Consider the following 70801-nt stretch of genomic DNA (forward strand, 5'->3'; position numbering starts at 1 on the left):
ACAATAAACAATAGATTGCAATAAATTAATATAATCTATCGGGTCTGATCTCAGCAGCAATGATGGACAGGCACTTTCTCTAAACCTTTTGAATACCGGCATATCTTCCAAAATTATCAGTATCTTTAGAGCTTTTTATGCTAAAGATTCAATAGCCATTTGGGTTGAAGAATGCCTTTCTGAAAATTTCAGTTCTTCAATCGGCCTAAAACATGGATGTGCGTTGAGTACTTTATTATTCACTTTATTTATTAAGGATTTCGAGGAGCACACGGAAGGAGGGGTGAACTTTACGGGAGAAAATGTTCCCGAAAATACTGCGATACATGGAATTTATCAGCCAACCTTAGCAAATCTAATCTAGTTGTGAAAAATGGAAGTACAAGGATCAGGAAGTTCAAGTTGTTAAGGAAGTTAAATACCTCACTGTGACCATAACAAGCAACCTTTGTATGAAAAAACCCACCAAGTTAATACTAAAGAGGGCAAAGGCTGTCCTTTGCGGTTCCTGGAAAAACTGCAAGTGTGGGGCTACAAAGAATATGAGGACGTGGAAAAATTATTACGTTACTTTTTGAAGCGATTCTTTGCTCTCCCATCAACAACGCCTAATTATTTGCTTCATATCGAAACAGGTTTGCCACCGTTATTCATCGACAAGCTCTGGATACATTTCGACTTCGTTATCAAAACACTCCGATTAGATTCATCAAGGCTGGTCAATAGAGTAATAAAATTTATCATCATAAATGGGCTTAATTTTTTACAAACTTAGATCGATCTTGCTAATTTGACGGATGAATCGATCGAATTTGATTTGGATAATCTAACGAGTCTTTTTTTCCCTTGATCCGAAATTGGAAGAGAAATATCGGCAAAATTTCATCAACCAGGTCAAACCATCGCAGTATAGAGACTTCTGTGTAAGTTGGAATTAAATCTTGAAGAATCAAACTACTTTATCGTCGAGCTCAAGGGATATGATTTCTTCAATTCGACAAGCCAGATGTGAGATACTTTCTCTGAACTATGTACATACCTCACAGACCAGACCTTCCTATCGAGTGCCAACTGTGGAACACCCATGAGATAGAATATCGGTCACTTTTTAGGATTTTGGCCAATTATCCAAGAAATTCGTCGAGACATTTTTGGGAAGAACCAATTTGAAGCTGAAGATGTATTCCAAACCTTTAATGGAGCAAACGGTTGTGATAAACTTTACAAATTCCTCCAATGCGCAATGGCTTACAGAAAAAGAATTCTTACAGAGAGCTTTTAATCTGTCCCGTGCATTTAAATTTGTTTGTGTTTTGTTTGTTTCTTTTTGCTGTATCTTTTCATTGAAATTTAAAAATGTTGTTTTGTATAAACTTGTTTAAAATTAATTTCCAGTAATTTAATGTTATTAATCCATTTAATTTCACTTTTTATTAACTTCCCATAGGAAGTTATTGTAATGGGTCCGATTTGTCAAATTGAAAATTTTGACATTTCTCGACGTTTCAAGGTCCCTAGAATCGAAATAAAAGATTTTTAGAAAGATGTCTGTGTTGCGTGTGTACGTACGCGACGTTTTTTTCGTCCTCCATAGCTCAAGAACCAGAAGAGATATCGATTTCAAACAAATTTTGTTATACAGATAATAAGGAGGAAAGATTAAGAAAGGGCATTACAGAAAATTGCACGGGTGGTTTTTTTAACGCTAGAGATTGTAACGTGATATCAAAGAAGTATATTTTTTGAAAAAAAAATCCATTTAACGTTTTTTTTATAAATCAAAAAAAACTGAAAAAAAAATTTGTCACCTTCAAAATTTTACAACTAAAATATGATTTCATCTCCAAAACAAATTTGTGCAACGACGAATAATGTTTTTGACATCTGATAAAATTTTGAGAAAAATCGAATGGACAGTTTTTTTTTTAAATAAAAATCTAAAACAAAAATTACTCAAAGTTGGTAAAAATTGAATATCGATTCAAATATCTTTTCAAAAACTTGAAATTTAGGCTTCAAACTTTTTTATCTTATAGAAATGTTGTTTTCAACATTCTGATAACAGTTGACAGTTTTTTTACAAAAAAAAAAAACCTAAAAAAAATTAATAAAAGTTGATAAAAATTGATTTTCGACTCAAATATCTTTTCCAAACTCTGAGATATTGGTTTTAATTTACTTTTATCTTTTAAAAACTATTGTTGTTTACATTCAGTAAAATTTTGAAAAAAATCGAATTGACAGTTTTTTTTACAAAAAAATAAAAACCGAAAAAAAAATTAATAAAAGTTGGTAAAAAATGATTTTCGACTCAAAAATCTTTTAAACACTTTGAGATAATAGCTTCTTACTAATTTGTTTTTATAAAAAATATTGTTTTCAACATTAGGACAAATTTTGAGAAAAATCGAATTGACAGTTTTCTTACAAAAAAAAAAAAACCTAAAAAACATGTATAAAAGTTGCTAAAAATTGATTTTCGACTCAAATATCTTTTCAAAACTCTGAGATATTGATTTTAATTTACTTTTATCTTTCAAAAAATCTTGTTGTCAACATTCAGTAAAATTTTGAAAAAAATCGAATTGACAGTTTTTTTACAAAAAAATAAAAACCGAAAAAAAATTAATAAAAGTTGGTAAAAATGATTTTCGACTCAAATATCTATTCAAAAATTTGAGACAACAGCTTTTTACTAATTTTTACTTATAAGAAATATTGTTTTCAACTTTCGTACAAATTTTGAGAAAAATCGAATAAACAGTTTTTTAAAAAAAAATAAAAATCTAAAAAAAATTAATAAAAGTTGATAAAAATTGATTTTCGACTGAAATATCTTTTCAATACTTTGAGATTTGGCTTTAATTTTATTTTCTCTTTCAAAACATATTGTTGTCAACATTCAGTAAAATTTTGCAAAAAATCGAATTGACAGTTTTTTTACAAAAAATAAAACTCTACAAAAACAATACTAAAACTTGGTAAAAATTTACTTTCGACTCAAATATCTTTTAAAAAAGAGGCTGGAATGCGACCCACACTGATAACTTCCCATCCCGTCTGTCGATTTGTCTTGCTTAAAAGTTTGTCTATATGTACTCGTATCAATTTTTACCAAATTTGCGCACTATTTTTTGTAGATTTTATTTTTTATGAAAAACGAACTGTTGGATTTTTATATAAAAATTACTGAATATTGAAAACAATATTTTCTGTGAAATAAAATAAGTTTAAAGCCAATATTTTTAATTTTTGAAAAGCTATTTGAGTCGAAAATCAATTTTTACCAACTTTTGTTAATTTTTTTTCGGTTTTTATTTTTTTGTACAAAAACTGTCAATTCGATTCTTTTCAAACTTTAACTGAATGTTGACAACAAGATTTTTTGAAAGATAAAAGTAAATTAAAGCCAATATCTCAAAGCTTTGAAAAGATATTTCAGTCGAAAATCATTTTTTACCAACTTTTGTTAATTTTTTTTTTCGGTTTTTAATTTTTTTGTAAAAAAACTATAAATTCGATTTTTTTTCAAAATTTTACTGAATGTTGACAACAATATTTTTTGAAAGATAAAAGTAAATTAAAGCCAATATCTCAAAGTTTTGAAAAGATATTTGAGTCGAAAATCAATTTTTACCAACTTTTATACATTTTTTATAAAAAAACTGTCTTTTAGATTTTTCTCAAAATTTTATCAGATGTCAAAAACATTATTCTTCAATGCACAAAATTCATTTAAAGATGAAATCATATTTCAGTCTTAAAATTTTGGAGGTGACAAAATTTTTTTTCACTTTTATTGATTTGTAAAAAAACCGTTATATTGATTTTCTTCAAAAAATATACCTGTTTGGTATCACGTTACAATATATTATATAAAATTTAATTCAAGTCTCTAGCGTTTTTGGTTCGTAAGATATTTAGGGTTAACCAAAATTTTCACCTTTTTTTCAAACTGCTATGGTAAAAAAAACCACACACGCAATTTTCTTGAGAGCCCTTTCTGCATCTTTCTTATCTGCATAACAAAATTTATTTGAAGTTGATATCTCTTCAGGTTCTTGAGCTATGGAGGACGAAAATATCGTCGCGGACGTACGTACACACGCACGCACAGACATTTTTCTAAAAATCTTTTATTTCGACTCTAGGGACCTTGAAACGTCGAGAAATGTCAAAATTTTCAATTTGACAAATCGGACTCATTACAATAGCTTCCTATGATAAGTTAAAAATTAAAAATATTGGTTTCAAACTTATTTTATTTCAGAGAAAATATTGTTTGCGATATTCAGTAATTTTTATATATAAAATTCCAACAGTCCATTTTTTCATAAAAAATAAAATCTACAAAGAATAGTACTCAATTTTTTTAAAAATTGATACGAGTACATATAGACAAACTTCTAAGCAAGACAAATCGACAGACGGGATGGGAAGTTATCAGTGTGGGTCGCATCCCAGCCTCTTTTTATATTTCTTCTTGATGTGCAGTTATTTAGTGCTTATAAATATAAGTTTTTCGTTCAAAAAGGTCCCGTTTTAGAAACAGAATTTTGAATAAAACCAAAATTTTGTTTTAACCCTGAGAAAAAGGGATATTTATTATCATCAATTTTAATTAAAAAAATAGTCTTCAAAAAACAAAAAATTAGTTTATAAGTTCTTGAGAAAAAAATTAGAGACAATTTGATTGAAATCTATCGGGTCGTTTTTGAGAAAAAATTAATTTTCAATTATTGATCAAAACATTTGCGTGGGGCCTACTGTTATTTTTGTCTTTAAAATTAATTAAATAAATGCCTTATATGTGCCTCAACCTGTAGGAGACAGGGCTAACAGACAAACGGCATCGCCGGTTTCCCTTACCATCGTTATATGATGTTTAGTTAAAATTTCGAATCCGAAAGGTTTTAAGCGCCCAATACACGATGCAATTATTGTACCGATTATCGTACAAAAGTTGAATCGCATGCGATGATTGTATCGTGTGTGTAAAACAAAGTATCCGCTGTACTGGAATCGCATGGTCGAATGCTATCGAGCGAAAACGAGAGGTTGCATACGACTGCTTTGATGAGAATCGTATCGTTTGTAACGTATGTGACGACCGTGAAACCGATGGTTTTGTTTTGACTGGCAGCAAGTTAGTAGGAGAAAATGGTTTCAATTACAGAAAAAGAATTCTGGTTAGAATTTATTGACAAATATAGGTCGTTGCCTTGTCTTTGGAATGTTTACATTCCAGATTATAGCAACAAAATATTAAGAGAAGGAGGACTGCAGGAGCTGGCTGAAAAATGCAAGGAAATAAACCCCAACGCAAATAAAGACTTCGTCCGCAAAAAAATAGCAAATTTGAGAACTTCCTTTGGTCGGGAGTTCAAAAAAATTTCATCATCAAAAGGCACTGGCAGTGGAGCAAGTGATGTGTACATACCTACTTTGTGGTACTTCAATGAGCTTCTCTTTTTGAAAGATACCGAGGCAACCAGAGAAGGGAATTCATCGATGACAAACTCTGCAGATGAGGAAGAAGTTAGTTTATGTTAAATCATATGTATACCCACTTTAATTAAATATTTTGTTCCTAGGATACTTTTATTGAACCTGAGATATCTAGGACGAGCAGCAGTAACTCATTAATATTGCCAAAAAAAAGATTGTCATTGGACCAGCAGAAGAAAAAATTTTTCGAGAAGGCAAGTGAATTTATGTGCCAAAAAGATGAGAACAAAAACGACGACGAATTCGATGTTTTTGTTTTAAGTGGAAATTAATTTGTTCCCCACTTTCAGACATCTATATCATCTTCAAGCAATGAAGAATTTAAGCAATTGGTTTATTTCAATCATAAAAGGGAATAATTTTTATTTTAAATTTAATTTTGATTTTGCTTCATTCTCCTTTATACTGTTTTTTGTAAAAATATTTATTTAATACCTATAACTTTTTTTCTTCTATTTAAGTCACTCATGATTTAATTTTTACCACAATCTCAAAATTAAACTCTAAACAAAGAATAGAAGATGAAAATGAGGAACTATTTTGACAGTTGATCAAATCGTGAGCTAGTCGTATGTGTGTGTGCTCACTTTCGATGTAGCTACCGATATCGGTACAACTCAAGTCGGTACGATAGATTGTATCGTGTATTGGGCGCTTTACGATTACAATACCTGACATACATATATGCTATGAACATTGTACATAGTTCTTATAAAAGTATGTTAGAAGTGAAAAGAAAGAACGCACTGAATTTTCGTAAATATCATTTTGCATACCTGTAAATAAATACCTGTAAAACCGAATTCATTTGAAATCGATACCTCTGCAGGTTTTTAGCTATGGAATACCGAATTGATGTACCCACGTGCATCTCTCTAAAAGCCATGGATTTTATTTCTAAAGAATTTAAAACGTCAACAAATGTCAATATTTTGAATTCGACATATGAAAAATTATTCTTCATATTTTTTTTTATTCAGGTGCAAAAAGAATCCACATCACACACAATTCGTGCGATAAAAATATTTCAAGACAAATTAAAATAAATTAATGCTTTATTAATTTTATATTTAAAAATATACATTTCACACTCTCTTAAATTCGAATTCTTCTCTATATTTCTAGATGCATTTTGTATGATTTCTCAATTTTCTCAAACCATGATCCTAAAATAAACCCAAACAAACTGAACCGAACCGAAAAAGTGAAAAGTTTTTCTTGCTCTAAATTTCAGTTGAGCAATTTCTCGTGAGCGATGATAAACTTTCGCACGCTAATTTATCGTTAGATTTTTTAATAGTTTTTTATTTTTTAAACAATATAACCTTTTAAGAATTAAAACAAGTGCAACAATTATCCTAAATTCGTTCTAATATACTTCTTAAACAATTTACGAAGAAAAAAACAAATAAAATGACTGAAGAACAAAGTGGAAATTGTGCAGTTTGTAAAATACCGGCTAAGCAATTTTGTTCGGCGTGTAAAAGTGTCTCCTATTGTGGGGCGGAACATCAGAGAGCGCACTGGAAAACACACAAATCTGAATGTCGTCCATTTAAAATAGCTAAAAGTGATGAACTCGGTCGGTTCCTAATTGCTACTCGAGATATTAAGGCCGATCAAGTGGTCTTTACAGAGGCTCCCTTGGTCGTGGGACCAAAATGGTATCTGAGTAAAATTGATGAGACAAATCCAGTGATGCCTTGTGTTGGATGTTTTACACCGTGCCGTGTAGATGGGCATAAGTGTCCGAGGTGAGGAAATCAAAGAATAATAGAAAGGTGTCATTTCTAGATTATTTTTGACGTATTAAAATATGGATTTATGACATCTTTTAAATATTGTGCTATTTTAAGTTCTATACAAATACATACATATATCTTCAGATCTTCAAAAAGGAAATTATAATATTTTGTGACTTTTTTTTTTACTATATCAATGCAAACGGTGCCCAAACCAATCAGCGGATGCGAATGTGTTGACACTTGGGTGCCTTTTATGACCGCAGTATCAAGTTTCGTTAAAATTTTGTCAAGAGCCATTCAAGTCAGTCACTTGACGTTTAATTGAATTTGACAGATCAAAGAAAAGGAGAAAAGACATTTGAAGAACCCAAACGGGCAGGATTTTACATCAATTCTAATATTAAATTAGTCGGTATGGTGATGGTATCCTTGTTGATACGACAAGATTGACTCATTTATTTTCAGGATATTGACATTTTCGTTCGATTTTTTAGAAGAGCATATGTTTGTTTAGCTAGTTTTATTTGAAGACATTTTTGTTCTGCTAACCCAATTAATTTCAAGAAAATTGTTAATATTCTGATACATAGGTACCAAAGTATTTTCGTTAGGTTTCTGACATACGCTTATGTTTGCTTTGTTTAGTCTTTAGTCATTTTGCTGGGGCTTCTTTAAGTTTATTCACCTTCTTTTGACAATAAGCGAATACCTTTAGAGGAGCTCAGATCTAATATTTTATGCCAATTTTCATTGAAATATGTCGTTAAGTTCTGTCAAATTGGGTTTAACGAAACATTCAAAATTTACTTGTTCTCTATACTGTTTTTTTCTTTTCAAAAGGTGCAAATGGCCAGTTTGCTCTATCGACTGTGCTGGACTTCAGAATCCAAAATTACATGGAGTGGAGTGTTCAGTTTTGATGCTTGGAAATGGACCGGCTAGTCGGGACATCAAGTCACTTAACGATTACTACAGAAGTGATTCACTGTTTGTACTCAAGTGTCTACTACTTCAGGTGCAAAACCAGAAAAAGTGGACCGAATTGATGGATATGCAAAGTCACGAAGAAGAACGTTTAGATACAGAACTTTATCAGTAAGTATAATATTTCATGCAAAGTGAAGTCTTTGAGGAAAATGTTAGCACAAAATCAATCTTATTCCCATTAAATATCATTTAATTCATAGAGAAGCCCAGGACCGCATAGTAACCTACCTTCACAATAACTACCTTCAAAAACTCACCCATTTGGAGAATAAGAAAAAAGAGAAATTTTTACAGCACAACGGGCCGGATATCCTTCACAAAATCTGTGGAATCATAGAAACCAATTATATGTGCATTAATCTACCAAGTGGCATGGAACTGAGTGGTGTCTTTTATATTGCTTGCATGATGGAACACACATGTCATCCGAATTGCTATTTTCAATTCGACCATCGAAATGGATTCAAAATCTCCGTTGTTGCCGGAAGAGACATCCGCAAAGGTGAACACCTACAGATTATGTACTCGAATATGCTCTGGGGCACCCAAATGCGACATGAGCATCTTCAGATAACCAAGCATTTCCTGTGTAGTTGCGAACGTTGTCGAGATCCGACAGAATTTAAAACGTATTTTAGTGGAATGATTTGTGTGGGAGATGTTGGGAAGGAGTGTGGTGGTATTCAGCTACCAAAGGATCCCCTCTCGTCGAAGACAGATTGGATGTGTGATACATGTCCAATGGTCATTAGTGGTGAAGAGGTGAGTCTGAATCTGAGAGTCTGGGCCAGGTTATTAACTGACATTAAATTGGATCTAAATGTGTACATTTGCTTTTCAAAATCCAGGTTCGTTTTTTGTTGACACAAATAAATGAGGACGTCGAGCAGATGCTGGCAACTAAGCCAACCATTCGTCAGCTTGAAGCATTGATTGAAAAACTCTCTCAATTCTTACATCCAAACCATTATCAGATATTTGCCCTGAAGCATTCTCTAATTCAACTCTACGGAACACAATCTGGATTTACCTTACAGCTCCTCACCGAACAACAGCTTGATAAGAAAATGAAAATGTGCAAGGATTTGCTGGCTATTTGTGACAAATTAGATCCTTTTACAATACGACTGTCAATTTATGTTGGAATTATTTTATTCGAAATGCATACTGTCCTTAGAGAGGAAGCAAGACGAATTCTTGAAAAGACAAACACTACGAAGGAGGAGGTGGCGCCGCCGCCGGTGGCGGTGGTTGGGGCAAATGCTGGGAGAGCTTTGGAAAAGTTCAATTTAGCTCGTGATTACCTTAAACGAGCTGTTCGAGTTCTTGCAAAGGAATTGGACAGTGTTGTTGGGAAGAAGTTAAATGACACTATCGAGAAGGCAATTCAGGAATTGGACTACTTGATTGTGAGCAAATTTGCAGCAAATAAATAAGAGTTGAATTGAACTTTTAAACCAATAAAATATTTGAAAAAATAAATCGGTTAATGAAACCTACATGTCATTATTTTTTGGGAAGAGTAACAATCCCGGTTCTGACAACAGACAAATTCAAGCTTTGAAATGATGACAACTACACTTTTGTAGTTGTCATCTATTGACATTTGACTAGTAAAAACTACGAAATTATTAAAAATTTAAATTGTTAAAATTCATTACCAAACAGTCCTAAGGAACGAAACGGTCTTGAAGTTTTGTAAGAAAAGTTTCCTGACCGCGTTATCTCTCCAAGATGTGGTCATGAAATAATAATAAACAGTGCATTGTGTTTATATTTCTTTCTCCTGTTCGCCAATGGGCACGTTCAAGGGATATAAGGGACTTAAAAGTAAGTCAAGTTTTTAGTATCTGATTGGCCAGCTGCCAATTGCTTTCCAATTAAGGCAACTCTATTGGAAAGTTGACTGGAAGGTTAGTCAAGAATAATCTCCTTAACTATCAACTCAAGTCTACTTATGGCAAAATGACAGTTGATCATGTTTTTTTACGTTAAATCAAAACTGGGTTGTCATTCGATTCGACGATATCGTTTCGACGATAGTCTCACTTCACGTAAGACGATAATCGTCAAAGTGATATCGTTTTGACGATAGCGTTTACACGATAGCTAAGTAGGTATCGTCTGCTATTAATTTCCATTACAGCTAAGCAAATTGAAGCAAAAAAGTTCCGGTATAGTTTAGTTTTGTTACAAAATGAAAATAAAAACTCAAAAAAATACAATGAATTCGGTTACGCATTTTTTTTATATACAAAACATCAGTAATCTCTCTTAATTGTTGTTAAATAAATAAAACACTTGTAGTTTTGGAATTGCAAAAGAGGACTTTATAATGATATTGAGCATTGCGACGGTTGTCGTTCTACATACATAATGTACATATATACATACAATATTAAAATTTGTTGTAACTATTGAAACTTTGGGGCGTAGGAACATTGGCAACGATTTTTGTATCGCTCTTGCACAAAGCACTAATCCAAATAAGTTTTGGAAACATTAAATATTTTTGAAGCCAAGTTATGTTCCCTGTGGATAAAATGAAGTCTTCACTTCCTTCCCTTTGACCAAATTGGGTTTATTACTGCAGCTGATTTACAAAAATATAAGACATTGAACAAACATTTTCATATTATTGTTTTATCTTCGGCGGCAACAAATGAAAACACAAAAAGTGACAATAACAACAAATTTTCCAAATTTCCCATAGAGAAAAACCAAGTTTAATAACATTTTCAAGTTATTGAACAAGCATTATCTTTCGTTGAGTTCATTTTGACATTTGGAATATACTCAACGAACTTTTACTGAAAACGATTGAACGAGACGATAGTGATAAAGTTACGTGAACCAAATTATTGACGATTATCGTTTCGGAAATTACGGAATGACACCCCTGAACTTTATAACTCTATGATTTATTTGTTTTCTGCACAATTCCATTTAATATTTCGTGTAGAAGCGTTCTTTGCAAAATTAGAAAAGAAATAAGTAATATTTCTTCACAATACAAAATGTAAATCGTGATGGACTTTTAGATTGCCTCAGTAGTGTTTTGTAGACAATAATGTCTGACCCTGCAGAATCTAACTTACTTACTTAAGGTGGCGCTACAGTCCGGGACGGACCTGGGCCTCAACCAACAAGCGTCTCCAGCCAGCTCGGTCCCTAGCTAGCTGTCTCCAGTTTCGCATGCCAAGGTGGTTGAGGTCCTCTCCCACCTGGGTGCGCCACCTGAGTCACGGTCTTCCTCTACTGCGCCGTTCCCCGGGATTGGATTCGAAGACCTTCCGGGCTGGAGCGTTGATGTCCATCCGCTCTACATGACCTAGCCATCTAAGTCGTTGGACTTTAATTCTGCTAACTAGGTCAGTGTCGCTGTACAGCCCGTACAGTTCGTCGTTATATCTTCTCCTCCATTCTCCATCTATGCGTACGGGACCAAAAATCACCCGAAGAATTTTTCTCTCGAAGCATCCTAAGACGCTCTCATCTTTCTTTGACAGGGTCCAGGCCTCAGCGCCATAAATGAGAACCGGGATGATGAGTGTCTTATAGATGGTGATTTTACATGCTCGAGAGAGGACTTTACTTCTCAATTGCCTTCTAAGTCCAAAGAAGCAGCGATTTGCAAGAGTTATTCTTCGTTTGATTTCAGCGCTGGTGTCGTTGTAGCGGTGCCAGGTAGACAAAGTCCTTAACTACCTTACAGTTATAGCTGTCCATGGTGACGTTTTGTCCAAGACGTCGTCGTTCAGTGTCCTTTTTTGATGACAGCATAAACTTAGTCTTGCCCTCATTGACCACTAAACCCATCTTCTTCGCTACCGTCACAATTCTCAAAAACGCTCCACTGACATCACGCTTTGATCTTCCAATTATGTCAATATCATCTGCGTATCCGATTAATTGGATGGACCTTTGGAAGATTGTGCCTCTAGTGTTGACGATTGAGTTTTGCAAAATTCTTTCCAGAACGATGTTGAAGAAGTCGCATGACAGTGCATCGCCTTGTCTAAAACCTTTTTTGACATCAAATGCATCGGTAAGGTCTTTTCCGACCTTGATAGAGCAGCGTGTATTCTCCATCGTCATTCTGCACAAGCGGATAAGTTTGACAGGTGTGCCAAAACTAGACATTGCTTTGTACAGCTCCTCCCTATAGATGCTGTCACACGCGGCCTTAAAATCGATAAAGAGATGGTGGGTATCGATTTGAAGCTCCTGGGTTTTTTCCAAGATCTGCTGTAGTGTGAATTTTTGGTCGATAGTGGACTTTCCTGGTCTGAAGCCACACTGATAAGGACCAATCAGGTTGTTGACAAATGGCTTCAGACGTTCACATAATACGGCATAGAGGATCTTATACGCAATGTTTAGGAGATTGATGCCTCTGTAGTTGGCGTAGAGGGTCTCCTTTCTTATGTATCTTCACACTATGCTGAGATTCCACTCATCGGGTATGCTTTCTTCCGACCATATTTTGCAGATGAGTTGGTGCATGCTCCGTACCAAGTCATCGCATGCTGCTTTGAATAGTTCGGCAGCGATGCCGTCAGCTCCAGCAGCTTTGTTTGACTTAAGTTTAGATAAAGCTATCTTTACTTCGTCAAGGTCGGGTAGGCGGAATTGTTGATCTGCGTCGCCGAGGTTGAGTGGTTCTATCTCCCTTACAGCGGAATTCGGTTCGTCATCGCCGTTATATAATTTGGAGAAGTGATCTTTCCATATTCTCAGCATCGACAGGCTTCGGTTCGTGGCTGGTACCCTTGGGAGGTAAACCGCTCCTTATAGGCCTGGGCTTCCAATATGTCGAAGAAGCCCTATAAGGTGTTCACTAAGTAGTTCAACCTTACTGGAACTGTAGACGCCACCGTTGATTCCATCTCGAGAATTCGTTCGCTGCCGCCTGGATAAGGAGAGGCGCCTTAGTGGAAACACCTCTCCCCCCCCCCTCTCGTTTGCTGCCCCCAACAACTTTCCACTGGGGTGGGAACCCAATCTCCAGTTGAGGTACTAGGCACCCGATGTTCACCGCGGGGAGGTGAGAGTAGTAGTTGATAGACAGAGGTGGGTTTTGAGAAAAACATGTGGACGCTTGTGTCCTCTTGAATGCACATATCTACCATTTGAACATCCCCTGCAGAATCTATCTGAGAAAATTCTCAGAAATCTAAGAAATATAAACACCAAACTTCAGAAATGTTCATAACATTAAAGTGAATGTAAAGAATTTTTATTAAGTCCATTATTAACACAAGTGGTATTTGGCACTAAGTGGTACTCAGTCGGCTTCAAAACGCTATCGATAATCCATAAATCTATTGAAAGATGTTTCATTTTTTGCAAACGGCAACTAATGTCAATTTTTCTGACGTGTGAGAGGTAAATAGTCAATTAAAGTTTTTGCAAATGGTGGCATAAGTCAAATTTTCTTGACGTTTGTGAGGTTATCATGATTTGAAATCAGAAACACAAATATGTATTTTTTGAAATTTATTTAATTTTGAATATTCCATTATTAGGACTGCTGTCACTTTTAAGGCTGTCAGTCCTTGACTTTTGACAAGTATAAACGACGTCATTATTAAAAATTAATATTTTAAAAAATCATTATAAAAACAGTCATAAGTTCCACACGAGCAATTATCGCAGTTTTACGAGAAAAGTTTCCTATCAATTTTATCTGTCAAAAAGGTGAATTTTTCATAAAAAGGATTAAATCCTTGTTTATCTATATCAAAATGTTATAACTGACAGCAGAAGCGAGCAATTTCTTTGAATTTCTATCAAATTTGACACTTTTCACAAATCAGCCCAAAGATATTTCTTGGGCTAAAATTCGTAGGTTGGGGAAATATTTTACTCTCTCGTGAGCGAAATTTTTGAGTACGCGAACTGGATTTGGTTAAATTTAGTATTTTTTCGTAAAATTGGACTGTTTTAGGAGGGTGCGCGAACGGACCTATTGCCAGGTATAAATTACACCAAACATCAGTGAAAATCAAAGTGAACATTAAATAATTTTACAAACCATAATTTAAAATATTTCAAACAATGAAATCTTTTGATCCTAAATCCACTAATTTACACAAGTTAAATTTGGTACTTAGTTGTCATTTGACTCCAAAACTCAATTAACCTACCGAAAGACATTAAAGTTTAATGCAAATGGTGCCAAATATCAATAACAAGTCTTTGACATTTATGAGGTAAAGAGTTTTTGCTAATGTCAATAACTCTTCTTTGACATTTGTGAGATAATCATTTTATTAAGAAATACTTCGACGATTATTGCAACTTCAAGCGACGTGTAAAAACTCTTACGCCAACTTCCACAAACGATTTCATCGAGTCCGTTAAAAGTTTTTTCCACAGTTATTGTTTCAAAGAAAAAAACTAAACTCTTTTGAAAAATGAAGCTTTTCTAAATTATTGACTTTTATACTTTATCACCATCGAAGAAAAACTGTCATTTCTTAAAATGTTCATGTAAGTAACTGTTTAAAGTTCAAATAAGGTCAACTTTTAAAGATAACTTTATGCACTAACAAAGTCATAAAAGTATGAATTTCCTCTCTTTTTTCTTCTATACCGATTTGAGTAAATTTAATTTAAGTTTTCAACTTTTCCTATCGTTGACTGTCGAGTGCACACTCATCTAGCATAACTTTGGAAAAACTTTTTGAATGCACAAAAGCAATATTATTACGCTTTTTATTGGTGAACGGAGGTTAGTATGATGTAATTTTTACACTGATTTTTCTTTGGGTGAACTTTTAATTTTTCAAATCAAACACAGGTTTTCTTAAATCAGTTGACAGTAGTTAGTTCTTGTTATGTTTTAAAATGTCACGATTGACTAAGTTCTTCGTGATTTGTTAAAACTTCAAAAAATGAAAGGGTTTGTCTGCTGTCATCAAAACAAAAAATACAAAAAGTGATGTCCTTTACACAAAAGTAAATAATCTTAATTAACCAACTCGACTGACACTGTACAGTGTACACCACCCAAAAGCTATTTATTGACATCCAAGACTAATTAAACACCAGAAATGCAATATTCTCTCAAATATCGATTATATTTCCTGCGATTAATCCTTTGTTGGTGCTTTTATTTATGTCTAGAAGTCCGTGTCTTGTTTGTTAATCAAGATTCAAAAAATGTACCCTTTACTAAAGGAGTCTGAGATACACAACACAATATCGAAGGACAATGTCATATTTTATATATACATACCTGCACTTTTACAATACCAAAACGTCCTTTTACTTTAACTCTTGGCTGCACTCCAGAAAAAAAGGATGCTTCGACAGCATTTTTCAATTTTTTCATCGTCTATGGGTATAGTGCTTGAAGGTCATTATAACAGGACGAAAATCCGACATTATTAGCATGTTTGCCATTCTTTTTGGTGTAATGTTTTCGCATATTTTTAGTTTTGTCATGCTTAAGGGTCGATTTGTTTTTGTTGTTTATATATTTATCAGTAACTTTGGGGGGAAAAGGAGCAGGTGAGTATCCTTCAGCAGTGATAGCAGGTGCAGCCTTTGAGAAGGAAATAAATTAATTCGATTGAAAGAAAACATAGAAAGAAGAATTTAAAAACATAGAATGTAACATTTAAAGAATATTGACATGAATGTTGAAAATAACGAAACAAATCATTCAACTATCGTTAAGTTGTTATGAATATAGCCGTTCCGTTAACTTGTCGTAATTTTGTTCTGACAATTTTGATTATGTCGTTCCATGTTTTCTATGTTTTTTAAAGTCATTTTTCCTCACTTGATTTAACTTTATGAAGGCCAAATCCTCAAAACCAAGTTAAAACCTCTTGTATTCAACGTTAAATCCTTAATTTGTCGTAAATAATATCCGTTCACAAACCATGACAAATTAAATGTTGTCGTTTGATGTTTTTCTATGTTTTTTTTTATTGCGTCCCCACCTTCTAGATGGTGTTTTGATTGAATATAATTTAAATAATAAAACAAAAACAAAACAGTTTGAGTAAGTTGTGTCAGCATTTAATTTGATGTTTAAATATGAAATTATTATGCTATGTTAAAATTTGTTTTCTTTTTTCTATTTCAAAACAAATTGGTTCGAATGTGGTAGTAGCCATTTTGTTTTCTCTAAAAGCTTACTTAAACAGCTGATTTTTAATAAACTCAGGAGTTTTTAACTCTTATAATCAATGATGAAACCATGAATAACTTCAACAACTGTAACCCTATAAAATCCTAAAAGAATCATGCTTTTAAAGGACGATATTGACTGTCAACGTAAACGTCAAGTTTTTTCTGCATTTCATTTGACATTTCTCAATTTCAGACTACATAACCAAATTTGAGCCATGGAAATATATGCAATTGAGGAAATCGTTAAAGGTGTTCAGGCTTTTTATGACATCGCTCGTACAGCTCTTACTGCCGAAAATATTGCTGCTGTGCGCTACAGTTTGGCTCAAGTACCTGGCACAACAACTTGTCGTAGAGCAAGGTGCAGTTGATTCAAGAACTAAAGCCTCTTGACGATTTGAAGTCAGAATGGTGGCGAGAAATGGCAACAGTGTAATGAATTTTCAGAGAAAATCGTCTTCAATGATGAGGCACACTTAACCTCAGTGGATATCTTGAGACAAAAACAAACTTGTTGCCATGTTTTTTCACGTGGTGGCGATAATAATGTGATTTTACACCGTTGGACTTATTTCTTTGGGGATATTTGGAAGAAAAGGCCAGCAACAATTTAAGAGCTGAACAGCATTGGACCTCAATTTTGCCTCAGCGTCATAGAAAATTTGTACCATCGGATGGAGGTGTGCCGGTCAAGTTGCGTCGGCTATTTAACCGATATTTTGTTCCATACATAATAAATTGAAACTTTGCAATATTACAAAATGAAATGGTAATTATTTCCTAAATAATGTATGCTTTACTTAACATCAACACCTACCCTTAAAATATATCAATCTTTTACGTCGAATCTGTCAAAATACAAAATGACAGAAACGTCATTGTCAGCAGACAAATATTTCATTGTTATTTAATATAAGAAGTACTAAGCGGGCCACCAAATCGAATCATCTAACTATAAGACAATGAAGTCATAAGAATATATTAAAAAATCCACTAACCGCGGGAAGAGACATTTTTTATGGGATGGTTTAATTTGCTATTGTCAGCGAATTGACAGTTATTAAAAGGCAATGGGCAGGTTCAGGCAACATAAGGGACTTCATTCGCAGTCAACTTCATTCTTTGAACGTACATTTTGACTAAAGCTAATATTTAGTTTTCAAGTGTCATAACTTTGAAATGTAGAACTTTACTTTGCAAACCTCTACCTTAAGTTCATCGTACAAAAAGTACCAAACAAATTATTTTCCACAAAACACTCCTCAATCAAGGAACAAGTCTATCACGATTTGTATTTTGCATTGTAGAAAATATTACTTATTTTTTTCAAAATTGACAAGTAACCCTTTTACAGAAAGCATTGAATGACGCTGTGCAAAAAATAAATAAATCATAGAGTAATAAAGTTCAGCTTCCAATTGAATGAAAAAACGTGATCAATTGTCATTTTAACATGAGTTGACTTGACTTCATAGTTAGGGAGATTTTTCTGTACTAAAGTTACCTTGATTGGAAGTCAATTTTTTGGCAACTGGCCAATCAGATGCTAGAAACTTGAATTACTTACAAGTCCCTTCTGTCGTGTGAACCTGCAAAATATTGTTAGGTCTTAAAATCATCGTTAAACAGTTTTAATCGAATCACTAATACAAACAAAATTAAAAAACAATCCAAAATATTATATTACCTAAATCCTTATAGGCTTTTCACACCAAGTCCAAAACCCTTACCGAAAACCTACATCGAAAAATTAAGTTTTCCATACATTTTTGGTAAACCACAAGTTTTATATAAAACCTCTCTAAAACTATAAGCGATTCAAAGTAGAACTAAACAAACAAACCTTTCGAAACATTCAGCGCTCAAATTAATAGAAACAAAACAGCTGATGGCTGCTGTCAAAACAAATATTTCATTTTGAAATAAATGTGGTCGAATTATTTCTTTTTGTTTTTTATTTACAGAATATGGAAGAGAAAAAAAACATAAAAAGGAAACTTTGGGGGAGCTGCGTGGCAACAGAAAACAATTGCGGACAAATTTGCCAACGTCGCGTGGAGAATAAAAGCCCCGGTGACTATTTGCGGCACTGGCGGTTCTTTAATGATCCTCCAGAGTTTCAAACACTCTTTTTTAAGCAAGGAACCGGAATTCACTATGGCTACTGGCGTGACGACCCCAAGGACGAGGAAGACTTGCTCATAGTTCGTAATGACGTTTCCAAGGAATGCGTCTTCGAATTCGAACTCGTCGCCACAATTAACATATTCGATGCTGTCACTTACTATGTGGAGAAAGAGGCGATAAGTTCATTTGTGGAGGAGAATTAGTATGAAAGAAAATCTCTGGTGGAGGCTATGTCTCAGCTGGCTAGGAAAATTTGCGACAAAACATTCCACAATGTTGTTCTAGTAAATAAAACCACAGTGGGTTATCGACCCTTGATGGACAGCGATGCCAACATCAAGAAGATCCTCAGTTCTTTTATACAAGCCACGCGAGTCCTTAAAGGAAGAAAGAAGATGGTCATGAAGAAATTACAGCCCATCATAACAGCTTGAGTGATCGCTTTGGATGAGTGTGATTTTAGTACAAATCTGGAACTAGGAATTGACCTTTTCTGATTCTGCACGAAATCGTCCAGAATCTTCTTCACTCCACCTATAAGTTGTTTGGACGGCCACAATATATGGCGATTCTGAAAAGTCATAAGCTCAGTATTTTGGATTGAATTTGTTGTGAAAGAAGAAGAAAATGGTTTAAATAAAATGAATTTTTATTTTAACAGTTTTGTTTGTTGTTGATTCTATGATATATTTTCTAGACAATGAGCTTCTCCTTAGTAAATTGTTCGGACCGGTTGAAATAAATAAAGAGGATAGCTGCAGCCAAGCGAGTTTGTAGTTCTTGTTGATTCATGTCGTGAGCTTATTTCACCCGTCCCCAGAACTTTTGTTCAAGCTCTTCTTCGAGACGAGCTAGTGTTACGTTAAAATTTGAATTCGTTAGAATTCATTTTATTTTCACAGATAACTTGAGAAGAACAAAACTTTTTACTCACAAATTGTTTCGGGGCGACTTTCCATTACCGCAGCACGAATTTCCTTCTGATTTTTTTACAGTTAGGTAGGGGTCTCAACAGAACATGTTTTAAATATTAGGGCGAGGAAACAACTTTAAGTCATAAAAAAAAAAAAATTTTAATTGATAGTACGGCATACTAACAGCTACGTATGTGTGGGGGGACATGCTGCCCCCCTGCAACCCTCTTGCTTGGGGTCACTATAGGATTTCGGGTGGGTGCGAGTTTGGGTATATGCAAACTACTTTTTCATTTGAGCACTAAAATAAAAGAAATTACCAAGAAAAAAAAACAAGTATGGCAGCACTGAACAAAAAACAGGGAAGAAATGTCAAAATCAACCATTTTTGTGTGTTTTGTATGTAAAAAAGTGAACTTTAAAAATTAATTAAAAATAGAAATAAATGTTTCCTAGCTCTAAAATTGCTATAGTTATTATTTATTTGCACATATGGCACATATTTATTTGCGGTAATGGAAAGTTGAGCCATTGTTTCATCTATTTGAAAGCCGGTGTTAAACAAATTTAAATGTCAAATGAAAACGTGTAAATCTTCGGTGTGAACGATTTTCGGCCTTTCGAAAACATTCTGCCGAAAACCCGGCTTTGGGTTTGGTGTGAAAAGCCTATTACTGTGAAGAAAGTGAACAAACAGAACTTAAGTCTCGAACACACCCTTTGTGTCAAAATAATAACAAAAGAAATCTGTCACAAACTCAAACTGATATCGGAATCAGCATTTTCGGATTTTATCTAAACAAATATTAGTTTTTTCTATTATTTTCTAAATTCTAATAAAGATAGATAAGAAAATGCATTAATACCATCAATTATGGACCACTCTCCATCCGAATCAATTGATAAAAATCAACAAATCAACCCAAATATTCCCAAAACAGAACCCACTGGAACTTTGACAGTCGACCAACTTGATATTGAACTCTTGCCTGTTATCTACGACATCATTCGTTGGTAAAATTTTCTTTTCTTTTTAACAAAAATTATTTTTATTTTTAGACAAAAACAATAATGCGCTTTTGTTTACTGTCAAAAAACGTATCTATTGATTGCTACATCATTACATAAAATAAAACATTTAATTTTTAGTGTGGAAAAGGATCCTCTTGATAACGCAGCTAAGCAAAGAGAATCTCAAGAGTGCAGTCAGAAGGTAAAAATATTTTCATTACAAATTACATCAGAAAGTGTATAAATCTATTTACTTGAATGATTTTAGATCTTAGAGCTACAAAAACGCTTCGAAAGTGCTCGAAATCAAATCAAGCAACTGCCCGGCATCGATTACAACAAAGAGGAACAACTTCAAAAGCTTGAACTCCTCAAGAGTCAATTGAAGCTGAAACAGCAGCTGATAAGGAAATACAAAAACATTCAATTCTAGAAAATGGTTCTGCGAATCCTCTTCCGATATCTGGCCAACAATGAGCAGCTCATACAGAAGATGGCCGAAAGCTATCCTATGAGAAGGGCCGCCCAGTTGGTGGTCGCAATGATGTACAAGACTAAGAACATGGCTGAGCGTCGTGGATTGGCTGATATGACTCCAGAGAAATTCAAGTAAGAACACAGTTGTTGATAAGTTCTTGTTCAGAAGCGATTATAACCTGAGTTTTCTTTTTAGGGACTTTATAAGGATGTTCAATAATAATCTGAAGCAAGAGATCGAAGGAGTCAAAGAAGAGTTAAAAAAGAAAAAATGAAATATTGTAATAAAAATGTGACGTAAGCAAAAGCAGCAAAAATTATTTTTTCTTAAAAAAATTGAATACGTTCTAAGAAAAGTATAGAAAATTCCTATAGACTTTTCGAAAGGCTTCCTACATTCTGATTTGGAGGAAATTGTAATTAAATCGGAAGGTGCCATTGTAAATGAAATCTGGAATTAAGTAGACACAATTTCCTTTGGAAATCTTGTTCTCTTCGAAAATAGGAATTGAAGTATATTTCCACTATCAAATCAACTCGTAGAAAAATTAGTATCTCGATAGGAACTTCCATTATCGAAATTATTCCATAACTAAGGTTAAAAAATAGCTCCGGAGAAACTTGAACAAACATCAAAAACAAACACGTCATTTTTGTGAAGTCCAAAGATTGTTTAAAATTAAATTTATTTTCATTTTGGGTAAATTCATATCAATGTTTTCTTTTAACACTTTTTCATTTCAAAATATGAAAGTTCTGAGAAGAAATTGCATTTAAATAAAAAGAACAAATTTGGAAATTCTAATTTTAGGCAAAAACAAAACTTTTTTTCTTTCTTATTATAAATCCATAAAAATCTCCCACTCGCTTTGCGCCGAGAAAAATTTCCCTTGTTTTTGTATCAAAATCACTTCTAAAACCTTCTTCCCCTCCTCTCATCAGCTTCTAAGTTTTTGTTGATTTACTGCACTTTGGCAGCGATATGTGAAGTTGATTGAGTTTGTGACGATGACGGCGCCGCTGTCGCTGTTGCTGCTGCTGACGCTGTCGCCGATGCTAAGTTGGACGAAGAAACTCCACTTCCTTGACCTTGATGTCCGTTGGGTCGTTTCGTTCGTTTGCCTCCTCGCACATTCGAGCTACTGAAGTCTCTTTTGTCAACACTTGCTTCCAGGACACCATCCAAGTTCTGCTTGAGATCCGAGTGCTGCTGCTGTTGCTGTTGCTGATGATGTTCTTTAGATGGCGCTGCTGCTTGGACATTTGGATTCTGGTTCTGATTTTGGTTGTGCTGACCACGGGCTTGCATTTTATTTGGCTTAGGTCGATGCTGGACTGGTACTGAGTTCGGTATCGGCCGGAGGACGTTTCCAACTGCTTTTGTCCGACCCTCACGGAAAACCATTCGCTGACCGGGTCTGATGTACTCCGGGTGCTTTATGAATCGGAATTTCACGTGAGCCTTATCCCCTGTCCGGAGGCATTCCCTAGACATTGTGAGAATCGAGGCCGTCTGTCGGATGCTTCCGCAGTGGACCATGGCTTGGTAGCGTGAGAATATCGTTGTCGGATGGTGCAGCACTAAGATTTCCCCCTCGAATTCCCAACATGCGTGTGGCTTCAATTCAGGACTCACCATCACCATTCCTTTTCTTATTTGAGATCTTTTGATTTTCTTTAGCGAAAAACTAGCCGTTTGGCCTCCTCGCACTTCTTTCACATTCATCCTCTTGCGGTGGATACTCTTGATGGCTATGGGTATGAATTGCCCCACGGGATCTGGGCCCAGCAAGAGTACATCGTTTAACTTAATAACTCCCTGCAGACAAGTGCCAGACACAACTGTTCCCACGCCAGGCACAGAGTAGGTATCATCGATCTGGAACTCAGCTGGCTGATCGTCCTGGCCAGCGTTTCGGGTGCTTAGTAAGTTCAAAAACATCTTCAGCAGATGAAGATTCTCTCCCGACACATTCGACACTAAAAAGATGGGACATAGCCTCTCGGAGACAAAATTTGTTGCACTGAGGACAACTTCGTCCGGGGTCTTTACCATAACCGGAACTTTTCGACAACCTTGTGATTTGAGGATCTTAAAAAGTAACTTAAGATTATCTTGTAGAACATTTGGAGGACACATATCGATTTTGGTTACTACGACGAACACAGGAACAGAGAGGGCGAGTGCGAGGCCTAGATGTTCCTTTGTCATTCCAACTATACCAGCATTTGCTCCAATCTTTAAAGGAAATCAATAAATGAAAGGCATGTTCGGGAGGTGTGCATGGAAAGCGCATTAGATTCTTACCATCAACATTCCAAAATCTGGAGCATGACCAGTCATCCCAAAAACTGTCGTCTTCAAATAACGCTCGTGGCCTGCCAAATCGATGAACGTTATAACCTTGGCTGACTTCTCACAGATCTTAACCCAGTCCAAAGTTCCATGATCTGGTTTATTTACCACGTTCCCTATGCTATCAAATCCTTAAAGAGAAAGTAGAGTGAGTATTTTTGTGGCATCCAATTGTGTTGTGTCGCAAGAACTTACCTAAAATATCATTTCCAACAGAACTTGTTCGTCCGCTTTCCATTTCGTGTTTGTGACGGAATAGCCTCTGTCTGGCATGACCACGACCATTATCCAATTCCCCGTGTGTCAGAACACCCAACAATGTGGACTTTCCAGCGTCCACATTACCTACAACTGCAACTCTACAAATAAAAAAACATTAGTGGTTGTAATAAGTTAAGAGTAACTTGAATGTTTTACCGAATCTCCATAAAGTCCGATGTGTCTACTCGTTTTCTTATTAAATATTGCCCAGTCAGACCTTTCTCACCCTTTCTTTGCCTCAGGAGAACCATATCGGCGTCGATGGTTGTTGCCAGTGATTGCAGAGTGGCCACCGAAGCTGAATACTCTTCCTCGTCTAACCCACTGTCACTTCCATCTAAGCACCAAGGATTTATTGTTATCTCAGCTTCTTGTTTAAGTTTATCAAATGTTACCTTCACCAACTCCAATCTCGTATATAGTCTCTCCTCGGCTGTCCAGAGTTCTCTCCTCGAGACGTTTCTTTAGCAACTCATACTGCTGTTCGGTGGGACTGACGAGCACATTCTTCCCTCGAATAATCGTGTAGTCCACTTTGGGATTATGCAACATCTCGTGCATGTCGGCCAGTTGTTTCTTAGTCGGTGTCCCTTGGTTGTCCATTTTTCAGATTTTATCAAATTGTGGTTGGAAGTTTTTCAAATTCAGAAGTTCTTGATTTATTTTTGTTTGAAGAACTTTTTGTCAAAATTATTCATTTCCCTGTTCGCTCTGGAAATGAAAGCACCAAAAATTCGAATAAGGATTAGAGAATCTATAAATTATGTGGAATGGTAGCATACTGGAAGTGATAGCTATGTTAAAGGGAAAGCTATGCAAGATGAGATAAGTTAGGTTCGAATCCTGCTGGTTGAAAGTATGTACATATTTTTTTTTAAATAAATGAAATGTTCCTATATTTGTTTTCCATTGCTACATTAATGTGGATACACAAGTAAATAAAGATTAACCGTTTTGGTGTTATGTCCCCAAGAAAAGGAAAAAATTGCAACTAAAACTAACAATGGAATTTTGGAACTGCAGTTCTCTAACCAAATCATCACCAAATATCATCAAAAAGGTAACTAGATTCATAATCGAGCGTTCAATCTCGTGTTGGATAGGGTATCTTGGATAGGTGGATTTTTAGATACCTTGTTGAACGAGGTAGCTGTATTGAGCCATTAATTTGTTCTATTTTTTGCCCATTTAAAAAAAAAAAAACGTTTTGTTTGCCTATTTTATATCAAAACCTTAAAACCATTATGCAAGAATTACATCTTTCAAGACTGACAATTTCATTATTAGTCTTCTTTATTTGAGTTGCTTAGTTTCAACTAAATGTTTCCATTTAGTTAAAAATCTAAGAAAAAAGAAACAACACAAACAAGGAGTCTCGTCCAAACATTTTATAAAAATAATGATGCAATTTTGTATATTCATTCAGAAATTTAAGCAATAACCACTTTTTGGGGATTTTTATCAATACCCTATATAGAGGCGGTGAAGGTAAATACTAGGTCCCTAGATATGATAAAATTCTGTAAAAACTATTCCAAGGATACATTTTTAACAACTTTTTTGTATTGGTTGTTTTTTTTTAGCCGCATAAGAAGTCATAGTGTTCAGTCAGGTTGGTCATAAGTCTTTGAAAACAAAATAAATCTGTTCGGGAGGTTCGTAAAATCCATTTTACAGTATTTAACAATGAATCTTATTTGCCGTTAAATGACTTGTTGCTTCAAATGCAAACTTAGCGTCATCTTGGAGTTCCTATTTCTTTTCAAATGAAAAAGGGCAGCAGTTTTTTCTTCCGATAATAGATTGGCTTAACATTTCGTCCCAATAAGATGATGCAATTTTTCATATCTAACAAATCTCAACCACCAATTTATTTCAAAATCAATTTGAAGACAACTTTTTCTGCAGAAGTGGACCCTTTATTCGTGTGACTAAACGCCTCACGATTACTTTTTAAGAGGTAACGTTCAGTTATTTATTCATTTACCGGCAAAAGTAGTACAAACTTACACTTGATGCGTTCAAAAATAAAAGAATATTTTATTTAACTTTTTTGGTAAACGACCACAATATTTTTCTGGTTTAAAGGATAACAAGATGGGTCACTAAATATTATGGGATAAGTTGAAAAATCTATAAAACCCAGTTCCGATTTTTAAATGATGATGAAACTTAGCTAAAAGCCACGGAACTTAAGCATTTCACTATTATTTCAATTCCAAATGTCTGATGCAATAATCAACGCATCAAAAGCAATGCATTTCTTGTGATTCACCAAATAGAGATGCATCTCAGAACTCAGAATCAATAAAAATTGTTTTTCTTTTTAATAAAAACTGAACGCCTATACTTTAAGAACCAAATACCTTAAAGTTTTAAGTGTACACATTCACACGCCGTCGCCGGTGATAAAATGAGTAATATTTAATATTTTTAATAACAACTTTTCCTCCCATCGGTTTTAAATTTGCCGTATCAGTGGTCAACTGAAGACTAAACTCATAACATAACGATGGGGCCCATTTATAGGAAAATTAAGTATGTACTCGAATATCTTTCTATTAACTTATTGAAGAAGATGATGAAATAATTGTGGAGATATCGTATTCATGGAAAAACAAAATAAAAATAAAAGTCCCGAAGGAACCCAGCATTGATAAAAGAATTATTTTAACAGGGGTGTGTTGTTGGAATCAAGTCAGAAGTGGAGAAATGCGAGACATATTTAACAAATCCACAAATAACACAAATAGGTACTTTCGCTTGGGTAATGGCTTCAGTCTTAATGTGTATTGTTTATTTTAATTATAAAGAAGACATTTGTAGCGTTGTTTAACATTTCTTAGGAAGTAATTACAAATACAAGAACACAATAGATATATGTACAAACTTAAGAATCATTTAAATATAAAACTAAAGCGCATAGAAAATGATTAATTGAAAATTGACTTAAGATTGTGCAAGCACATTTTACTTGATGCTAAAGACGTTAGACTAAATTAGTCATCGACTTATTTCTTGACATTTATTGGTAAGTCAAAGAAAATTGAATAACAAAAAGATTTTAGTGGTTTAGCTAAAATTGTGGGGAGAGCTTTTTTATACCTCTCTAACGTTGAAAAGGTGGAGGGATCAAAGGGGATCAAGTACACTTTTTTACAAATTACTCTGTTTACTGTTTAGTGACATATTAAATATCATGTAATTCTACACACAGACAAAAACTGCAACAATTTTGTTCGTAAGGTTGATAGATTTGAAGAAAATCGTTTAAAATTTTGGATTGCAGTGCTTTTAGATACAAAATGTAATAAAACCATATTTTTGGAGTGGGTTGTTTTTGTTCATTTTTGTCTGGGAAAAAAATATTTTTTTTTTATTAGAAAACCAAGTTTTAGAGTTTACCGACATTTTTGTTTTATTTAATATAATTTATTGTTTCACAAAACCATCTGACAACAAAATACAGACTGGAAATTTACACTGCAACACTGGTCGGAAAAATTCAGTATTTTTCTGTTTCACAAACAAGACAATATTTTTTAAAGGGATTAAACTGTCGAATCCTTACTTCCAAATATTTCTACTAAATCCGATTTTTTAAATATGCTCCCTTAACAATGTTTAAGACAACCAAAAACGATTGTTTTGAATCTATGCTTAAACACAATATAGTTCTAGATACATTTATGAATCTTCTGTTGGTTTTAAATGAAATTTTGAGAATCTTTGAATATAAGTTTTGAAAAACACGTTGTGTGCCCTGTGTTCTAATCCGATCCCCGATTTTAACCCTACGAGTATCTATTCAATTTTTAGAAATACCCGATTACATTATTTTGTAATGCATTTTAAAAACTTGATGTGTTAAGATAACGGATTCACTACAATTTGAGCAAATATTTCTTTCAAAATGTTTTACAACAAATAGTTTAGCATTTCGTTAAGATTTTTGGAGGATAGGTGAAATTTAACAAGAAGATTTTTTGAAAGTTGTATGGATTATAGATTTGGAAAAGATTACACATATTCCAAAAAGTCACCGTACAGCAGCTTTTTTTGTTGATCCTGACCAAATGCCAAACAAAAAACAACTGAACCCCGAAAAAGTGCGGGAGTATAAAGATCTGAGATATGCATACCTGGCGATACTCGTACCTTGCCTGATGTTAATAATATGAGGCTTATTTTAAAGATTGTTAAGAGAGAACTATATAAAAGGTTGAGTGTTGTCCACTACAGAAAAGTTTTCCTATTCCCATTTTTAAAATACAAAATTAAATTTGGATTGCTATAATGTTGAAATGTATAACGTGAATCAAATTTGCACAAATTTTTACTTGGGCACCTTTCACCTACACAATTTGTTTTACTTCGGTTCAAAGTAAGAGATTTTTTTTAAGCAAGTGTTAAGGAAGTATAAAAACAATTCTGAATTCTTTTGACTACAAAAAAATAATAAACAAATGCTTAAATCTCTTTGCATCATCATCTTGATCGACGTCATCATCTTGAGTTTTTGACTCTTATGCGAAGATGTCGATCGCAAGTAATTTTATAACTATTTTATAACTCTTGTCTTATGGTATTACCTTGATATGTTTTGTTAAGTAAACTGTTGTACACGTCGACGCGACGTCGCTGTCGTCGTCGTTGTCAACTTTTGTTTGTTTATCTTAATGAGCTAATAAGCAATTGAATTGGCGATAGATAAGATTAGCACTAAAAAATTTTCTTATTCTTATAGTAAATTGTGTGTTAATGTTATTAAGTGGATATGTAAATAAAAACAAACGTGAACCACGTCCACATCAAAAGTACACACGAAGAAACCGAAAATTTCACTTTCTTTGCCACCAGACGAAAAAATAATAGTTCTTCGTGGTTCTTGATATTGATATTTATGTAGGTACCAAAATCTGCAACATAAGTTTCAAGTCAAAGTATTTAGGAGCTGACTTTAGTCTATTTCTTTGCTGGAGCGGAATATTTGTATTGCACTCACTATGACTATGGATTAATGTCCAATTGCAAACCTTACAAATATTTTGTGACTTAACGGTAGCTGTAGTACGAAACAATTTATTAAACATAAACACATTAAAGAAAAACCAAATCGAGAAAAAAAGAGAAAGGATTCCCTGCGAGAGTCAGGAGGGGGTCGGTTGTTAGAATGAAGGTGACTTGGGAGCGATCACGTATATTTTACTATTGAACCAGGAAGGAAGACACTACACTTTGTTTTTATGGAAAGGATTTTGGACTCACAAAGCAAACAATTTTATTTTTATCGAGTTCACGGCCAATGTCCTTTTATGTATTTTCTTTTTTAGTTTTTTTTGTGTATTCTTTGGATGGAATAGACGAAGAAAAATAAAAACCAAAATAGATTTTTTCAACTGGGTGTTTTTTTCTTTCCCCTTTGATTTGAAGTGTAGTGTTTTGTGTATATTTGCCAAAGTGTCAAATTGGCGTCGCTGGTCAAAACAGAAAACGTCAAAATGAAATAGTTCACATTTTTACCGCAATGGTAAAGTTGAGCGTTTGCATAGGAAAATAAAAGAGCTTTTTTGGGTGTGTTCATAGGGTTTTCAAAATTTCAACACTCATCATCATTTATAATTTTAGGTTTAAACCGTCCATAATATCGGTCACTATACGAAAAACATGAAGTGACATTTGGGAAGCCAAGACAAAGAACAATGGTTATTCTTGTAGATTTAAAGATCGTGCAAAGCACCAGTACTAAAAGTTCAACCAGATCTTGCATTTTGATATTTAAAAAAAATCAATTCGTGGTTATTTCATTCTTAAGAGAAAGGTATGCCATTAACATTTAAAAGATATCTGCCAAGTCACAGCCCCAGCTGTGCTTGCAGTACTATATTATTTTCATAAAAATGAAGATGGCCAAAATCACAAGAAATTGTGCATGTATGAACTCTCTAACTTCACGAATTAAATCTTTAAGACTTTGAATTAATTGTAGAGTATTTGCATAGACAGTATCTTTAGCGTGCCCCAAAAGAAAAAAGGAGTCTTAAATTTACAACCTGACGTTTGAATGAAAAATCTTATAAAAGTGAAATTTTCACAATTTTCAAAAACCTTACAAGAAACCTAACGATTCTTGGTAAAATTTCAATTTACCACAGTACATAAAAAGTCTTAACTTTGTTTTCTGAATAAATGAGGTTTTAATTGTTGCGAGGCAAGAGGAGGTAAGGAGCTGGGTGTAGTAGGAAGGGTAGGATAAGGATGAGGTAGGAAAAAGAGATAGGAAGATTTGGAAAAGGTGAGGTGGGATTGTTGAGCTCCGGGGAACATATATCAGGCCAAGGAATAAGAAACAAGTATTTAGGCCCATCAGGGCACTGCGGATGTTAGTGTAGTGAGGCCATTTCCACCCTATATTTAGGTATTCCTGGCCAGTATTGGATACCCCCAAGATTGTTGGTCGATGATCGGGTTGAGGTCATCTTAGCTCCATGTCCACTCCACTACCCTCGACACCCCTGAAAAAAAGAACTCAGCACAACATTACTTCACTAATTCGAAACAACAACAACAAAAAACTATTTTCGTCCTTTTAGTAGGCGTTTTTAATTATGTTTAAAATTACAATTATTGATTACAATCATTAAACAATTAAACAAATGAGAAAAAAAGAAATTTATACTGAAAAGCCGTGTCCCAATATTAATTTTAATACCCTTTGTGTTATCTTTCTTTTTTTTTCCTAGGAAACAATTATAACTCCCAACCCCTATAGAGCTTTGTGGAGGTATCTGCTAAGACTTAAAAACGCGATACAACCGCTCATCGATTTTCGGTGCCTCACACAATTATACTTGTAAAACAAATATCAAGAAATAAAAAAAATTAAATAAATTTAAAACTACAAAAAAACAACTTCCACGCCGCGACTATTTGTACAAGTATAAATATTTATGTATACGTACAAATTCTTTAAACATAGCAAAAAAAAAACCTAATTATAGGACAATCACGACACATAAAAATCCACGGAGTAAGTATCGGTTGGTATATAGTTTATAAATGATTTAGCGTATTGATCGCTCTATCGATGGAATTTTCACTTTTTAAATTAATGAAACCCTTTTTTTTTGGATTGGACATAAGGATTTTTAAACTATTCTCTTTTGTATACGTTTAATTTTCTTCTTTGGATTCAACTTTTTTTCTTATTTCTTTGAATTTTCTTCTTACCACTTAAAATCCTTTTTTTTCTGGCTGCAGCCCAGCTTCCCGCAAATTAGTTCGGCCCGCGGAAAATCAAACTTTTTTTGTTCTTCACTTCCCTTCTTTTTTTCTCAGAGTTGTGGACTGAACCACAAATTAAACTATATTCCCACTATAGACAATTGACAATAAAAACTTTCTTTACTATAAGGAATTCATGTTGATTTTTTTAATTCAAAACCGTTTGAAATAAAAAAAAAACAGAAACCGTCGATCGCTGGTTCAAATCTTGCTTATATTTTTTATAATATTTGAATTTGAATTCGAATAATCACTGTACTTACACGGCTCTGTGTAGTAGTTGGCTAAATAAGGGTGTGCTAAAATTACGACCCACACCGGCAAAAGTATAATCAGACTATGTATCCCTAACAGGAATATCATCCTATCCACATATCCTCCTAGTGTATTCCTCCTCTCACATTATCAAACCCAAATAGTGGGAGGCCATACAGGTGTTAGTACACCTCCAACGAAATAGGGGTATTATTATACCCGAGGTGTGTTTCTAGGGGAGACCTGTAACACAGAACCACATGAGACCAGAACACTAAAAACATCACAATACATAATTACGAAGTAATAACAAAACATTTAACCCATATCAACTAATAACATGCAAAAATGGTTGTTAACGAAGTCGGAATACGAACATCAGACAAAACTAGTATCACAAGATTTTAGGTCACACGCAACTTAACTAATCTCACACAAAACCCAACTCACCCTTGGAACACACCTATTATTTTGCATCCGTGTAGAGTTTGAAGAACTGTCAGTCACCGACAACATCATAGAGGAAATATATTATCACCTAAAATCATAATATATTTCCTCTATGGACAACATTATGAGCAAAACATGGCGGCGCTTTCCCCTGGTAAGTTTATGTTTACTTTTTCCTTTTTTTGATCTTTATTTTTATTTCATATTCTGTTTATTTTTATTTATTTTTCAGAAATTACATCCCTAAGGACCCAAGGATGTCCAGGCGTCCGCATAACTTGGTTTTATTTCCCCATTTGGGGTGACTTTCCATTGCACGAATTTCCTGATTTTATTTTCACATTTAGGAAGGGGTCTCAATAGAACATGTTTTAAAAATTAATACGAGGTGATTCTTTAAGCCATAGAAAAAAATATTTTATTTTTCTAACTTATCGCTACTTTTTTGAGCCTAAAAAACTTTTTTTTAATTTGACAACACGGCGTGCCAACAGCTAGCTATGTAAGGGGGCATGCTGCCCCCCTTCTTGGGATCACTATCGAATTTGGGATGGGTGCAAATTTTGGGTATATGCAAAGTACTACTTGCATTTGAGCACTAAAATCAAAGAAATCACCAACAAAAAAATCAAGTATGGTAACACTGAACTAAAACCATCTAAGTAATGTAAAAATAAACTATTTTTGCGTGTTTTGTATGTGAAAAGTGAACTTGAAAATTAATTTAAAATAGAAATAAATGTTTCCTCGCTCTAAAATTACTATTGTTATTATTAATTTGCACATATCTATCAAATATAAAAAAACAGCGAGTCGAAATTCGGGCTGCGATAATGGAAAGTTGAGCGCCCCCATTTATTTTTAATATCTATGAATACAAATTCACAACAGATGGTGTTAAAAATGTTATGTGCTTTTGTCATCATCGTTGGTTAATATAGAACTAGTGTCGATTAAAAAAGGCAGATTTTTATGATCTCATCTCTACGAACACACTTTACATAAAAGCTTTTCCTCAAAGTTCAAACGCTCAAGTTTTCCAAAACGGTAAAAACTGGAATTATATCATTTGACGTTTTGTGTTACGACGCCAATTTGACAGTTGTACAAAAACAAACACAAGTAGAAGTTGAAAGCCAAAGGGGACCGAAAAACTCCCAGTTTAAAAAATCTATTTTGGTTTTTCTTCTCTGCGTCTATTCCATTAAAAGAATACACAAAAAAAAAAGAAAATACATAAAAGGACATTGGCCGTGAACTCGACAAAAATAAAATTGTTTCCCTTGTAAGTCCAATATCCTTTGCAAATAAACAGGTGTAGTGTCTTCCTTCCTGGTTCAATAGTAAAAGTACGAGATCACTCAGAAAAGTCTCAAATCACCTTCACTAATTCAACCACCCCCTCCAAAAAGGAATCCTTTCTCTTTTTTGGTTTGGGGTTTCTTGAATTATCAATAAAAATAATGTTTGTTACTCCAGCTACAGTAAAGGCAAGGTTGGAAAGGAAGTGAGTTCAGCAAAATTTGGGACCTGAGTTGCAATTCTGGTACACAAATATCGATATCACGAACCACAAACCACGAAGAACTTTTTTCCGTCTGGTGGCAAAGAAAGTGAAATTTTCGGTTTCTTGCGTACTTTTGGTTGCGGACGTGGTTCAAGTTGTTTTTATTTACATAGGTACCCACTTAATAACATAATGAAAACCAAGAACAAGAAGACTTTTTAGTGCTAATCTTATCTTTTTACAATAATATTGTTTATTCTTTTGGTAGTAAGTTTGTTTCTTATAATAAAGTTATGTAAACTAAACTGACGGCGACGTTGACGTGTACACCAAACTTGCTTAACATACCAACTTAATAAGTAACTATGAGCTCTGAGTAAAGTTATGAAATAGATACATAGGTACCAACAAATTTGAACAGAGTTCAAAACTCAAACTGATGACGTCGATGGTGAAAAGAATTTTAAATATTTTTGTTTGTCTTTTTCTTTGTTTATCAACAAAAGACTACACAATTAATTGATGGCTATTTCTATCATCATTTCTTTTTTTAAATCCAATTTTCCACTTGTTTCTTACCACTTAAGTTCCTAGTACAGGGTTTTCCTGTAAGAGGTTTCATTTTTATATTAATACATCGAGTATTTTGTTACATTTGGAAAAGAAAAGAATGTCTGGGACTTAATTTATTTTTCGCTCACAAAATATTTTGTAATGTTTTTAGTAGCAAACTGTTGGTTATACGTGGGGAACTAGAAAGAAAGATGTTTCTTCCATTTTGGTTGTTTCTGGGGCGTTACACACACAGTCGATCATTACCCACAAAGATAACAAAAAAGATCAGCACGCGCCTTTGTTGAGCGCCGGGTCATAATAACATTTCCGGAAACTACAATTTAGACAAATTTGCATACAAAATAAATTACTGGAGATGGCAGAGCAACGCATATTTTTAAAAGTTCTGGTGATATCTATATTTAAGAAGTTGATAAAACAGAACTGTTCCAGTTTTAAAGGGAAAGAATTGTTGGTAACATAAAAAATCATCATGGCTTGTGAGTTCAGGATCATTCGTAAAATATTCGTCGTATTGATTCAGAGTTCTGTACTCCTTGAAAACACCATCTGGACAAAATTTGATGCTTAACTTACAAAGCAGTTGTTTACTTGTAGTAGATTGCTTACTAGCTCTGTTATGAGTCTTTCAACAGATTGTCGTGTAATATTTTGACTTGGAGCTCCTACGAACGATTTTTGCAAACGATTCGAGGAAATAAGACGAAAATGTCCAGTTTTATTACATTTAAAATTAAAAAAAAAAACAATCAGCCACCTGGATTCGAACCTAGCTTCTATTATCCTGCATAGCTTTCCCTATAACATAGTCAACTCTTCTAATGTGCTACCATTTAACATAATTTATAGATTCTCTAATGCTTATTCAAATTTTTGGTGCTTTCATTTCCAGAGCGAACAGGGAAATGAATAATTTTGACAAAAAGTTCTTCAAACAAAAATAAATCGAGAACTTCTGAATTTCGAAAAACTTCCAAAAACAATTTGATAATATCTGAAAAATGGACAACCAAGGGACACCGACTAAGAAACAACTGGCCGACATGCACGAGATGTTGCATAATCCCAAAGTGGACTACACGATTATTCGAGGGAAGAACGTGCTCGTCAGTCCCACCGAACAGCAGTACGAATTGCTGAAGAAACGTCTCGAGGAGAGAACTCTGGACAGCCGAGGAGAGACTATATACGAGATTGGAGTTGGTGAAGGTAACATTTGATAAACTTAAACAAGAAGCTGAGATAACAATAAATCCTTGGGGTTTAGATGGAAGTGACAGTGGACTGGACGAGGAAGAGTATTCAGCTTCGGTGGCCACTTTGCAATCACTGGCAACAACCATAGACGCCGATATGGTACTCCTGAGGCAAAGAAAGGGTGAGAAAGGTCTGACCGGGCAATATTTAATAAGAAAACGAGTAGACACATCGGACTTTATGGAGATCCGGTAAGAAATTCAATATAAACACCACTTATTTCGACAACTTATGTTTGTTTGTTTGATTGTAGAGTTGCAGTTGTAGGGAATGTGGACGCAGGAAAGTCCACTTTGCTGGGTGTTCTGACACACGGGGAATTGGATAATGGCCGTGGTCATGCCAGACAGAGGCTATTCCGTCACAAACACGAAATGGAAAGCGGACGAACAAGTTCTGTGGGAAATGATATTCTAGGTAAGTTCTCGAGACACGACACAATTGGATGCAACAAAAATACTCACTCTATTTTCTCTTTAAGGATTTGATAGCATAGGGAACGTGGTAAATAAACCAGATCATGGAACTTTGGACTGGGTTAAGATCTGTGAGAAGTCAGCCAAGGTTATAACGTTCATCGATTTGGCAGGCCACGAGCGTTATCTGAAGACGACAGTTTTTGGGATGACTGGTCATGCTCCAGATTTTGGAATGTTAATGGTAAGAATCTAATGCCTTTTCCATGCACACCTCCCGAACATGCCTTTCATTTATTGATTTCCTTTAAAGATTGGAGCAAACGCTGGTATAGTTGGAATGACAAAGGAACATCTAGGCCTCGCACTCGCCCTCTCTGTTCCAGTGTTCGTCGTAGTTACCAAAATCGATATGTGTCCTCCAAATGTTCTACAAGATAATCTTAAGTTACTTTTTAAGATCCTCAAATCACAAGGTTGTCGAAAGGTTCCGGTTATGGTGAAGACCCCGGACGAAGTTGTCCTCAGTGCAACAAATTTTGTCTCCGAGAGGCTATGTCCCATCTTCCTGGTGTCGAATGTGTCGGGAGAGAATCTTCATCTGCTGAAGATGTTTTTGAACTTACTAAGCACCCGAAACGCTGGCCAGGATGATCAGCCAGCTGAGTTCCAGATCGATGATACATACTCTGTGCCTGGCGTGGGAACAGTGGTGTCTGGCACTTGTCTGCAGGGAGTTATCAAGTTAAACGATGTACTCTTGCTGGGCCCAGATCCCGTGGGGCAATTCATACCCATAGCCATCAAGAGTATCCACCGGAAGAGGATGAATGTGAAAGAAGTGCGAGGAGGCCAAACGGCCAGTTTTTCGCTAAAGAAAATCAAAAGATCTCAAATAAGAAAAGGAATGGTGATGGTGAGTCCTGAATTGAAGCCACACGCATGTTGGGAATTCGAGGGGGAAATCTTGGTGCTGCACCATCCGACAACGATATTCTCACGGTACCAAGCCATGGTCCACTGCGGAAGCATCCGACAGACTGCTTCGATTCTCACAATGTCTCGAGAATGTCTGCGAACAGGAGACAAGGCTCACGTGAAATTCCGCTTCATAAAGCACCCGGAGTACATTAGACCCGGTCAGCGAATGGTCTTCCGTGAGGGTCGGACAAAAGCAGTTGGAAACGTCCTCCGGCCGATACCGAACTCAGTACCAGTCCAGCATCGACCTAAGCCAAATAAAATGCAAGCCCGTGGTCAGCACAACCAAAATCAAAACCAGAACCAGAATCCAAATGTCCAAGCAGCAACGCCATCTAAAGAACATCATCAGCAACAGCAACAGCAACAACAACAGCAGCAGCACTCGGATCTCAAGCAGAACTTGGATGGTGTCCTGGAAGCAAGTGTTGACAAAAGAGACTTCAGCAGCTCGAATGTACGAGGAGGCAAGCGAACGAAGCGACCCAATGGACATCAAGGTCAAGGTAATGGAGTTTCTTCGTCCAACTCAGCATCGGCGACAGCGTCAGCAGCAGCAACAGCGACAGCGGCGCCGTCGTCGTCACAAAATACGTCACAAACTCAATCAACTTCACATATCGCTGCCAAAGTGCAGTAAATCAACAAAAACTTAGAAGCTGACGAGAGGAGCGGGAGAAGGTTTTAGAAGTGATTTTGATACAAAAGAAAAAACAAGGGAGAGTTTTCTCGGCGCAAAGCGAGTGGGAGATTTTTATGGATTTATAATAAGAAAGAAAAAAAGTTTTGTTTTTGCCTAAAATTAGAAATGCTAAATTTGTTCTTTTTGTTTAAAAGCAATTTCTTCTTAAAACTTTCATATTTTGAAATGAAAAAGTGTTAAAAAAAAATTGATATGAATTTACCCAAAATGAAATTAAATTTAATTTTAAACAATCTTTGGACTTCATTTAAGAAAATGTGTTTTTTTTAAATTGTTTTAACTAATAACGTTGGCCAGTTGCCAATACCTGTGTTCAAATCGGACCTCAGGTAGACAAAACTACCTTAAAGTTGCACCTGTCAATGCATTGGACGTGTGACCGAGACGTGCTTGGTGTTGTATACCCTTTGTTGAAAAAATTGGACATCCTTTTGAAAGATTAGGCCTCTAGTGTTAACGTGAGAGGGAAATAACACGATGGCTTTTCGGAAGCCTTAAGACATTAAAAATTGTTTCCAACCTTTATCGTGCAGTTTCCGAAGGAAAAATGCGCTTCACCCGGAATAATTCACTTTCAAGTTTCATCTGAAAGATGATTGACTTTCCATACATTTTCCCTTATGAGCTATCGTGGAATATTAGCTTAATTCTTGGGAGCTTGGGAGTTTAAGCGGGATTTCGGGTTATCGAACCTTATACAATAGCTTTTTAAAATTTTGGGCGAACAAAAATGTTTCGAGCTAAAGATATTAATTTTGAGAATTTAAATAATTTTCTGACGATTTCGTGGTAAGGGCTAGGTTAGGTAAGGTTAAAGTGGTTATCCCTGATGGAGTAGGATATACTTAGGTCAGTTTGATAGCCCATTGTAATTGACCACATGAATATTTGGGCTTTCTTCTAAACTCAATGAAACTAGTTTGACTCCCTTATGATTATCATTTGAAAATACGCTTAGTCGGTGGTGTGCTTTCCTATTAGACGGTGCTCAGTTATGACATCGATTATCAAGCTTATATGCGATATCCTCAGAGATAGCAAGCACCTTGAGCCCTTCTTTATATCGTCTTACATTAGCAATAGTTTACATGTAGCGATGGGTATGCCAGCATTAGACAAACGTGGTAGAATGTCTCTACAGTGAATTTCAAACTGTTGAGGCATGTCCAAAAGAGATGATTGACAGTTATAGACCGTAATAGAGTTTTGTAGAGTAAGAGTCCAGAGGAAATACTGATATCACGTTTTATTTTAGCCAGGATAAGACTTGTATTACTAAAAGGTTCCGCTTGGGACTTCGAAATTCACGGTTAGTCTATTTTATTTACTTAGGACATCGGATCTTTTGCGTCAGTGGCAGTGACCCGTAGTGGTCTAGCATTAAGCTCAGGGGCCCTACTATGTAACTCGATTCTACTTTTGATTCTATTCGAAACTCATTTCCGATTCTACTTTCAAATACTACCACGTATGAAAGTAGAATCGAATGCCAGTTATACCAACTTATTTTCAAAAAATGTTCTACTTTCGAACGAGTATCGAGTTGTTTGACAGTTTGACAGACAAAAACAAAATAATAAAAAACAATAATAAAACATCAAATTTTTGGACAAAAATAATTATTACAAAAATGGACACCGTTGGAATTTGGTTCAATTTGCAAGGAAATGAAGAACGGTACGAGCAAATTAAACGCAGAAGATTAAGTGATAATTCCAAAATAATGGAGCTGAGTAAGAAAATGTTTGCACATATAGGGTCCGCCATAGAATGTTTTTTTTCGACAAGTGCTTTTTTCGTGAATGGTTACACTTAGCTCATGTCTGATTTCACAGTTAATTAGATTATCTTTCCCCTGAACGAATATGGTTCATCACCTTTTCAGATGGAGCTCATTTTGATCTTTGCGGGTATGAAAACAAGCAAAATTGTCGCATTTGGTTCACAGAAAACCCGTACGCATGCATTGAATAGACGATACATCCAAAACAAGTCACTGTTTGGTGCGGATTCTGGTTCAGGGGCATAATTGGGCCAATTTTCTTCGAAAATAAGCAAGGAGTTTCCGCTACAGTCAATGGCGATCGTTATCGGGCCATGTGGAACGAAAAACAAGGAGACACAATGCTTCTAAGATATCGGAAACCTTTAACCATCCCTGCCAAGTTCCTTTTAGTTTTTGCCAAAATGCCAAGGTGATCTTTGGCCCCCACAACATCTGCTTCTCTCTTCACCCTTGTTGTCCTTTCAAGGATAGCCATGATCCTATGAAAGTGTTAGTTCATTTAAGTCCCCATTTAATTTGACAAAGCTGCATTATTGGTGAGAGTATACAGCTAGTGTTGAATTTGGTTGGATATGTGATTTCACACCGTTGGATTTGTTTTCTATATGGCTACGAAAATGTTCGTATTAACTAGAATAATTCCAAGACTCGAGCACCTTTGAAAATCTCGAGCAGCATACAAAATAAAACATTTATCAAAGAGAAAAAAGATGAATTACCCAGTACAATGTAATTTCGGTCCTTGCGTTAATAGCCAGTTAAAAAAAAAATATTCGAATGAATGATCCGAAATAGCAAGATTTGATATTCTTACGCAAGAAGTTGTAGTAGCAGAAGTTTAAAGTTTTAGTTTTTTTTCCAAACAAAATTAAATGAATAAAATCAAATTTCATTAATTTTACATCTTTATTGAAGTTTTGTGTTTTTTGTTTTATTATTTTTTTAAGAATGTTTCAAAATATATCTTATTTTATATTATTATCATTTTTAAATACATTAAAATGTGTTTATTTTATTGAATACAGAAAATACATACAAATTGTATTTTTTTACATTTTGTTATTATTTATTAGGGAGGCGTAGAAGTCTTTTTTCTTTTATATGCTTTTTTTTTTGTTTAATGATTAAACAACTTAAATACACATTATATTGTTTATAATTTCATTTTTTTTAGTATGGGATAAAGATTTAAATTTCAAAAAACAAAAATAAAACAAAATTAAATAAATACAAAAGAGTATAAATGACATAACAAGAAGACAAATTTAAAACAAAAATAAGCTAAAAAAAATAATAATATTAAAACTTTAAACTTAATTCAATTTGTATTTTTGTTTGTTTGTTTTGTTTTATAATTAATAATAGTAATTATTATATTATTGATATCACAAAGAATATATTTATATTTTATTTAAACTTTTTTTTTCTTCTAATTTCTTTTGTTGTTGCTTATATCTGTATATTTGTTTCAAAAAATATATAATGTTGTAATGTATTCGGCGAACCAAAAACAGAGGACTTTTAGAGCAGTTTTATTTAGTTGTGTTGTTGTTGTATGTGACAATCTTCAAATTAGGCATCTTATTCCCTCTTTAGTCTGAGAGACTTTGAGGGATAAACGTTTTCCTAATCATGATTTCCAATTAGAGATTCTTGTTGTTCTTCATCGTTTATTCTGAAATAAAATGTTATTTTAAGATGATGTTAAGTGAAAATGGATGATCTTTTTAAAGACTCACCTAACAATACTCGGTTTACGGCAACGACATAATTTTCGATGAATTAATTTAAAGAAACAATAAATTGGATCGGCATCATCGTTTTTAGTTAATAGAGCAACTAGTAGCAAAGCAATGAATATTGGAATTGAACCTATATAAAATGATGATGAGTAGGGTTTCCTTTCGAGGATGAGATCAAAAACAATGGACATTGGAATTTGTAATGTCATTGCAAGTGTTCCAATAAGCGATGATGTTAGAAAACAGCCCCTAAAAATAAACAAAATTATAAAACAACTTATTTCAGGGGGAGAAGGGGGCGTTCGATATTTATAGAAGGAAACAAATATTTACCATAGCCAAAGAGCTTCAGATACTACAGTACCAATAAGACCATTTAGAAATAGCACCGCAAATTGATTTTGATTGGGAAGCTCAAAAGTTTCTAATTGAAGAAAATTTAGAACAAAAAATATAGGCCACATGAGTATTAAATTCCATAGGCCAACGAAACCTGAAATTATAAATCAAAAATTAAACTTTAATTAATTCTGTAAGATTATACAAAAATATCGTTTAAAAATTAGAACATTGTGAAATCTTTTTGAAATGATTTTTCTATAGACGGTTTATTTTTAGCTGCATGAGACTTCTTTTGTTTATAATGTACGCATACTCAAAAGGGTTTTTTAAACCTTAAATATGCCAAAGCCACATTGTGAGCATTAGCATAAAAGGGATGTGTCATAAAACAGTTGATGGTGTACATTGGTTTTGAATTCTTGAACATAGCAATGACATCCAAATATATAGCGTGGTATGGCGTTTCACATTCGTGTAGTTAGGCTAGAGAACGAATATCTGTATTTTACAGTACGGCGGAAATTCGGTTAAACAAATAGGTATTCCCAGAAACGTGACTTTATGATGGTTTAACTATTTAAGGGCAAAAACAAAAATGACGCTAAAAAAGGATAAGTAAGAAACTTTTTGACGTTGTTCGAGTTAAGTACATGCTACCTCTACTTCTACTGTATCAGAGGCTTGACTACATTTGTTAAGCACAAGCACAAAGTTTTAAGTTATTTTCAAGTTTTGGACGTACAGGTGTGTTCATAAAAATAGCAGTGCGGCTCACATTTTATAAGATGGTCAATTATTTAAATAACAGAATTTCTTCAAAAAAAAAAAAAAAAACATTTTATTTGCATCCAACGGTCTTTCATCTTCATATTAGAGACTTTAAGCTTGTAGTTATACACTAATCTTCCGGCGAACATACGTTAGTTCAAACTCTCTGAATATAGAGTGTTCATAAAAATGGCAGTGCCTTTGACTTTATAATTAAAAAGTGTTAAAAATTCAATTTTTTTTATTTTTCGGTAAGTAAATGTTTTGCTATTTAAAGTTTAAGTATTTGTAACATACTACCATAAAAAATATTAATAAATATTAGCTCAAAAATAAACAATGGGACGGTCAAAACACTGCATTGAAAAATTCGAAACCTTATTAGAAAACTGCGTTGGAGGGAAAAACCTACCAAAATATACAAGACATTCTAGGCTGTTCAGCAAAAATGGTCAGTAATGCGTTAAAATGGCAAAATAAACCGGAAACGCGAGATCGAAATAGAATGACTATTAAAAGAACTGACAGAAAAAATGTTCAGTTAAAAAAACAGAACCCTTCCATATGCTCTAGAGAAATAAAAATGTACTTCAACTGTCTGTTAGCGCTGTTACAATACGAAGACGTCTTTTAGAAGGGAAGTTACCTGCCCGAAGTCCACGCAAGGTACCATTCTTAACGAAAAGGCATGTGGCAAGAGTTTGCCAAAGCACATAGAGATTGGGCAAAAGAGAAATGGAAGAATGTTCTGTGGAGCGAAGAAAGTAGAGAATATGTGAGAAGACCCCAAAATGCAGCAAAAGATCCACGGTACACTATAAAACAGTCAAGCATAGTGGAGGAAAAATTATGATATGGCCATGCTTTTCATATTACGGGGTAGGGCTTATTTTTCCCATCAGGGGTATAATGGATGCGATTGAGGATGTGAAAACTCTCGAGGTGGTTATGTTAACCTATGTTAAAGAGAAAATGCCGTTGGTTTGGGTATACCAACAAGACAATGACCTAAACCATACGTCAAAAAAGGGAAAATCATGGTTTGCGCAGAAGTACTTTTCCGTTATGAAGTGGCCCGGTCAATCCCCGACCTTAACCCCATCGACAATTTGTGGGGGATGTTAAGAACGCATATCATAAAGCAACCCAAGAATTCGAAAGAATTGTGCGAAGCAGTGCGTGATTTGTGGAACGCAATACCAGTCGAGATGCCACCTAGATGCGAAGCAGTCATAAAAAAACAAAGTCTATGCAACAAAGTACTAACTGTAAGCTAGCATTATTTCTATACTTTCATATAACTTATTAACTTATAACATACATTTCAGAACAATAGCTTCGACAATTAAGTCCAGTGGAGTTGTGAGTGATGCCGATATTATAGGACTCTCACCACAATACGGTTAAGAAAAAAGATTGGTCTCATAGAATCAAGAACTGGGGGTGCCATGACACTTTCAGGCGAGTTGGAATTTGCGAAGGACTGCTTTGAAACCAACTACGCTTTTTCAATAGAATAGAAGAAAGTAAAGGAGAATCTTTGGCAACAAGCGTATAAACCGAGAAAGAAGACGTGTTCTCTTTTTCGGAATTTTTGGTAATGCAATAATTTGGTACGTAAAATATGAGCCTTGCTGGACTTACTATTTCGGTTTCCCTCAGTTGGATTGGCTTTAAAATACTGGAAGCTCAACTCTGCAGGTTGAATCAAACTGATATTTTCACTAAAACCTACATCACTATCGAGGAAGCGTAGCGACCAGTTAAAGATCCTGACAAAATTATTGAGGATAATGATTCTCTTTGGAGTTCTTTTTTAACTGGGTATGTTTGAAAAGAAAAATTAGCAGATATGACGTTTTAGTCAAATGTGCCTATAGGCGTCAATACATTGATTGCGTATTCATGAGGGTTAGAATCAAGTCAAGAGTATTTCCTTCTAGGACATTAACATCAGATATTCAAGAAGGATCGTTGAAAAGCTGAGAAGGATGGCTAAACTCAGCAATAAGCTCTGCACATATTCCTGGGGTCAGATAGGGAATTAAATTCGGGAGAAGTTAAAACTCTGTACTAGCATCAATAAAGGAAACAAAAGTTATTGATTTGCTTATTTAGGGAAAGTTTAAACCAGATAAAATTGAAAATAGATTTAGAACAATGAAATGTGGTAAAATCTGATATGCAAATTTATTCAGTGCCAAAAACAACTGGCCTTTAAGAAAAGTGTGAACATACACAGCTAGGAAATTCGCTATCAGCCTATATTAAGGCATTCGTTTATAACGAAAAACCAGCATTTCTTGAATCATTGGAAACCAATACTTATGATATCATTACCGTCGTCAAAAATTGTACTAATTTTATGCTCTTGTAGCCACGGCCGATATCCACAAATAATATTTCTTTCCTGATAATATTATTATTTGAAGTTCTTAAGCTCTTAAATAAACACCCAATAATAAAATCTTGAATTACGCAAAATAAAATAACGGTACTTTTGATATAAATTCATTACTTACCAAAGAATAATGGAATGTCTACTTTTTCTTCAGTGTCACTTTTTCTTTTTACAAAGACCAGGTACGCCGCATAAAAGAATGCACTAAATAAAGCTAAAATAACACCACGAGAAAATTTCGAATCTGAGATATCAGATATTGTCACAGTCACCTTAAAAGTTAAAAAAATTAATTAATATGGAGACTCTCTAATTTTTTAGAAACTTACAACACCACTAATGTTCATGGCAACAGCTAAAAACTTAGAGAATGTAAATTTATCACCAGAGGACGAAGGGAAAAATCCAGCTAATACAAGTGTAAAGAAACTAGATGATGAACTAAGAAGGACGACCATTGCACTTTGGCTTTGTTCCAACGACAATTGATACAACCAATTTGCAATGAACCACTAAAAACAAAGAAAAAACGAAAAAGAAGATAATTAATTTCCTTTTTTTTAGGAAATGAAAAAGAAACAAATTAGTAAAAATTCTCACAAGGATACTAAAGAGCAATGCTGTCTTTGCAGTCTTATGGTGTGTCCTTTGCCGGCGTATCCTTAAACTCGCTGCATACGATAGACGTGACATTAGTGCTTCGGTTGCTTCGTGGGCTGACATCTCTCGAACTTCAGCCATTTTATTGAATCGCACGATACGAATTCCAGAATCATCGCTTTCTGTGCCAGAAATTGTTCCAGGTGTACGTATTGGAATGTATGTTGGATCACTCTGATAGGAAGACAAAAGGAATACAAAATTATTTATGAACTTAAAAAGAGTAATTGTTTTTAAGATACTTACAAGTGATCCCTGTGTTGCGTAGTAGTTTTCATCTTCAGTTTGTTGATCAATAGCCTAAAAGAAAATCGATAAAAGTCAGTAGTGGCTTCACGATTAGGAGAATTTTTAGAACGCTTCAATTTAGACTAGATATCGTCTCCTTAGGAGGCTCTTTTATTTAAGATCCTAATTACATGAGCTAAGAATATTTTTGTTTTGGGTGGTTTACTCTTTAGGGTTTACTCTTTAGGGTTTACTCTTTAGGGTTTCTCTTCAGGTTGAATATCCAGTTTTTGCCTATTCCAAGTCTGATCATATACCTAACTTTACCAGTGTCTTTTATGTTAAATTACTAGCATATTTTTATATTGAGTGAGCACTCAAACGGATTTTTAGTACCGTTTTTATGACAAAACAAAGCATGAACATTATGAAAGGAGGTTTTGGTCCGCTTTTGCTTTATGAATATTGCAATGACAGCAAAAGATAAAGAGTGGTTAAACAATCTACATTCGCGTAGTACGGCAAAAGAACGAATGAATGTTGGGCTAGAGGGTGTAATGATGAGCACTTATAGAGGCGTATTATTGTTGAACTGTTTAAGGGCATAATTGCAACTTGTTAGAGCAAAGTTTGTAACGAGGTCGGTCAAGCGATTTAGATGAATGAAAGATGTTTTTGTCACCAATCATTTTAAATGCTTTTTTATTTAAAAAGGTTTACGAGACCTAAGTAAGAAAATCTGAAAAAAGCCCTTTAAAATGAAGCTGACAAATTATAACAAAAAAGGCTTCAAAGACTGCATAACTTTCAGAAAGAAAAACCTAAGAATAAGAACTGGCCTATTTACTACACATTGTAAGCTAACAATATCCGTCCAAAGCTTGAATATAATTCGCATATCTTTGCAGGTGCACCTAAAACAAGTTTAAATCTCTTAGATAAAACACAAAAAAGGGCTTTAAAAATGATAGGAAATAGAACTATAATGGAAACATTTACATCGCTAGAACACCGCCGCAATGGTTCATGCCTTTCGTTGTTTTATCGATATTTTTACAAACAATGTTCTGTCGAATTAGCCAGTTGCATTCCACTCTTTAAACTATTCAGCCGTAATACTCGCACTTCTAGGAATGCTCATCAGTTTACAATTGAGCTCAATTTTGGGCGCAGTCAAGTAAAGACATTCTTTTTTAAATTGCACATCGAGAATGTGGAATGCTTTAGCCAACTATATTTTTCCCTCCCATTTTGATGTTCAGAACTTTAAGACCAATGTGCACCGGTATCTCCTCTTAAATCCTTCTCTATTTTCCTAATGCTCGCACTGTGTTTAAATATAAACATATAAAGGGTACTAATAACCCCTTGAGAGCCTATAAATTATAAAAAAGGCAGTGCCAGTTGCAGGTTTTGAAACAACCATGAGGAACTTTCTGTCCATATATAAGGAAAATGCGGTGCACTAATGAACCCAAGGAGAATAATCTTAAAAATTCTAATTCTTATGATCTTTTATTTACAGGCATGTGCGATACGAATATATTCAGGATCACTGTTGTCTGTACCGAATACCGGCCTAAAAGGAAACATACAGAAAATTGACCATAAATTGTGGGTTCCAAAACTAAAAGAAAACAATGATTTTTTTTTAAATGACCAGCATCTTATGAAAAGGCTTTCGCTGGTGATCACTTTGTTCATAAAGTTTTAAAATTTTAATTCAAAGGGAAAAACACATTCTTGATGTGTGGTTACAAACCAAATCTCTATACTTGCCAGAACAACCAACATTTTAAGTATAACACGATGGACATTTCTGGAAGTGCGAGTATTAATGCTGAAAAGTTTAAGGGGTAGGGGAGGGGGAACTGAAACCGACTAATTGGACATACTGTTGTAAGTAAAAATATTGATAAATAACGTTATAAGGGAGCGTTCATCTCCGAGGCCAGTAAAGTGGTAAAAAGTGCCGAATTCCTGCTTTGAGAAGCAGCCCCCCTTTATTCCATGTTTTACGGTCCGCTGAACAAGCCTATTGATAGAATTTGACTAGGTTAGCGTGAGGACAGAACGTGCCCTTATGGAACATTCATCAGTAAAAATGACAAAATTTGTATCAATATTCTCATGCGCCAAATCGAGTGGCTTAGGTATATGTTTTTCAGTCAACAGAGGTTCTTCATTGTGTTGCGCCATTTCAGAAAAAGGATTCGTATAGTTTTTTAGGATATATCTTAACCTTTTGCGATTAATTTTGCTTGTCCTTGCCGCAGAGTAAAAGAAGGATTCTGCGAAAACAGATTCACTATTCATTTTTCATCTTTTTTGTTCACTTTTCTTATCGAACCTCGTTCTGGTAAATTATGGAAAATTTTAGCCACTTTCTAAAGCCTTCGACTTTCTCATATATTTAGCAGCCGCTGAATGCGACATTTTGGGACCTTTCGGGTGGATGCAAAGGAACACAGCCTCGTAGCGCGACAAGTAATTAGCACTCATGGCGTTTAACGTGATTCTCTTTCAAAAGATCAACGACAACTGAACTTTTGTTGACAATGCATCAAGGACAGAGCTTTCCTCTATCGGCTCGCGAAAGAATTAGAGCGAAATCTTTCATTAACTGTCGGTAAAGTCAACCACGCTCTTACTTGACAGACTGTAAAACAGCTATACCATAAGGGGTATAGAATTTCTTGAAATTCTTATATTATTTGGCAGTATTTTTCGCAATGTCGAATATGTTACCATTGATTTGAAAGATGATTAGTTTCCTTATTGAATTTATGTGTTACGCTTTTACAATAGCTGGAGTTTTAAGCATTAAACTCTACACGTTTAATAGTTCTCAATTGGAAAATGATTTTGAGATCAGAACTGTTATGAAGATCCAGTGAGAATCTATAAACGAATATGGGAAGATTGAGGGTTCTGTAATCAGCGAAAAGGTTTAAGAGATTAGAAGTTACAGATGAAAGATTGTTTATGAATGTAAGGAAGAGAGTCGGCAAAAAAAAACAGCCGTGAGGAACACCATTACTTGTTTTAAGAGTTTCTTGTATTGATCGTTTAGAAATAACGGGTTATCCCTTTACGGTTTTAAAAGTATAAGCCTGGAATTCGACATTGGGCAGGTTCAGGCGACACAAGAAACTTGAAAGTAAGGCAAGGTTTTAGCATCTGATTGGCCAGCTGCCAAAAAATTGCCTCCCAATTAAGGCAACTTTTATTATGTTAAATCTCAGACAGTTAGGGTATCCGGATAGTGATACCTTTTTGTTAGTGTTTTACGTGTAAGATAAGAGCTGATCAAAAGCAGTTTATTAAAAGGAATCCAAAGGTACTCAAGAATTCCTGGGGTATGTAGGTATCTGACAGAACAGCTGATTCAACACATGGTTGAATTTCAAGAAACTTGAAAATTGATATCAGCTTTTTACATTTGTTGGTAAACAAAAAGATACAAAATGTTAGTATTTGAGGATGTTCTCTTCATAATAGACGATAAAGAAGCTATTAGCCTCCGAATTGTAGAATATAATTATGATTTATTTTTTTAAACTTCAAAATTACTGAAATTTGTTTTTGACAGATATCTTAATACAGCTATTCAACTCGTTCAAAAAGGTGTCTATAAATATACCTATCCAAGATACCCTATCCAACACGGAAAGATGACTGGAAAGTAAGTCAAGAAAAATCTCCCGAACTATCAATTCAATTCTACTTCTATCAAAATGACAGTTGATCATGTTTTTTCATTTAACTGAGAGCTGAACTTTATTACTCTATGATTTATTTACATTCTGCCACAGCCAAATATCATGATTTAAGAGCCCTGTGCATCACCGTTTCGCTTGTAACAGTGATAGTTTTGCCAAAGGCCCGAATGTGTCGATTCTCCGTCATTCTCAGGAAATAGGATTGTCTTAAGGCACATTATGGATATTTTACATTTGGATCTACACCTACGTCCATATAAAGTCCAGCTCACACAACAACTGAAGCCAGCTGACCATTTATAACGTCATAGATACGTCGAATGGGTGCTTGAACAACAGACGGTGGGCTTGTAGTACTACGCGGAAGACCGTGTTTATGCACATAAACCTTTAACTCTTGAGTATTTAAAAACCCACAATCGTCAAGTTATGTGTCAAAAAGTGGTCGAAAATTACCTCAAAAGAATCGATCCTTGCAACAATTCGGGTGGTGGTCATTAAAATGATGTAGTGAATTGAAATATCGAGTTCAATAATTTTACTTTCTCCAAAACGCTGTAAAGATTAAATTTATTGTTTGGCTAGATAAACAATCAAGCCACTACTTGATCTATTGCTACGAAAGTCATACTGACAGTCATTAAGTAGCTTTAGTTTTTCAAGATATTTCTTAAGCTGAGAATTGATCAATGTTTTCCTAATTTTGGCAGAAAAGAAGTGTGTTCGTTTTGACGATATTTAGCGGAGAAGGATTCGCCTTTTTAGGAACATGGTTTTCCATCCATTCGGAAAGGGACTTGTAGAAGAGGACAGTTGAAATAGCTTACTAAGTAGTTAGAAGGGATACTCTTGCAACTGCATTGATGCGAAAGTATATTTGTCCCATAAATTCGTTTACGCTCTCAAGTCCTGAGGAATCATGGTACTGGCAGCGTTAAATTAACACCAATTAGCTTTATCTATCGACCCTACAAATGGAGTGTTATGCAAAAATTTGGTTCGTTGAATAAGACACGAGTCTTAATAAAGTGTGTTATGTTTTTCTTTGTTTCATTAGCTTATTTTATTTCGAAAAAGAATCCTCTCCAAAAAACCCAGACTTATTATTCGAATTTTAATTAAATTCTGTAAGTTAAACAGAATAATATTTATTAAAAGCCTACATTCTGATAAGAGAAACAATCATTTCTCTGAAAGCAATAATAAATTTTGTGTGATAAGTAAATCAAACACAACATATGCTAGATTCCCTTTGGAGCCTCACAAAAGCAACTTAAGTAACCAACAATTCTCTATGTATACTGATAACCAACATATGTAGACACATAATGTAAAAAGTAATCTTACCGAATAATTTCCCGGTTGTTCGCATGCCTCTTTCCATGGTGTTATTAAACCAATAACAATTAGGTAAATTGTAAACATAGATGTCTTAAAATAGGTACAAAAGAATGGTTTGTCATATTTTTCATCTTCATATAGAAACTGTAATAAAATAAAATAAATAAACTATTATTAAAAATTTATTATATTGAATTTAATTTACTTAGGATTTACCTTTGTAATCTCATTAGACGTTACCCATATAATGTCAACGAGTATTAAAACAATTATACCTAAAATAAGTTTTTGAGTCTTGCTTAGCATATTGTGCGAATTGACGAGCTTGCTGATGTGTTAAATGATCTTTATCCAGATTCTCATTTCGAGTTTCGTTCGAAGGATGCGCGGATGCATTGATGCAGGGAATAATAATTATTATAGCAAAAAGATGTTTGATGATGATTTTGAATTTGAATCGTTTTGTTTTCCAGCTTCTGTTGTTTTACACCGTCAATTCATGGATGAAGAGCTCTTAAAAGTTCATGTTTTATTAAACTTTTACAACTTCTGCAAGAAAATAAAAAAGAAAAGGTTTATTAATTGCTAGAAATTACATAAAACAATGATTATAAACTACGTTTTAACTTTTTCACAATGTGAAATGCAAAAAGTAATTATAATTCCTTCACTAATTATTTATGGGCACTTAAGGAAATCAATATTAATTTTATTTTTATATTTTTTTATTATTTGCAGGGAAGACGACAACGCTGATAAATTGCATATATATGCATATAAATATTTTATATGAGATTCTATTATCTTGTATAGACATATAGGAAGCAATATTTCCATCAAAAGTTTGATGTCAGAGGTTTGAATACCTCTCTGTTCGTCGCCGTAGTTAATGTTAATTGTAATAGCGAAGCGATTAAAAACTGATCAAAACGATGATAAGCTTCTGTTCAGAAGCACTTTGACCAATTTATGATATGGGCTCCTCCAATACCATAACTATGACTATGTAGGTACACTTGTGTTTATCAGTGGGAAAAAGTGCAACAAACCATTGCATATAAATTGATGTAGTTTTTTTTTGTTTAGCTTTTCTATTTAGATACAGATTACAAGCATTTAGTCAACGGTGACGTTATGGTTGGATTATTTTTAAGTTTTTGTTTTTTTATTTTTTAGATTGAAGGTAGAAATAATATGAAATTATAATTTAGAAAATGGATACCAAGGTATGTAGGAACTGTGGAAAAAAAATGATGTCAATACAAATTATTGTTAGGCAGACTCATATTTAGTATACATAGCAACATAAAAATATACTTAATTTTATAAACAAAAGAAAAAAGTACGAGTTAGAGCTAAATTATGGGTTTCTATACATTCCAGTTTTGATCTTACGATAGATAAGAGCCTTTTTATGCTTCCAATTTTTATTAAGAGATGCTTATTTTGTTTTTTGAATGTTCTCCATGTTTTTAAAGATTTTTGTTTTCACTTCGAGTAAAGGTATCTCCAAAATCACTTATCTTTAGTAAAGCAATCGATTTTTCAGACGTAGAAAAACGTTGACACAATTATCAAACCTGAAGTACTGCTGGACAAATTTGGCACAAGTTTATATGAAGAATCGAAACGATGTGAGTTCTTTAAACAACTGAGAATCTTTTTTTTCTATATCCCTGGATTTGAAATGAAGTATTTTAAATAAATTTTTAAAGTTCAGTTAAAATAAAAAAATCAAGCCAGCTATCACCATCAATGTAGAATCTTCGTTGATTGGCTCTTTGAAATTTATCAAAATGGTTCGAATTCTCATCTAAAAATCATCTCCAGTAATGATGCGAACATCTGGCTATCGAGATCTTCTGGTTTATCACTTTAAGACTTTTTACATGCGACACATAGGAAATGTGCAACAAATTTCAAACTCGAACTTTTAAAACATAACAATACGATGGCAGAGGAGTCGAAAAAAGGTTGCATAACTATTCGGTCCATACAGCCTTAGCTATTGGGTTAATTGAGTTCAAATTTGAAAACTAAGCTTTAAGAAGTTTTGTGTTAGGTTTTTCTTTAAATTCCTTAAAGACCTAAAGTAACTTTAGTCCCCATACGAATTTTTGTCGTGAAAAATCGTAAAATTGGAATTTTATCAAAAACTACCTGATTTCTGTGAAATTTTCTCATCTTTTTTTAATACAAAAAACATATTTTTGTAGTGCTACATAAAGCCGTTATTTTTTTTTATTTTTCCCGCAATTAATAAACTGATAGATTAATTTGTTTTCTGAAGAAGCTCTAATATTGTTTTTAAAGTATTTGATGTTTTTTGGGATTTTTAAAAAGTACATACAGATATGGGCATTAAAATAGACACAGAGACCGTTGCTAGGAGTAAACCCAAATTAAAACAACAACATAAATTAGAAGTAGTTTTAACCGTTATCAAAAAGAAAAGTTAGACTCATTTGGTTTTATTTTTTTGCTGGTTGATTGTTGGAGATGAACCGTGCTTTATGTAAGACTTTTGGTGGACATTAAAATAGAAACACATTGGAACACCTTAATATTTAATTAGGTCAAAAATATTAGTTTTTAATATTTTTTTTTACTTTCATAAGACAATAAGTTCACTTTAGGAAGTAAATTTAAATTATTTTAATAATATTACAATTAATTCTAAGGAAAACATGGGTCGAGGTAAACATTTTTCCCTAGAAGAGAAAGCTGTCATTTTAGTTCTACGAAGTAAGGGAAAATCTTTGATTGCAAAAGCAATTTGATCAATTGAGCCAAAAAACAACTGGAATAACCAAGCAAAATAGCCCTAAGAGAAGACTGAAAGATCATTTGAGCCTGAAAAAAAATCTTGAAGGGAAATAAAGAACAAACTACAGCTTCCAATAACTTCCAGAACTATTCGTAGAAGACTTGTTGAGGCAAACTTGTTCAGAAGGATCGCAAGAATGGTGCCCTTTCTAAGGAAAAAAATATAAAAACGCGGTTTAAAATCACCCACAATCATTTTGATTGGAGAGAGCCAAAAGGAGGCAACAATTGGAGGAATGTTTTGTGGATGGATGAAATAAAAATAAATTTGTTCGGAAGTGATGGTAGACAATCTTTAGCAATCTTTAGAAGGCTTTCTTTGAAAGAACTGAATCCTATATACATCTAGAAAACGGTCAAGAATGGTGGCGTCAGTATCATACTTTGGGGTTAATTTTCTTGATATGACGTTGGTCCAATACATTTGATTGAGGGTCAAATGGGTGAAAATATGCATGAAGGCTCCTTATGCGGACGAGAACATGACTGTCAAATGTGTTTTAGAGCAGGACAACGACCCTAAGCACACATTTAAATCTACTCAAAAGTATTTTAAAGACCAAAAAATCAGCGTATTGCAGTGGCCAACCCAATCGCCTGACTTATATCCTAAGGAACATTTTGGGGGACATTTAAAATGCACTGGGAAACATTTAACAAAAAAAAAGCCGAACTGTGGAGGATGGTTCAACAGGAAAGGTACAATATTTCAATTAACAGATCCCGCCGATTATTTGACTCATTATCCAAGAGATTTTACACTGTAATTAAAGCTAAGGGCAAAGCTTTCAGATATTAAAATAATTTTAAAATCCAGAATTGCTTTGTATTTAAATTCATTTTTTTTTAAATCTGTGTATATATTTTAATGTCCACGAAATTTGTTCTTTTTAGCGTAGTTCGTAGTGCACTAGCTCCTCACACGCTAGATCGCTTGTTCAAGCCCAGCTCGGGCAAAAATTCTTCAAAACTTAAATTGAACATAAAAAGCGATTAAGCACCACTAAAGGAGTCTGATGATCGGGTTGGTCCCTGTGAAATAGCTATAACTCCAGCCTATGAACTTGGTGGTAGCACACACAAGTTGTTGTTGTTTTCATTCTAAATTTTCCTTTTTTCACATTTAAGAATTTTAAATAATTAAAGTTATAATTTTACTATAAATAATGGATAATTTTAGTTTGAAAGAAAGAAAATGAAAATATAATCTAAAAATAAGTTATAATATTAAAAATTAAAATAACTTGTATTTATTTATCTATTTTTCATAAACACTAAACTAAAACTTGGAGACAAGTAAAACCACATCATGTATCAAATAGCTTGTGGTTTTTAAAGTGTTTATTTTAATCTCCCATTTAAAAAAGTATTTTCCTATTCAAGAGGACTCATTTGCAATGTATGATAATATGATAGACGTCCAGAAAATAAGTGCCGGATGTAAAAATAGCATTGTCATAACCAAGCATTGCTTCCTAATCAGAGACAAAAATATTAAAGATGGTGGGACCAAGTACTTTACCTTGAGGAATTTCATATCGAATATTATGGACCGTAAACATATCGCTTTGGACTTTAACTAAAAATTGTCTCCCACTTTAAATGTTTTGAATAATTTTTACTGTCGCTATAGGAAAGTTAAATTGAAGAAGCTTGTTTCTTTATGCGTCGTGCCAGACCGTGCCGAAAGCCTTTTCAATATCCAAAAGTACTAGGGCAGTCGACTCTTTGGAATTAAATTATGCATGCTCCAAAGATAAAAGATATTAAGATCATTTTGTAAAAGTAAGGAATCAGATGGAGTAGAGATAATCTTAAACATTTTCTTATCATCCGCAAACATTAGGATGTCTGAGTTTTTTTTAAATTTAAAATAGAAATCATTAACAGATAAGACGAAGAGAAGGGAGCCAAGGTGACTACCTTGTGGGACTCCAGAAGTTGCATGTATAGGACTGGAGACTTATTACGGAAAAGGACACTATAAGTTCTATTCGCAAGATAGGAGCTTATCCAGTTTATAAATATAGATGGAAAGCTAGGGCTCTTAGTTTGAGATAAATTATCTTATGGGATATTTTATCAAAGGCTTTGCTGTAATCAGTGAATACAACATCAACTTCATTGCCATTCTCGAGGGCTGACAAATCTTTGGGCTTAGCCATAAATTCAATTAAGTTAGTCGTAGTGGGTCTACCTTTAAGAAAACCATGTTGAGTGGGGGAGAATAAAAGCTTGCAATGGAAATAAACAGAATTATAAACAAAGCTTTGAAGTTTTATTTATTGCCTTGTATAGAATGGTAAATATAAATGAATCTTTCCATACATGAGGAAACACACCTTGGGAAAGAGAGAGTTCAAAGAGTGCAGTTAGAGGCTTTGACAGAGAATGCATACATTTTTTTAGAAAAACTGATGGGACCCCATCAGGACCAGGGCTAAAGTTTTCTTTGAGGCTTACGATTTTGGCAAGTACCATTTCTTCAGTTATTGTAAACGATGACAGAGAGGTTTGAGTGCAACCATCTACATATCTAAAGTAGTGTGGATCAGGATTATGCAGATGTTCAGTATACGATTTGCTAAAGTAATTAACAAATAGATTTGATATGGCTGTTGGATCAAAGGAGATTATGTTGGAGAAACTCATTGAAGGTGGAAACCCATCAGATTTTCGTTTGAAATTTATAAACTTGAAAAATGTCCTTGCATCAGAAAGAAGGTTATTTTCCATTTGGTTAAGGTATTGGTTATAAAGGGATTCTCTTAATTCAGGGAAAGAATTATAGGCGAGAAGATAGTTGTTGTGATCGATATCAGATTTGGACCGTAAAAAGATCTTCCAAAGCTTGTTACGGGTATTTCTTAGGCTACGGATCTCTCTGTTGTACCAAGGGGAGCAGAGGTGAAATCTTTTTACGACAGAATGGGACTGATTCTTCCATACAATATGAGAGAATCAAATAAAACAAATTTGCAACGGACTATACTGTTGAGTGGAGGGAACTTAATTCAAAGTCGGCTGAGCTTAGAAGATTGTTGAGTTTGGAGAAATCAGCCCTACGAAAATTATAACAGTAATTCAATGGGGAAGGAGAGATTAACGGGAGGATGATAGCGATCCAAGGTTGAGAGAAGCTGAGGTCTCGCGGAGACAATGCAGTTATCGCAATCAGATGAGAATACGAGATCGAGGTGTCCCCCCATAAAGTTTGCTACTCTATTTATTTGAAAAAGACCACAATCAGACAGACGATCAACGAACAGCGATTCAGATTCAGAGGAGATGTTAGTTGGAAAGAAAGATGTCTGATTATCTGAGGTAGACCAATTGAGATGGGGAAGATTAAAGTCGCCAAGAACGATAAACAAATCATTAGGGAGTGTAACCTTAGCTGACACCTTTAAATTCGATTGAAGTGGGAATACGTAGTAATGAAATTTCAAAATTACTAGTTATAGCTAAAAGCACACCACGACCATGTGTATTACTCGCACATTCCACGACATCCATTCGATAGATGGAATAGGAGTTAGTGAAGAGATCAGTACTAAGGATATCAAGTGTGAGGTTGGTTTCGGTAAGGGCAAAGATGTCATTAGGAAGGTTTTGGGAGTTATGAAAGACTCATTTAGTCGAGGATTTAAAAATTAATGATTTCCTGCCTGTCATAATTTTTTAAATATGTGTTAAATTATCAATAGAAATTATAGCTTTTTTAACGATTATAAAATCATGAGATATTCAACTTGAACAAAATTGGCTCAATTTTAAGGTATCACGTCATGCTCTTTCAGGTGCATGGAGTTTGCAGGTCTTTTGTATACCAATTATGACAATTGATCTCGGAATAGGACTACATTACCAAAAGTCATAGCAGGTTTAGGTTTAGGATTCACATTTGATCAACGCATATTTTTGACATATCTGAGAATTTTATCGGCGGCTTAGTTGAGCAGGAGAATAAGCAGAACTTTAAACCAAGAAGGTAAATACTTTTTTTTCGGGCTTGTCATGCAAATTTAATGAGAGAGCGACCTATTTCCTTCCTTAACATCCCTTTAACTTCCACCTCATCTTTATATCAATAATTGATTAAATTATAGAGACAACAAAGTACTTACCTTTTTAATTATTTTATTGTGGTAAACACTAAAAAAAAGTTTATAACAATTTGTAATAAACTGCTACTTAATCAACTTAAGAATACAAACTTATTCCGACAGAGAACAGATAAACAACAAAAATATGTATCCAAAGTAAGTCTAATTAAAGTTTAAATTACTTGCTCTGGCAATTTGTTTATCTCTTAAAGAAGCCCGCAATAATTTTTCTTCGCAAATAAAGTATACTTAATATAATGTGCGGGAAAATATAGAACAACAAAGTTTCCGAACAACAAATAGAAGAATAAGAACACCGAGACTGAGATGTCTGTGTTCTGTGATGAGATAAAATATAAGAAAAATAAAGATAAATAATAATAAACAAAGTCGTGGCATAGGCAACAAACTGCTCCGTTTTATCAATTGAACCAACGAACGAAGAGCATCAGCCGCAGTAGCAGCAGCTGTTGTCTTGCTTGTTGTTGGTATCGTATTGAAATTAGCTGCTGATTGAGCCTGAGCACACATGAAAACAGGAAGAGAATAGAATAGTTTTCTCGACTTGGGTAAAATCAATAAACACATTGCAACCTTCCATATCCTACCATATCATGGAATGAATTCCTGCAGAAGAAGATTTATGACGAGGAACTCAAGACACCTGTCCGGAGAAACAAATCACGAATCCCCAAAGAAACAGTTCATTCAAAACAAGACCCCAAAAACAATTGGAATCATCTCTGCAGAGTTTCATAAGATATTTCCATGCATTTTGGTTGAGCACGGTTTCTTTTTATTTGGCACCAAATAACAGTACTTATTTAGGTCATTTGAATAATTTATTTATATTTTTGTTGTTTGTTCGCTGTGAGAATGACCAATTTCGAAATAGTGTACCTTTGTTTTGATTTCAAAAGCATGAAGAAAACATACAAAAAAAGAAAAGACAAATGAGTCGTCACTTGGTCGGTTTTTGGTGAGAACACTCTCAAGGCGTCTCTTTGGGGGATTCAATTCATGTTTTTCTTCTTTCTTACATCGTACTTTTTAAGAAAAAAGATTATTTTATCGCATTGTATTTTATTTTTAGGACAAGCGAGGAACAGATCAATTGCAATCACAGTTCATTTTTGAGATAATAAATCAAAGGACATTTACCTTTAAATCTATTTTGTTGTTTTATTTTATTACTTTTCTTTCAATTCTTTTCGACATATTTCATTTTCACATGAGATACACTAGGAAGATAGGTAGGTACATAGGTACATTATGGTAGGACGTCTTTTTCTTTTTCAACACAGAATATGGTTATCAACTTTGACTTTGGTGGGTGTTCCTAAAGTTTCTCACTGACACTTGTATAGTTTTTGATTTGATGAGAATTTACATTAATATTTAATAAAATAGATAAAATATACATACTCCACACCCAAAAGACGGAAAAAAGAAATAAAACAACGGATGACGAATTATTATTGACCATAAACGACTACGACGGACTTGCGGTTCGGTTCGGTTGTTTCTCGGTTCCTCGCTAGCAGCAGAGAAAAACTCTTCTTATTTTATTTTTTGATACAAAACGTCAACAACTTTGACGTTTGAAAATAAGGGGGTATTTTTTTTCGATACAGAGGGATATTTTATTTTAAATGGGAATATTTTTGTACAGCGGTTGTGAAAAATGATACCAAAATACTCATTTTTTAAATTTTGAATATTTGATAATTTAATTTTTTAAATTTTGAATATTTGATAATTTGTTTTTAAAGGGCCCTACATAAAACCAATTTTAGAGTGAACTTTAAAATTTTGGAAAAATTACCATACAATGACTATTAAGTCCATTTGTTTGTTTTTCTAATTATAAATAGTTTATTGCTAAAAGTTGACTTTAATATAAAGGTCAAAACAATGTATTGTTTAATAATAAGAGTTCATAACATATAGGTCTATTCCACACAAATTTTAAACTCAAAATCAAATTTGATTATTAGTGAGGCCCAAGCCATTCACATATTTCAAGTTTTTTTTTCAATTGACAATTAAACAACAAAAACGGGTGTATTCTACATTTTCTGACTTATTTATTTTATTTAATGTTGTTTTTTTAGAGTAGAGGTTTTAATTACGAAATAAAACGCATATTACTCAATTTTAGAACGAATTAATTTCATCCGATCTATTTTCGTCCACTTTTTGCAGTATGGGGACACTTTGGGACCGTATGTCAAAAATAACGCGCCCAATAATGCCTAAAAGGCATCAATAGTCGCTGGTTTATCTCCGCAAACAAACAACTTCACATAACCACACAGACAAAAAAATAACAGGGTTAAATCACACGATCTTCGAGGCCAGCCACAGGCCTACGACGAACTCAAAATAATCTTGATAAATTAACTCTTGCAAACGTTTTTAATAGTAAGTCTATTTATAACTAAACAAAATAACTGTGACATTGACAGCTGTCAAAATGACTAACTTCGAAAATAGTTGATATGTTGAAGGTCCTATTTGTATCCCGAAAATAATTGGATTCATTTAAGTCGTAATTAAGGGTGCAGTAATATCGTCTAGAGATGACAGCGCTTGCTCTTTAAATTCCTCTCTCAGTTTCTCATCCAGTCTCCTTATGAAAACATACAAATTCTCTCTCCAAGCATCCATATTAGCAAACGTAACATTTAGATCCAGGTTGTATCTTCTTGCCAAAAGTTGACACTTTTTGAAAACAAAGAGTCAGACGGTTAGATGGCTGCGACATTGCTTTCATTACATAATCAAAGTGAAGCTTCAAGGTTGCAGTAAATAATGGCGACAATCCCGTTTGTAATAAAATGATTTAGTTTGAACAGTTCGAAGAGAGTTTGCACAATCTCTTGAGAAAAAGTCTAATTAATTTTTTAACTTCTTCACTTTGTTCATAACCCCAAACCTGAGCATGACTGATTTAGAAGTCGCATCAAAAAGTTTATGATTTGCACTTAAACTTAGTGTACTCGAATTAATGCAGGATTTCCATGTAGAGTTCAGTGCTGCCTTAGCTAGTTGAAGGTTGATGGAAAGATGACTTTTCAGAGATATATTTGATGATATTTTCATGCCAAGATATTCGTACTCCTTCCGGTTTCAATATCTTCACCAGCAAATTTCCACTTTTCATTTTAGGCATACCGTCCACTGGCCTTTGGAAATATCATTATTTTGGACTTACTCAAATTCACCTTGAGATTCCATTTTGCGCAGTATTCTTCAAGGTCCAAAATCATGTGACTTAGTCCTTGAGTGGTGTCTGATAAGAGAACAATATCATCAGCATACATAAGCACTTTAATTCTCCTTCCAGCCCACAAAATTCCACCGCAAAGCACATCATGCAGGTCGTCAAGAAATAGAATGAACAAAAGAGTACTTAGAACACACCCCTGTCTGACTCCCATGTTTTTTGGAAACCATTCCGAAAGTATCTTTCAATTCCAAATTGCTAATTGTGTATCCGCGTACAAGAGTTTTAGAATATTTAGCATCTTTGTGGGATGTTCAAATGGTAGACATGTGCATTCAAGAGGACACAAGCGTCCACAGGTTTTTCTCAAAACCCACCTCTGTCTATCAACTCCTACTCTCACCTCCCCGCGGTGAACATCGGGTGCCTAGTACCTCAACTGGAGATTGGGTTCCAACCCCAGTGGAAAGTTGTTGGGGGCAGCAAACGAGAGAGGGGGGGAGAGGTGTTTCCACTAAGGCACCTCTCCTTATCCAGGCGGCAGCGGACGAATTCTCGAGATAGAATCAACGGTGGCGTCTACAGTTCCAGTAAGGTCGAACTACTTAGTGAACACCTTATAGGGCTTCTTCGACATATTCGGAGCCCAGGCCTATAAGGAGCGGTTCATCCGGCTCCCCTTCCTTGGAGTTATACTAAGGATCTGGCCCTCCAGGTTGGGGGTTGTGCCGTCGGGGTGACTTCCTGGCCACGTAAAAACATCATAGTCTCGAAGCAACAACAAGCCTCGGATACGGACGGATTCACTGTTGACAACCCACGCAAACGAAATAAGGACAACGATCTTCGGATATGTACGTGGAATGTTAGGTCCCTTAACAGACCACGTGCAGCCGAACAATTAGCGGAAGCCCTAAACTGCTGCAAGGCAGATATTACAGCCATCCAAGAAGTGCGATGGGATGGACCGGGTAAACGCAAACTAAAAGACTGCGATATCTACTACGGCGACTGCTACCGAGAACAAAGACAGCGTCTATTTGGGTGTGGATTTGTTGTTGGAACTAGGCTCAGGCAAAAAGTCTTGAGTTTCAACAGTGTGAGCGAGCGCATCACGACAATCCGCATCAAGGCTAAATTCGCCAACATAAGCCTAATATGCGCGCATGCCCCAACAGAGGAGAAAGATGAAGACACCAAAGATATGTTCTTCGAGCTCTTGGACAAGACATATGAGCAGTGCCCTGGCTATGACATTAAAATTGTCTTAGGAGATTTTAATGCCAAGCTAGGAAGAGAAGACATCTTTGGTGGCATAATCGGGAGATACAGCCTGCACGACACTACCTCCGACAACGGATTCAGGCTGGTCGATTTCGCTGCGGGGCGAGACGTTCTGGTAGCTAGTACGCAGTTCACGCATCTTAATATCCACAAGGGGACATGGAAATCTCCTGATCAATCAACCGTCAACCAGATTGACCACATTGCGATCGACGCACGACACTTCTCCAGTATCCAGGATATACGAACATTCCGAGAGGCCAACATTGACTCGGACCACTACCTCGTTGTAGCCAAGGTACGGCTACGGATATCACGATCCAAGCCAAAACAAGGAAGTACTGTGAGAAGATTCGACGTTAGACGGCTACAATCGCAAGAGACTGCCATGTCCTTTTCCGATCGAGTCTCTAATAACCTCCTAAGGAGTCCTATGCTTCCTGCATTAAGCATTGAAAACCAGTGGCAACATTGCCTTGCAGCCATCAGAGATGCCGCCTCTGAAGTGCTAGGTTTCACACGGCCACCACAGCGAAACCCCTGGTTTGACGACGAATGCCAGCAAGCTCACGCAGCGAAACAAGAGGCATACAAAACGGCGCTGCACAAAAGGACGAGAGCTGCTCGCGAGCTCTACGAGCAGAAGAGGAGAGAGGAACACCGGCTTCTTAGACGGAAAAAAAGAGAGCATGAGAAGCGCGCGATCGAGGAGATAGAGGGATGTCACAACAGGAATGAGGTTCGTAAATTTTACCAAAAGGTAAAAAAAACCTCCCAAGGGTACCAGCCACGAACCGAAGCCTGTAAAGACGATCAAGGGAACATCGTAGTAGAACCACAGTCGATGCTGAGAATATGGAAAGATCACTTCTCCAAATTATATAACGGCGATGACGAACCGAATTCCGCTGTAAGGGAGATAGAACCACTCAACCTCGGCGACGCAGATCAACAATTCCGCCTACCCGACCTTGACGAAGTGAAGATAGCTATATCTAAACTTAAGTCAAACAAAGCTGCTGGAGCTGACGGCATCGCTGCCGAACTATTCAAAGCAGCAGGCGATGACTTGGTAGGGAGCATGCACCAACTCATCTGCAAAATTTGGTCGGAAGAAAGCATGCCCGATGAGTGGAATCTCAGCATAGTGTGCCCGATACATAAGAAAGGAGACCCTCTAAACTGCGCCAACTACAGAGGCATCAGTCTTCTTAACATTGCGTATAAGATCCTCTCTGCCGTATTATGTGAACGTCTGAAGCCATTCGTCAACAACCTGATTGGTCCTTATCAGTGTGGCTTCAGACCAGGAAAGTCCACTATCGACCAAATATTCACACTACGGCAGATCTTGGAAAAAACCCAGGAGCTTCAAATCGATACCCACCATCTCTTTATCGATTTTAAAGCCGCGTATGACAGCATCTATAGGGAAGAGCTCTACCGAGCAATGTCTAGTTTTGGCATCCCTGTCAAACTTATCCGTTTGTGCAGAATGACGATGGAGAATGCACGCTGCTCTATCAAGGTCGGAAAAGATCTTACCGATGCATTTGATGTCAAAAAAGGTTTTAGACAAGGCGATGCACTGTCATGCGACTTCTTCAACATCGTTCTGGAAAGAATTGTGCAAAACTCAACCGTCAACACTAGAGGCACAATCTTCCAAAGATCCATCCAATTACTCGGATACGCAGATGATATTGACATAATTGGAAGATCAAAGCGTGATGTCAGTGGAGCGTTTTTGAGCATTGCGACGGAAGCGAAGAAGATGGGTTTAGTGGTCAATGAGGGCAAGACCAAGTATATGCTGTCATCAAAAAAGGACACTGAACGACGACGTCTTGGACAAAACGTCACCATGGACAGCTATAACTTTGAGGTAGTTAAGGACTTTGTCTACCTAGGCACCGCTATTAATGCAGACAACGACACCAGCGCTGAAATCAAACGAAGAATAACTCTTGCAAATCGCTGCTTCTTTGGACTTAGAAGGCAATTGAGAAGTAAAGTCCTCTCTCGAGCATGTAAAATCACCATCTATAAGACACTCATCATCCCGGTTCTCATTTATGGCGCTGAGGCCTGGACCCTGTCAAAGAAAGATGAGAGCGTCTTAGGATGCTTCGAGAGAAAAATTCTTCGGGCGATTTTTGGTCCCGTACGCATAGATGGAGAATGGAGGAGAAGATATAACGACGAGCTGTACGGGCTGTACAGCGACACTGACCTAGTTAGCAGAATCAAAGTCCAACGGCTTAGATGGCTAGGTCATGTAGAGCGGATGGACATCAACGCTCCAGCCCGGAAGGTCTTCGAATCCAATCCCGAGGGACGGCGCAGTAGAGGAAGACCGCGACTCAGGTGGCGCACCCAGGTGGGAGAGGACCTCAACCAACTTGGCGTGCGAAACTGGAGACAGCTAGCTAGGGACCGAGCTGGCTGGAGACGCTTGTTGGTTGAGGCCCAGGTCCGCCCCGGACTGTAGCGCCACCTTAAGTAAGTAAGTAAGCATCTTTGTGGATATTCCCATCAATGCAATTTGTAAAAAGCATACAGTTTCTTATGTTGGCACTGAAACGATTGCGCAATATTCATTAGATTCGTTGAATGATTTTGCCTAAATCCAGCCTGAAAATCACTAAGCAGGTTCTCCTTTTTAGCCCATGTTGTAAGTCTTGTGAAAAGAACAGATGAAAAAATCTTTCAGGAAGGAAATTCCTCTATAATTCTCGGCTAAATTTATGTCACCTTTTGTATGTAATGGAAACAAAATCGCCTTTCGGAAGCATTGTGTTAAATTATTATTGAAGTTAAACATGTGATTAAAAGAGTAAATCAGCATAATTAAAGCCTCTTCTGTAAGACTCTTGTAGCACTCAAAAGGTATTCTATTTTTACCTGGGCTTTGTTCAACTTTGTTTTTGCGATGGCCTCTTTGATTTCCTTTAGCTAGATGTCTCAAGTTTCGAGCTCCAAGTTGGGTGAGGTCACTTTCCACTTGTGCGCGCCACCTGATTCGCGGTCTTTCTCTACTGTGCGCTGTCTTGTGGGTGTGGATTCGAAGACTTTCCGGACTTGAGCATTGGTTTCCATGTGCTCTACGTGGCCCAGCCATCTTAGTCGTTGGACTCTTACCCTTCTGGCTAAGTCTATGTCGCTGTACAGGCCGTGGTGCTATTATCTCCTCCACTCTCCTTCGATGCATACGGGACTGTAGATCACACGAAGAACTTTTCTCTCGAAACGACCCTAGGTGCGTTCATCCGCTTTTGCTTCTGCACCGTATATCAGGACGGGGATCATAAGGGTCTTATATAGCGACACTTTGGTCTTTCAAGAGAGGACTTTTCCACTCAATTTCTTTCTTAGCCCAAAGAAACAGCGGTTACCAAGAGTTCTTCTTCGTTTGATTTTAGCGCTGGTGTTATATAACGAAAGAAGTCCAGCAGTTTCAAATCACATGCCATCACGAGAGATAACATGGCAAAGTCTCACTGAATAGAGTCATTGTTTCGGTAGTTGTGTAGCAAGTGGCACCGTTCTGTTGAAATCACCTATCGTCCACATCCATATCCTCCCATTCGGAATCTGCATGATCGACTTTATTTTGGAAACGGTCCGTTGATATACCGATGGGTACATTGGATTTTGCGATACTCTTGGATTATCATTTGCTTAAATGCTGCACTCCTGATTATTGACAAATCCACTGAGGTGAACTTTGCCTCATGTTCGAAAATTGATTATTAACTGTTGCCATTTATTGCCACAATTCTTACCATTGACTACACTTGAAATGGTCAAGGGGCTTTCGTACTTGAGTCAATTGTACCTTTTAAGCGTGTAAATGCAGTCTTTATTCTTAATGTTCAACGAAGATCGTGAGTAGAGCAGTAATATTTTCAGGAGTTCTTTAAGAGCATGCATTGGTATTTTCACATCTCTTACGGACCCAGTGCTCAAATTGCGCTATTTTTCCGTTGTTATGTAGATTCGGGTGCTTAAATTGACGGATAAAAATAACGAAGAGCACGATGTGCTCTTTGATTTGAACGCCTATTTTCATGATAAGCCTGAATAACGTTGACACTTTGCTCGATTAGGTATCTTAGCATGGTTAAAATTGATTTAATCTTAAATTGAGAAATGTCGAATCAAATGCAGACAAAACTTGACGTTTAGGTGTAGTTTACATTTGAAATCAGCCATTTAAATAAATGTAGTACGGAATTTTTAGTTTCTTGAACCTCTGAGATCAATAATTTCTATTTTCTAATGGCTTATTTTGACGTCTCATAATTGTACCTTCTTCTCACCCAATTGATAGTTTAAAAACAAACAATAACTTGGGGCAAACGTTTTCTTAAACTATGTGTGTTATTACACTCAGACGTTTTTAGAAAGACGCAAATAAGTGCGAAAGAGAAAGTAATAGAAATACTTTAAAAAGTCTCAACCCGCAGAGTTCTGGGTTCAGGATTGTCTTGGATGGTTTTTGACGTTTCTCTTCCCTGCCTTTCTTTATTATTGTTTCTCGTGTTTTTTGCACCGGAAAAGTTAAAGTGGAGGAAAGACCTTATAACCGAATTAAATAAAATGAAGGAATGGTTGAGAGAATCTAGCTTAATAGTTTAAGCTTTGCATTCCAAACTACCCGTTCACCCGTTGAAACAAATAGGGAGCCAACTTATCACCTAGCGATATTGCTCTCAAAATTGTATTTTTTAATGTCGTTTTTAATGAACGTCAAAAGCAGGTTAAAAGTTTCTTCATTCATCCTTATATAATTTAAAAACGAAGGTTTATCATTCGATTTTAGTTTTTTTTTTATCAAGAAAGTGAAGGATCCGAACTCAGAATCAGAAAATAGATTCTCTACAGATTTTAATCCAATTACCTTTTTTTTTGCTTGGACATTTTTAAAGACCCAAAGGTCTTACATATCTAACAGCATTTTTTCATCGGATGAGATGAGAACAACAAATGAAAGAGAAAAATGTCAAAAACACGCAACCGAAAAACATCTAAGTTTAATAATGCGAGATTGACGAGATGAGTTTTCAAAAAAAAATATGCGAAACACGCAGCATATAGAAAGTCTGAGTGTAATAACATACTATTCGGACAAGAATGAAAATAAAAATGTCAAATTGAATGGCCTCAAGGGAGTGCGATCTTTGGACAACAGCTTGCACTCTTTTGAAGCAGAAGTAAAAAAAGAAGAATCGATGAAACATCAAAATGAGTGACCTCCAAATTGTTCATTGTGAACACCGTTCAATATGAACACAGCCATTGAGGGATGATCTTCAATGGCTGCGTTCAATCTTGTGTTGGATAGGGTATCTTGGATAGGTAGATTTTTAGATACCTTGTTGAACGAGTTAGATATCTGTATTGAGATAGCTGTCAAAAAATAAAAACAACTTTCAGCTGTTCACAAAATGTAGAGAAACATTTAAGCTTCGAAGTCAAAATTGTTGTAAGATAAAACATTTAATATATAATTCAACTAATTCGCCAGACGATGATGAATTGATAGGTACATAAAAATTTAATAAATAATAGATAACCTTGAATTCTCCGGTTTTGAACTATTTCCGTTTAACAGAAAACAATTTTAACGGAAACGAGGACAAAACAAGTCAATTTTGAAGTTTAAATAAAGGCCTTAATTATCTTCTGAAATTCGGAAGCAAAAAGCTTCTTTATGGTCTATTATGTACAGAACATCCTAAAATACAACTTCAACTAACATTTTGTATCTTTTTGTTTACCAACAAATACAAAAATCTGAAACCAATTTTTAAGTTTCTTGAAATTCAACCATGTGTTGAATCAGCTGTTCTGTCCCCAGAAATTCTTGGATTCCTTTTTTGACATCTCAGCTGTTTTTGAACAGCTGTTATTTTACACATAAAACAATAAAAAAAGGTATCCGCATACCCTATCTGGCTGAGATTGAACGCAGCCAATTTAAAAAAGTGACAGTATTTAAACTGTCAAACTCAAAGTTGTGTTATTTTTTTTAATGAAATGTATATAATTTATTTTGTTTGTCGAAAATCACAAATGTCAATTCGAGGCACGTAAATCCTAATTTACATACATACATATGAAATATGATTCAAAGTGTCAAATCAAATAATCTTAAGAGAAGACTCAGTTCGAAGCGATTTCAATATAATCAGAAGACAAAGATTTTAAAGCTTTGAACAAAAAGTTTCACGTTCTAATTCTTGAATAATGGAATTGAGTGTTGAAATCTATTTTTTCTTGATCATTTTAATTGTTATTTCTAATCAACAAAATTTTGAAATAAAAGTTTGGAATTTTAAGAAGATTAGTGTTGGGTTTTCCAAAAATCAAACAATCTTGTATAAGTATTTAAAAAACGTAATTTTTAGGAAACAAACGTCATTTTAAAATTTAAAACCTTTATAAAACTGATAATTAGTGGTTTCTATCTAAATCAAATTGACGGTTATTATTTACAAAACCAAGGTTAAGGGACAATGATAAACATTCCGTTTGGTTGAATAGAAAACCTATTCGCTAAAGAGACGGAGATAAGTTAAAGATAAAGTTTATCTTTCTCAGGCATAAAAATCATTAATTGTTATCAAAGTCTAGAGATTTTCTCAATGATTATCCTTTTTTAGTGTTTTTGAATTAAAAAAAATTAAAGTTTCAACAAACTTTAAAAACTCTAGTTCACTTAAAAATTGTTCCTAATTTGTTGCATTTTTCGTTAATTTTTTTGACATTTTTTTAATTCCTTGGCAACACCCAACAATCCAATTCCTGAAACTAAGAAGGAACTACAAGTACGCATGGAACTACTCTCTTATAGCATTTGTTATGACTACCGCAGTGTTGTTAAGGAAACTATATTTTCATGATAATTTCTTGTTTGCATAAGTAGTATTACCCATAATCGTTATCTTAAATTATAATTTTGTTGAAAAACAAAAATAATGGCTTCTGAAATTGTATGCAATGGCAGAAGTCGGACTTCATTACCAACATTGGAAGTGGTCAAATCAAGTAAGTTCTTCAAGAAGCTTATTTCTTTTTCTCGAAAATGCTTGCACACAGACATACCTATACTTTTTTTTTGTGGTTTGAAAGAAGATAGTTAACATTTTATTTCTTTTTTTGAAGCTTCAACAACTATAATGTCTACAGCGGATAATATTGATTGGCTTTTGCATATTTATTATGCACGAAGAGATTTCACAACCTGCAAAGTAATAATTGAAAAGGAATTGCCCGACTATTTAAATCCGGAATATTTATTTTTCATCAAGGTAAGATGCAAAGTGAAAAAAAGTTTAAGAATCGAAGTTATACTTTAAGAGAGATAAATAAGAAAAAATATACAAGATATAAGTTTTCAATTTCGAGAAAGTTGAAATAGTCAACAAATAGCATACAATTTTAAAGAAATCCTGCCTAAGTTTCAAAATATCTATAAAAAACTAATTTAAGAGAAATAAATGTATATCAAAAGTCTCATGATTTAAAACTTGTAAATGTGTAATTTTTATATTTTTGAATTGAGTTTATTTACTCAAAATCAGTAGACATTTTTCATGTTTCCAATGAAACAAAATCTAAAATTTCAGTTAAAAACTTTTGTGATATTAAATTGTTTGAATAGGAAATAGTTAAAATTTTGTTGGAAAGTCAAGATTTTATTGAAATTTTGTTACATTCTTTGCTTGAAACCTTTTTGTCCGAAAACTTTTGATAGCAACACTCTTGAACTGAAATCTTAGCCTAGATGGATTAAAGCATCTTCCACATGAGCTACGAACTGCGAACTGTGTCTGTTCGCATATTTTGACTTTTCTTTCACATGAGCTGTATTTCTGTTAGCAGCCAGCGACGAACTGTCAATTTATAATTACCCTTTTCAACGAATAAAATAAGAGTGGTATAATGTTGAGGTTAAGTTGAGCGCGAACAATTTATTCGTTGCAGTGTGGATGGTATGTGGAACGCGAATAGAGTTTGACAGTTCAATTCTTAGAAACCTTATTAAACGAGCCTGATTGACATATCTGTCAAAAAATAAATTCAACTTTCAGCTTTTCATAAAAAGCTGATAGATAGCTAATGCTAAATGATAGCATTTGAAACGTCAAAAAAGTCACCTTAAAAGAATTGTAATAACTTGGATAGGTTTTGTGCTTTAAGAATAAACATTTTTAATTACTTCCCATAGTAGTACCCGTGGCATGATGGTTAGTGCGTTGGACCGTCATGCCAGAGGTCTTGGGTTCGATCCCTGCCTATACCTTCTAAAGTCTTTTCACGGGTGCTGCCTCTTGCGAGGAATTGACAAATTCTCCAAGAGTAACTCTTGTCATGAAAAAGTGCTTTCTCAAATTAGCCGTTCGGATTCGGCATATAAACTGTAGGTCTCCTCCATTCCTGACAACATAACTCGCACACAGGAATGGTTGAGAGTTGTAAGTCACTAGGCCTTAGTTCACAACGGACTGTTGCGCTACCCAATTTAATTTAATTTACTTCCCATAAAGAGATTAATAAAAGAATACTTATATTTTAAAAGCGAACAGTTACCGACTGTATTTAAATCCACATCAAAATAAATGTCTTCAAGCGAATGTCACTTTGACACATTTAGTCAAATTTTGGGCAGAAAAAATATCACTCATTTCACACATTTCTTATAAACATTTTATTTCATACATAAACATAACTTTCAATTGGTTTCTTATAATTTAAATGTGTTTTTTGTTCTTGTTTGAAATTGATTCTTTAAAATGAAATCACGTTTGTTCGTCCATTCGTTCATTCGTTGTTCGCTCTCATGTGCAAGGCCCTTATTAAGTAATACAGGGTGGCGCACCAATTGTGCTACTATAAAAAACGAAAATAACTTAATTTTTATGCAGTGAATTTAATTTTTTGAATTGTTTTGGATAGAAAATTAATCACCTACATATATGCGGCACCTGATGAAAAAACTGTTCATTGCGGCTTGAAGGTTTGAAGTTGGAATGGCCTCAATTATTGTCATTATAGACTGCTTCAATTCAGTCAAATTCCTTAGTTTCGTTTTGTACACCTCCTGCTTGACATAACACCATAAAGGAAGTCTGGTGCGCACCACACAGTTACCTACTTGTTCTGGGTGGAGTTCCGTCTCATGGAACTTTTTTGGATTTGATATACTCCAAATACGGACATTTTGCTTGTTAACATGGGCCTAATTAGACATGAACATGTTGTTTTCTTCAGCCATTGCGATCGTTTTTCGGCAAAATTCCTTCCGAACAGGAAAATCCTAAAGGCTTATCTTGCTTGCAATTTGGACTTCATGCGGAAACTAGGGTAAGTCAGCTTAAAGTATCCGCTATAATGA

General features: G+C 34.9%; 7 protein-coding genes across 13 annotated transcripts in view; 5 read left to right on the forward strand and 2 right to left on the reverse strand.

Moving 5' to 3' along the window:
* Nucleotides 1-6739: 6739 nt before the first annotated feature.
* Nucleotides 6740-9731, forward strand: LOC129950165 (SET domain-containing protein SmydA-8). Its single transcript, XM_056062009.1, has 4 exons — nucleotides 6740-7262; nucleotides 8094-8348; nucleotides 8441-9002; nucleotides 9089-9731. The coding sequence occupies exons 1-4, from the start codon at nucleotides 6922-6924 to the stop codon at nucleotides 9674-9676; spliced, it is 1746 nt and encodes a 581-aa protein (XP_055917984.1). The 5' UTR covers nucleotides 6740-6921; the 3' UTR covers nucleotides 9677-9731.
* A 10439-nt stretch (nucleotides 9732-20170) lies between these two features.
* Nucleotides 20171-20873, forward strand: LOC129950202 (mediator of RNA polymerase II transcription subunit 9). Its single transcript, XM_056062048.1, has 3 exons — nucleotides 20171-20443; nucleotides 20579-20642; nucleotides 20709-20873. Exons 1-3 carry the CDS (start codon nucleotides 20304-20306, stop codon nucleotides 20871-20873), a joined length of 369 nt encoding a protein of 122 aa, XP_055918023.1. The 5' UTR covers nucleotides 20171-20303.
* A 3-nt stretch (nucleotides 20874-20876) lies between these two features.
* Nucleotides 20877-21234, forward strand: LOC129950204 (protein NCBP2AS2 homolog). The gene is made up of 2 exons (XM_056062049.1): nucleotides 20877-21049; nucleotides 21114-21234. Exons 1-2 carry the CDS (start codon nucleotides 20877-20879, stop codon nucleotides 21190-21192), a joined length of 252 nt encoding a protein of 83 aa, XP_055918024.1. The 3' UTR covers nucleotides 21193-21234.
* Nucleotides 21235-21811: 577 nt separating this feature from the next.
* LOC129950910 (GTP-binding protein 1) lies at nucleotides 21812-28978 on the reverse strand. Of its 4 annotated transcripts, none has more exons than XM_056062852.1 (6): nucleotides 28803-28978; nucleotides 23930-24245; nucleotides 23691-23871; nucleotides 23469-23632; nucleotides 23226-23404; nucleotides 21812-23156 (listed from the first exon to the last, which is right to left on the reverse strand). In XM_056062852.1, exons 2-6 carry the CDS (start codon nucleotides 24135-24137, stop codon nucleotides 21879-21881), a joined length of 2010 nt encoding a protein of 669 aa, XP_055918827.1. In that variant the 5' UTR covers nucleotides 24138-24245; nucleotides 28803-28978; the 3' UTR covers nucleotides 21812-21878. The 4 variants fall into 4 exon arrangements, with proteins under 4 accessions (XP_055918827.1, XP_055918828.1, XP_055918829.1 ...); XM_056062853.1 differs by lacking the exon at nucleotides 28803-28978 and adding an exon at nucleotides 28494-28784; XM_056062854.1 differs by lacking the exon at nucleotides 28803-28978 and adding an exon at nucleotides 28127-28206.
* A 3657-nt stretch (nucleotides 28979-32635) lies between these two features.
* LOC129950873 (GTP-binding protein 1-like) lies at nucleotides 32636-37196 on the forward strand. Its single transcript, XM_056062800.1, has 6 exons — nucleotides 32636-32808; nucleotides 34499-34815; nucleotides 34874-35054; nucleotides 35117-35280; nucleotides 35345-35523; nucleotides 35593-37196. The coding sequence occupies exons 2-6, from the start codon at nucleotides 34608-34610 to the stop codon at nucleotides 36898-36900; spliced, it is 2040 nt and encodes a 679-aa protein (XP_055918775.1). The 5' UTR covers nucleotides 32636-32808; nucleotides 34499-34607; the 3' UTR covers nucleotides 36901-37196.
* A 2489-nt stretch (nucleotides 37197-39685) lies between these two features.
* On the reverse strand, nucleotides 39686-58444 carry LOC129951495 (solute carrier family 35 member F5). Of its 4 annotated transcripts, XM_056063681.1 has the most exons (11): nucleotides 58311-58444; nucleotides 58047-58243; nucleotides 50170-50502; nucleotides 49960-50097; nucleotides 44909-44962; nucleotides 44603-44836; nucleotides 44332-44514; nucleotides 44124-44274; nucleotides 40825-40984; nucleotides 40489-40740; nucleotides 39686-40424 (listed from the first exon to the last, which is right to left on the reverse strand). In XM_056063681.1, the coding sequence occupies exons 3-11, from the start codon at nucleotides 50257-50259 to the stop codon at nucleotides 40376-40378; spliced, it is 1311 nt and encodes a 436-aa protein (XP_055919656.1). In that variant the 5' UTR covers nucleotides 50260-50502; nucleotides 58047-58243; nucleotides 58311-58444; the 3' UTR covers nucleotides 39686-40375. The 4 variants fall into 4 exon arrangements, with proteins under 4 accessions (XP_055919656.1, XP_055919655.1, XP_055919654.1 ...); XM_056063680.1 differs by lacking the exon at nucleotides 58047-58243; XM_056063679.1 differs by having other exon boundaries at nucleotides 58047-58425.
* A 9844-nt stretch (nucleotides 58445-68288) lies between these two features.
* The window catches only part of LOC129952170 (Bardet-Biedl syndrome 4 protein homolog), a 20836-nt gene continuing 18323 nt past the window's right edge, over nucleotides 68289-70801 (forward strand). Inside the window, exons 1-2 of the mRNA XM_056064628.1 lie at nucleotides 68289-68451; nucleotides 68569-68714. Of these exons, the coding sequence (XP_055920603.1) occupies nucleotides 68382-68451; nucleotides 68569-68714 (216 nt within the window). The 5' untranslated portion in view covers nucleotides 68289-68381. The remainder of the gene's footprint in view (nucleotides 68452-68568; nucleotides 68715-70801) is intronic.

The sequence above is a fragment of the Eupeodes corollae genome, chromosome 3, assembly GCF_945859685.1.
Source record: "Eupeodes corollae chromosome 3, idEupCoro1.1, whole genome shotgun sequence".
NCBI classification, from domain to species: Eukaryota; Metazoa; Arthropoda; class Insecta; order Diptera; family Syrphidae; genus Eupeodes; species Eupeodes corollae.

Coding starts and splice junctions, on each gene's coding strand:
- LOC129950165 (XM_056062009.1), top strand. CDS start 6,922: ATGACTGAAGAACAAAGTGGAAATTGTGCAGTTTGTAAAATACCGGCT. Junction 7,263..8,093: donor GATGGGCATAAGTGTCCGAG/GTGAGGAAATCA, acceptor TCTTTTCAAAAG/GTGCAAATGGCCAGTTTGCT. Junction 9,003..9,088: donor TGGTCATTAGTGGTGAAGAG/GTGAGTCTGAAT, acceptor TTCAAAATCCAG/GTTCGTTTTTTGTTGACACA.
- LOC129950202 (XM_056062048.1), top strand. CDS start 20,304: ATGGACCACTCTCCATCCGAATCAATTGATAAAAATCAACAAATCAAC. Junction 20,444..20,578: donor ATCTACGACATCATTCGTTG/GTAAAATTTTCT, acceptor TTTAATTTTTAG/TGTGGAAAAGGATCCTCTTG. Junction 20,643..20,708: donor CTCAAGAGTGCAGTCAGAAG/GTAAAAATATTT, acceptor GAATGATTTTAG/ATCTTAGAGCTACAAAAACG.
- LOC129950204 (XM_056062049.1), top strand. CDS start 20,877: ATGGTTCTGCGAATCCTCTTCCGATATCTGGCCAACAATGAGCAGCTC. Junction 21,050..21,113: donor ATGACTCCAGAGAAATTCAA/GTAAGAACACAG, acceptor TTTTCTTTTTAG/GGACTTTATAAGGATGTTCA.
- LOC129950910 (XM_056062852.1), bottom strand. CDS start 24,137: ATGGACAACCAAGGGACACCGACTAAGAAACAACTGGCCGACATGCAC. Junction 23,633..23,690: donor TCGGACTTTATGGAGATTCG/GTAAAACATTCA, acceptor TTTTATTTGTAG/AGTTGCAGTTGTAGGTAATG. Junction 23,405..23,468: donor TGTTGGAAATGATATTTTAG/GTAAGTTCTTGC, acceptor TTTCTCTTTAAG/GATTTGATAGCATAGGGAAC.
- LOC129950873 (XM_056062800.1), top strand. CDS start 34,608: ATGGACAACCAAGGGACACCGACTAAGAAACAACTGGCCGACATGCAC. Junction 35,281..35,344: donor TGTGGGAAATGATATTCTAG/GTAAGTTCTCGA, acceptor TTTCTCTTTAAG/GATTTGATAGCATAGGGAAC. Junction 35,524..35,592: donor CAGATTTTGGAATGTTAATG/GTAAGAATCTAA, acceptor TTTCCTTTAAAG/ATTGGAGCAAACGCTGGTAT.
- LOC129951495 (XM_056063680.1), bottom strand. CDS start 50,259: ATGCTAAGCAAGACTCAAAAACTTATTTTAGGTATAATTGTTTTAATA. Junction 44,837..44,908: donor ACGCAACACAGGGATCACTT/GTAAGTATCTTA, acceptor TCTTCCTATCAG/AGTGATCCAACATACATTCC. Junction 44,515..44,602: donor CATTGCTCTTTAGTATCCTT/GTGAGAATTTTT, acceptor CTTTGTTTTTAG/TGGTTCATTGCAAATTGGTT.